The 60,948-nt window shown below is 44.2% G+C and overlaps 1 protein-coding gene across 1 annotated transcript; it reads left to right on the top strand.

The window, feature by feature from the left end:
* The first annotated feature begins 614 nt into the window (after positions 1 to 614).
* Positions 615 to 48,369, top strand: WDFY1 (WD repeat and FYVE domain containing 1). The gene is made up of 12 exons (XM_021682971.1): positions 615 to 802; positions 16,896 to 16,963; positions 22,757 to 22,830; positions 28,737 to 28,791; positions 30,514 to 30,664; positions 32,290 to 32,402; positions 34,186 to 34,312; positions 35,816 to 35,921; positions 42,027 to 42,128; positions 43,615 to 43,745; positions 44,884 to 44,992; positions 45,783 to 48,369. The coding sequence occupies exons 1-12, from the start codon at positions 666 to 668 to the stop codon at positions 45,840 to 45,842; spliced, it is 1,233 nt and encodes a 410-aa protein (XP_021538646.1). The 5' UTR covers positions 615 to 665; the 3' UTR covers positions 45,843 to 48,369.
* The last annotated feature ends 12,579 nt before the right edge of the window (positions 48,370 to 60,948 follow it).

Genomic DNA, 60,948 nt, shown 5'->3' with positions numbered 1-60,948 from the left:
AGCTCCCGGAGTTCTAGTACTTTTCTCTTTCTAATAGCTGCGCGACCTTAAGCAAGTGATTTAACTTCTCTGTGGTCCAGTTTTCTCATCTCTACAATGAGAATACAAAAGCACTTATCTCTCCATCTCTTAAAGTTGTTATCAGCATTAAGTAAGACAATCCGTGTAAAGAAACTGGGATAGTGCCTTGTATATAGTCACCACTCAATGAGTGTCACTGTCTTTCAAAGATTCTAAACTGCACTATATTTTTTCACACTTCCAACATCTTGGAACGTCTTCCAAACAATGGCTTCTTAGAGTAAACACAATGTAGTATTATTATTTCCAGAAGGCTCTGGTTTGGGGGACAATTCCTCGTCCCCTCCAACGGCTCAATCCATTCTGGGTGAATGCCTTCACTTTTCAACCTTTATCGCTTTTCCAGTCCGCGGCAGACGCCCTCTGGGACCCTTTTCAGGGCTCGGAGTTTTTTGCTGTGCGGCTTCCCTAGGCAATACGGGCGCGGGCGGCAGCACTCGGGAGCTTACGGCGGCGCGGCGCCCACGCGGCCCCGGGAGCCGGAGCAGAACCGGCGCGTCCCCGCCCGCCCGGCCGTCAGCTGATGGGCCGCCCGCCCGGGAGGCCGCCGCCGCCGCCGCCGCCGCCACCGCCGCCGCGCGAACATGGCGGCCGAGATCCACTCCAGGCCGCAGAGCAGCCGTCCGGTGCTGCTGAGCAAGATCGAGGGGCACCAGGACGCCGTCACGGCCGCGCTGCTCATCCCCAAGGAGGACGGCGTCATCACGGCCAGCGAGGACAGGTAGGGCTGGCGGGTGGTGCGCCGGCCGAGGCGCGACGGGGGTGGCCCGTACTCCCGCAGGCGACGGGGTGTGGGGGCGGTGGGGTCGGCGGCCTCGTCCCTCTCCGCGGGGGGGGCGGCCTCGGCCCCCGGGCATCTCGCCGCGCCCTTCCAGTCCGGGACCTTCACCCTCTAGCTCGGGACCCTGGTCCCACCGCGCTCCCCCGGACCGCCGCGCGGTCCTACTGCGTCCTTCCAGCCGGGGACCCCCGTCCCAGTGCGCCCCTTCAGTCAGGAACCCCCACCGCGCCACCCTAGCCCGGGATCCTACCCCCTTCCAGCCCGGGACCCCGGACCCGCCCCTCCAGCTGGGGGACCCCCGTCCCCTTGAGCCCCTCCAGTCAGTGACCCCCACTGCGCCTGTCTAGCTCGGGATCCTGGCCCCTTCCAGCCTGGCAACCCCAGTCCCACCGCGCCCCTTCCAGCCCGGGACCCCCGTCCCTGCTCTCCTTTGTGGGGTTTTGCTTGCTCCTCGAAAGCGTCGCGACCTCTGTGGGGTGGGGGTGGGGGTGGGGGTGCTTGGCCCTCCGCGGTCAGTTCCAAGCCTTGGAGCCAGGAGCACTGCGCGGGTCCTGGTGCCAGGGATTCCCGGCTCTCAACAGACCTCCGGGGGCTTTCTCTCTCTTACTTCTGCTTTACTCTGGGGTTGACAACTCTTTTCGCACAACACCGGCTGCCTAGATCGGTTATTTTTTTTACAGCTGCTAGAACCATCTGAACTTTTATTTACTACATAGTTGTTGTTTTGCTTTGTTTTTTCGTAAAAGAGACTTATTTTTGAAAAGGTTAGGTTATTTTATTTCAAAGAAAAAAATTATCTTCCACCGTTAACGGAAAACCAGTATCACTTGCCGTAAAGAATTAAACTCATCGCTAAAGCATGTCTCTATGCACCTAAAGTCGTCTCTTTGCAGCTCATTGGTCTGCCCAAGGCTGTGTGATTGGAAGAGATATTATTTGTTTTAAAACTTTAGTGTTTTTAAAACCCTAAACGTTTAAAAGGTTTGTGGCTTTACCGTGGGAATTTGGAGGAAGTGACTGACTGGTGTTGGCTGAGTGAAATTGTGTTTCCTTGCTACAATGAGTGATCTTAAATGGTGATATTCCAAAAGTCATAAAGGCCTCTGGAAGGTGGAAGGTACTTGCTGTCCCCTTTCAGCTGACAGTGCAGTCCAGCCTTTTGTAGTCATAGCTTTCGAAGTACCATTGACGGCCTGTCCTCAGTGGGAACAGAAAACCTGAAGCCCCCATATATTTTGCTTTTGAGTCTGTTTATTGTGAGCAAGAAATAGTCTCCAGTTCATTTGCATGTAGCTGACCTCAAAGGAGGTGGGGAGCGATTGGAAGGACCTGGGTGTTGGTGTGCAGAAGCAGTAAGGGAAAGGGAGAAGGGGGTGCATGAGCCACAGGGAGAAGAAGGGATTGTGGAAAGGAAAAGGCAAAGGACACAATAATGATATTTGCATGATATGAACTTAGATGCAGACAACATTTTATAAAACTTAGCTATTTTATTTGGTAAAATATCCGTGACTCATTCATGTTGTGTAAATTGCTGAATATTTGAGATTACTGGCCAGGAGCAGTGCTGATAAATGTTTTATGGAAAGTGATTACTTAGCTGCTCTGGGACTGAAATGTTCTGGGGGAGCCTTAGATCAGCTCACTTTTTCATTGGGGCACAGCAGGGCCCTTATTGATGACCAGACTAGGTGAGGGTTGGAGCCTTGTGTTTCTAATTTGTGTTTCAGGCCCTTGGAGCTTCCTTGAAGGTAGGACGTTTTTGAGCAGGTGCCTTACTTTATGGGATTTGTGAAAGCATGTGGCTATGGGTTTTTGTTGTTGTTGGATGTGGTGGTGCATCTTTACATTGTCATAGATACGTGTCATACTCTTCGATCATTCACTCATTCATACATTCATGTATTCATTCGTTTATAGATTTGGAATACTGTACCTATTGATTGCCAGGCTCAGGGAATACAACACGGATCAAAAGTCACAGCACCTGCCCTCCTGATTTCTGATTCATTGATTTTTATGGCCCTTGACCTGATAGAACCAGCATATTAAGGAAACAGAATACTGACCGCCCTTATTCATCAAACAAGCATTTATTAGACACTGTGGGCTGGACCTGTGGGGTAGAAAGACAGTGACGCCAAAATCTGTTTCCAAAGCGCTGGACAGACTGGTGAAGGGATGGCCCTGTGCCCTCAGCTTCCAGGGTGTTGGGGAGACACAGAGGAAAGTGTGTCCTTGAGGGCCAGGGTTCAAGGAAAGCCTCAGGAGATGTCACTGGATAGAGTAGTGGGCTGTGTGAAGGAAGGAGGGTGCACAGCCCTGCGCCAGGCAGATGGAAGGAACAGGAGGCAATAGAGGACCACAGTTATTTCTAGGTGACCAGAGCAAAGGGTATATGAGTGGCCATGGCAGGAAAGAGTCCTGAGAGCTGGAGGGCCTAGTGTCCAGTTCTGGAAGGGCCTTTCTTGTGCACCACTCTTAGAAATTGGACTTTAGTTTGCAGGTAGTGAGGAACCATCAAAGATTTCAAAGCCAGTGACATGATCAGAATTCATACTTTGGAAATAACAACAGCTAACCTTCTAAAAGTCCCTTCTCTCTATCCATAGAGAATTGGACCTATGTACGGGCTGCATCCAGTCCTCACATCCCCCCCATGAGGTGGGGGGGGTACAGTCACTTCCCTTATCAATAGCTCCAAAATTAAATGTATTCTAAAAGTCAAAGGTGGGTTGGTTAGTTTGTTCGTTTGTAAACTGGGCCTGAAAACTCTTTGGTGCTAAAACTTGCCCTGAAGAGACAAGACTGTCTGTAATCTTTATTTATCCCGTGCAGCGTGAGTGCTCCTGCGTTTTCCTGCAGAAGCAGCGGTGCGTGTAAGTGCAGGTGCTGTCCCCGGGCCCCGCTGTGGGTGTTTGGAACAGAGGGTGGGTGTATGCATCCTACTGCAGTGGGCCTTTGAGGGTTTACGAAATGGAGGCACAAAGGATACTGAGTCACGCCCCAAGGGCTCATAGCTAGTAAGTGATTGGATTAAGATTTGAACCCAGGGCTGATTCGGAGGCTCTAGTTCTTTCTGCCATGCATCCAGGTTTGCCGCACATTTGGAGAAACCAAATGCAGGCAGTATCCGTCAACGATGGACTGTTCTGGCAGCAAGTGTAAAATGCTAGGATTCTGCCTTTTGCTATTATTTAGTTATCCTTCCTTTTAGTTTTCAGGGTTTTGTTTTGTTTTGTTTTTTAAAACAAAGCTTGTACGTTTTCTATATAACTTCTGCTTTCATGCTCAGAACAGTAACTTTTAACATTTAAAGTAGGCTCCAGCTGAAGTTAATTCATTTTATGAAAGCTAAAAGCAGCAAGAACTGGCTTGAGAGCATTTTGAGAGGAAAGTGAAAGATGAGAGGGTCACCTGAAGTTAGTGTCCATTTTTCTAAACTAGGCCAATGATTCTCAAGGAGGGGTGACTTTGGCCCGTAGTGCAATTTGGCAGTATCTGGTGACATTTTGGTTGTCACGACTAAAGGAGGGTATTGCTGGCATCTCGTGGGTAGAGGCCAGAGAATGCTGCTCAGCATCCTATAATGCACAGGACGCTAAGTACCTCACAAAAAGAATTACCAGCTCCAGATATCAGTAGCACCATGGTTGAGACACCCTGGTTTAGGCTTCATGTACTTATTTATCTGGTCTCTCTAGACAGTGGTTCTCAAACTTGAGCATGTGTCAGATCCTGATTCAGTGAGGCTGGGGTGGGGCCTGAGAGTTTGCATTTCTTCCAGGTTCCCAGAGATGTTGATGCTGATGCTGTTGGTCCAGGAACCCCACTTTGAGAACCACTTTCTACAAGAGTTACTTGTCATGGTGCTTGCCTGTGTAGGCCCACTGGGAGCGAACACTTTGTCTTCTTTTCTGTCAGTTTCCGGGATATATTTGCCTGGAGTTATTTACATGTTCTCATCAATTTCCCATTAAAACCAAGCCGTGTAGGACAAATCTAAATACACATAATCCCCTCAAAGAATATTAAACCCATGTGGAATACCGAGCCTAATACCGTCGTACCTGGAGTCACTGGGAATGGTTTGGGTCGTGAGCTTAGGGGTCTGATCTGAAATCGTCGGAGTTCCTGTGCCACAAAGGGTTAACAGAAAATGGCAACTACTCTCTTGTGTGCATTCATGTAGATTTTGTTAGAGTCATAATTACCCCAAACTCTTTTGTTACACTAGACCTGAATTTGTGTTTTTAACTTTAGTTTCCAGTTGCCTGAACTTGGGAACTGGCATTTTTCAGCATGCCAAAAATGCTACTTTTGTAAAGCTTAAAAAAAAAAAAAATTCTTGAATCAATAAAGTCAGACTGTCTCTCTAGTCAGGAAACTGTAAAAATAAAAGTACTAACCTGAGTGGTAAGAACTACAGCAATCATTTTCCTGATAGTGGGAACAGAAAAATGACTCAGCTTTCCAAACAGAACTGAACTGTGGTGAGACCACGAGAAAACCATTCCCTGGACACGTTTGCCTTTTGAACTTTTTTTTTTTTCCCTGTGGACTGCACCAAAAATTTAATAAAAGTACGCAGAAGGATAGAATTTTTAAAAGAAAATGGGGCACCTGGGTGGCTCAGTTGGTTAAGCGACTGCCTTCGGCTCAGGTCATGATCCTGGAGTCCTGGGATCGAGTCCCGCATCGGGCTCCCTGCTCGGCAGGGAGCCTGCTTCTCCCTCTGACCCTTTCCCCTCTCATGTGCTCTCTGTCTCTCTCATTCTCTCTGTCTCAAATAAATAAATAAAATCTTAAAAAAATAAAATCTTAAAAAAAAAAAAAAAAAGAAAGAAACAGAATTTTTAAAAGAAAAAACTTTATGAGAAAGCCTTAGAAATCAGGCTGCAGTCCTGCCGTCTTCATTTTTGGAAAACAGTTGGAGGATGAGCGTGCTTACGCTGTTGCATCAGGGGCCTGGAGGCCACGATTGATCTCCTGAGGAACTCAGTTGCCTGGCGTAAGTCAAACAAAGGCAAATCTCATGTGTTTGGAATATGGTAGGATGTTGCACTTAGACTGGTAAACAGTACCAGAGAAATCCAACTTTTTTTTTTTTTTTTAAGATTTTATTTATTTGACAGAGAGAGACACAGCGAGAGAGGGAACACAAGCAGGGGGAGTGGGAGAGGGAGAAGCAGGCTTCCCGCCGAGCAGGGAGCCCGATGTGGGGCTCGATCCCAGGACCCTGGGATCATGACCTGAGCCGAAGGCAGACGCTTAACGACTGAGCCACCCAGGCGCCCCGAGAAATCCAACTTTTAACATATTTGGGTAGCATCTGCTTTTCTTGCTGCTGTTATACCAGCTGTTTACTCTGATATACTTGTTTCCTTTCAGACTTTTCTAAGCATATTAAGATAGTTTGAGGGAAAAATTATATATATACTAACTGTTCACGTGGAAGCAATTTTGAATCAACAGCTTGATTTTTAAGTGTTATGCTTAGGAGAAAACCTGGCATAGCTGGAAGCTGTTGGCTTTTACTGAAACCCGGGGTATTAACTGCTGTGTTTTTGTTGTCACGCAGTACCTAAAAGAAGACTCTTTGATTTGTGTTAGAAAATAAAACGAAGAAGTGAGAAGGCAAGAAGCATTTATTTCTCTGTTGTTAGAGTGGCCCTTCATTGTGAGGATCATTTTCTTTTTATGGCATAGTCGAGAGCAGATTCTGGATCCAGAATGCCTGAGCTTGAATCCCAGCCATGTGACCTTGGGCAGGTTGCTTCTTCTTTCTGTGCCATAGTTTTCTCATCTGCAAAATGGGGACAGTACCTACCTCAGGGTTTTGTGAGACTTGGATTAATTAAGATTCAAAGTGCATTGAACAGTGCCCAACACAGGGAAAGCACTGTGTATGTGTTGACTATTATTATTTCCCATGGAATTATTTTAATCTCATCAGAAGCTAAAGATGTCCGCTTTTCGAATGTGTGTGTGTGTAAATAAAAAAAAATTTCTGTATGAAGTAGAACAGTAACCATTTTGGGAGTCACTTCTAAACCTAAGTTCTTGTAACTGTCTTTGAGTTGCGTCTTCTCATCATTTCCATATTGGTCACAAGTCATATCAGTCCTGAGTTTTCTGTTATAAAATCTTTGCCCTGCTGTAGTTCAGGGGCTCCAAGACCACCCCTCAGTTCAGTGATTCATTAGGAGGACTGCCAACATACAGTCGTATGCATGGCCCTGATTTATTACAGCAAAGGGACACAGACAGAATCGGTGACAGGAGAGGTAGGGGGTGAAGTCCAGAGGAGAGCAGCATGAGCTTCCGTGAGCCCTTGCCCTGTGGAGAGTCACTCAAGAAGTGCTCCATTCCTCCAGCATTGAGTTATGACCACATGCATAAAATACTGTCTACCAGGGGGCTCGTTAGAGACTCTGTACCCACCGCTTTTACTGGGGGCTTGTACTCTCTGCCTAGCGCTTGCCAAAATTCCAGAATCCCAGAAGGAAAGCAGGTGGTACAGTGGTCTCTCACCTGTTAGTTTGAGGGAATCAATAAGCAGACCTGGTAGGAAGAAAGAAGCCTGGAACAGAATTGGAAATGAGGCTACTCTTCCTTACTGCCTCAAACTCTGCTTTTTGGGGGTTAGTTTAACCTTGTGTTTTGAGACAAGTAGGCTATGGATAGAGTTTGAACTTTTTTTTGGTAAGTTAAGAAAGTGTTGCATGGACCCTACATTGACAGCATCCTGCCTGGATTGCTCCTGCTCCTAGAGGTTCTGATGGCTTTTAGCCTTCTTAGTAGCACAGAGGTCACAAAAAATCATTTTGATGCTAACAGTGAACAGGTAACAGCAGGAATGGTTCCTCAAGTAAGAAAAGAAAACATCTGCAGGTAGAAAACCATCCATCTGGCTTCTGGAGAGGCATTCCTCATTTAGGAGCTGTTGGACATGCCACATAAGTAGCCTTCCTCTTGGGATAAAAATCTGCCTGTGACAAAATCAGGAGTCCGAGAGTCATCATCCTGGGCCGTTGAAGCTGTTCAGAATTCCTTCCCTGACTGTAGAAGGAGATGGAAATTTACATTTTTCTCAGCCAATCTAATTCTCCTCGGTAAAAAGAGGCTGGTTTCCCTGCCTTTCCGTTTAGATAGTCAATTCAATAAAAATCTAGTGTTTCCCCCCTTTGTTACCAAAGGAGAAAGGCTTCTTTCTGCAGCAGGAATGAAGAGGGCAGAGTTCATGAGACTTGGCTGAAAGGAAACTGCTATTTATTTGATAAAAGCAGATTGCACTGATGACCATATCCTTTTCTTTTTCGTGTAGGCTAACATCCTAATGTTAGAGAAAGCACCGAGGCTCCCAGAATTACACCGTGTCTATAGCCCCTGGAGGTAGTTAGAGTAGGAAAAAATATCTTTTGCTGAAGGTAACAGAAATGTTTGGTGATTTATCCAGATATGAAATAGTATCAGCAGCCCTAAGAGTGACTAGAAAATCAGATTTCCTCAAATTTAACTATTGTAAGAGTTTAAAAGAATCAGGCCTTGGGCTTAATTTGTAACATATGCTATCCTCTGTATTTTGTCTTTAATTGGTTGAGTAATCCTGGTGTATCAGTTTATAATGTAAAAATGGTTGAATTGCTTTCATTTAGCTGTTTTGGGATAATTAGGGTGTTTTTTGAGAAATTTAAAAAGGGGCGCCTGGGTGGCTCAGTCGGTTGGGCGTCCAACTCTTGATTTTAGCTCAGGTCTTGATCTCAGGGTCATGAGTTCAAGCCATGTATTGGGCCCCATGCTGGGCATGGAGCCTACTTAAAAAAAAAAAGATCTGGTTTTAGAAATGCTGATGTGTCAGGCAAGACAGAATTTGGCCTTGTGATTTTACCAAAGCACTGGTGTGCTTTTTGAATCTATTTATCAAAGTGTGGGCATGGTTTTCAAGGTAATCATAATGGAAAATAAAATGTATTTAATCCCGATGTGTGATCTCATGGAGTTTTAGGTTTAAAAATGGTATTAATCTGTACTCCCACGAGATACCTTTTGGTTTGAGAGCCAGTGCTTTTCACAAGAAGAACCAGGCTTGGAATCTATCTTCGTTCCTCCTCTTTCTAGCTTAAGCAGATGAGGCTTTATAGACTTAGTGATTTCCTACATTTTTAACTTGCTTTTAACTCCCTCAAGGAGGGAGTCAAAGGGACTAGAAGAAATGAAAGGAGATTCTCTACCTATTCTGATCATCAGGCATATCTTTGAGAAGATCATAGACTAGTCTTGCTGGAATGAAGACTTCATTCTTAATCATACCTGTGGTTTTTAGTCTGCTTTTCATGTATCTACTGTAGTAAGGTAAAAGAACACGCAGAATTCTGATCCTTGGTAGGATGAAAAATATTGAATAATATTTAATTAAGAGTAATAACTTCATTTATGCTTTACGGTAACTTCTTTAGTTTCTTGGGATTCAAATTGGCATCTGTGCAAAGTGAGGATCCTGTATTTCAGTTCAAAGTTAAAGTGGACTTATTTGTTGATTCAGTACTTTTAAATCCTTGACACTCAGTAAATGCCATGTGCTATTTTTATTCTTCATTTTAAGGTCAGAATCCTAAGTATTCTTTTTTTTTTTTTAGGATTTTATTTATTTGACAGAGAGAGACACAGCGAGAGAGGGAACACAAGTAGGGGGAGTGGGAGAGGGAGAAGCAGGCTTCCCACCGAGCAGGGAGCCTGATGCGGGGCTCAATCCCAGGACTCTGGGATCATGACCTGAGCTGAAGGCAGACGCCCAACAACTGAGCCACCCAGGCACCTCCTAAGTATTCTTTTTTTTTTTTTTTTTTTTAAGATTTTATTTATTTATTTGAGACAGAGAGAATGAGAGAGAGAGAGCACATGAGAGGGGGGAGGGTCAGAGGGAGAAGCAGGCTCCCTGCGGAGCAGGGAGCCCGATGCGGGACTCGATCCCGGGACTCCAGGATCATGACCTGAGCCGAAGGCAGTCGCTTAACCAACTGAGCCACCCAGGCGCCCCCTCCTAAGTATTCTTAAAGGTATTCTAGGGGCGCCTGGGTGGCTCAGTGAGTTAAGCGTCTGCCTTCGGCTCAGGTCGTGATCTGGGGGTCCTGTGATTGAGTTCCTGTGTCAGGCTCTCTGCTCAGCAGGGAGTCTGCTTCTCCCTCTCCCTCTGACTGCCGCTCCCCCTGCTTGTGTGCGCTTTGTCAAGTAAATAAATAAAATCTTTAAAATAAAAAAGGTATTCTGTTTTTGGAACAGATAGCATTGTGTCATTTAGTTATTACTATGAAACAAACCGCTTCAAAATTCAGTGGCTTAAAACAGCAAGTACAGTTGGCTCTTGAACAACATGGCTTTGGACTATGCAGGCCCACTTATATGTGGATTTTTTACAGTATGGTACTATAAATGTATTTTCTTTTCCTTACGGTTTTCTTAATAACTTTTTCTCTTCCCTAGCTTATTTTATTGTAAAAATAAATACCCATCAACTGATGAATGGATAAAGAAGATGTGCGTATGTGTATGTATATATTATATATATTGGAATATTATATAACATACATACATATGTATATATATATATAACAGAATATTACTTGGCCATCAAAAAGAATGATATCTTGCTATTTGCAATGACATGGATGGAGCTAGAGTGTATTATGCTAAGCAAAATAAGTCAGAGGAAGACAAATACTGTATGATTTCACTCATATGTGGAATTTAAGAAAAAAAAAACAGATGAATATATGGGAAGGAAAAAAAGAGAGGGAAGCAAACTATAAGAGATTCATAACCAAGAAACTCTAAGAGAGAGGGTGGCTGGAGGGAGGTGGGTGGGGGAAGGTCTAGATGGGTGATGGGGACTAAGGGGCGCACTTGTGATGAGCACTGGGCGTTGTATGTAAGTGATGAATCACTGAATTCTACTCCAGAAACCAATATTACACTGTATGTTAGCTAGAATTTAAATAAAAATTTGAAACAAAAACAAAGTGCATGTTAATCGAGAGAGGTTTTGTTAGAGTCACTGTTGCTATTTAGCACAGAAGTCAGGATTTTTTTGAACTAAATGAGAGCTTTGAAGTTAGACCTAGACTTTTCCACACTCTAGATTTGTTTGGAGGGAAAAAGTAATTTAATTCTTCATGTCTCCTTATTGTTTAGGGGTTACTGCTTTGGAGGATACAATGTTGAATTTTCTGAAAAGCGTTGTGTTTTTTTTGAAAAAAATTTTTTACTTATTATTTACCATATAAAGCTGCTTTGCTTTGAATTACTTACTTTTGTAATGTTTTGAAATGTGAATTTTCATCATCCTCTGATAAAAGAGCAATAAAATTGGACAAAACAACTAAACAAACTGATGTTGGTTTGTTTGATTTTAGGACGTTGACTCCCTTTACTTTCGCCTCCCTAAGTATAAAGTGGAGGTCTTGGCTGTTGTCTTTGCCATGAGGATGTGGCATCACGTTCTCATCCGGCAGTAGCCTTTCTTGAATCCTGATGTGTTTTCTAGAATCCGGGAAGTAGCTTTGTCTGCCACTGCAGTTCATTGCTGTGAACTTATTCAAGAAGTCAAGCAGGGACACGTTTGTCAAGAGGCACGGTGTATTGCCTTGTGTCTTTCAGGCCTCGTGGCCCTGTGTCTTTCAGGGTCTTCTCTTTCCTGCCTTTCTGCATCTGATTCCTTTACCTGCCCCCTACTCACTTCTCCTGGGGGGTGACATTCTCAAGGTTCTCTCCAGCCATCGCCTCCAGCCCTTGAGTTTCAGTCTGTGGGTCCGTGTCTCCTTGTTAGCTCTGCGTGTTCTTGGCCCTCTGCACTGACCTCCATGGATGCATCAGATCCCTGACCAGACTTGATGGGGGCACGACCAGCTCCAGACTTCAAGGCCTCACCCGTGGCAGGAGCTTCTATTGAAGACCGTACCAACCTCAGAAGGAGAGCTCTCAGTGAGGGGTGACCAGAGCCTCTTAGGCTCTGCCTTTCTAAAGAGAAGTGGCTGCAGCCTACTTGGAATTGCCTCTGATTATGGAACCTGCGTGTGCACTGGGGCTTTGACCCAAGGCCTGTTTTACTCCTCAGCCTTGTTTGCTCTTGTTGGGAATGATTTACCAGACACAGTCTTAGGGAGTGCACAATCTTCACATTTATTTATTTACTTACTTAATTCATTGAAAGAGAGAGAGCACGAGTGGGGTGAGGGGTAGAAGGAGAAGCAGACTCCCCACTGAGCAGGGATCCTGACGTGGGGCTTGATCCCCGGACCTGGAGGTCATGACCTGAGCCGAAGGTAGCCCCTTAACCGACTGAGCCACCCAGGTGCCCCCAGTCTTCACATTTAGATAGCTGCCTTGAGTTGAACAGATACATCCTTGAGTGCCTCAGGGCTCTTGAGGAATTGTTCAATTGTTGGTTTGTTCTTCTGCTTACTGAGTGGAGGTTGGGGACCCTGCAGTTCTCTGAGTCTCAAGGCTCCAGGACCGACTCCCCAGCCCCAGGAGCTGAAGGCCTCGTCTGCTTTACAGGTGTGTTCCTTCTCCTCTCCTACCTGTCCTGCCCAGCCTGGCTCAGCCCAATTACAGTAGTTAGATACATCAGTTTACAAAAAAATTAACATTTCATAAACATTTTCTCATGGATTCATGGTCTTTGCAACTATTTGTAATGACTGCGTAAGCATACTAATTCAATAGCTTATCTGAACCCATGATTTGCAGAACTATTTGTAATGACTGCATAAGCTATTGAATTAATATGCCATTAACCCATTTCATTATTTAACATTTTCCCCCAATTTTTACTCCTTTGAATAATGCTCGTAGGAACTTTTTTGTAATGTGTAGTTCTTTTTTTTCATATTAAATAATTTCTTCAGAATCAGTTGCCAAGCGTGGAATTCCTCAATCACTTTGTTGTTGTCATTACATTAGTAGCAGCAGCCGTATTAGGCAGGAAATGTTTTTCTCGGTACATGAAAGAAATTCTTGCCAGAGAGTTAGTTCTGATATACAGTGCTGCCAGAAAATTATGAGAGCCCTAGAAATGGCATTTTATTATTGTTTTCAATTGTTCATTTGCTGAGCCCTGCACAGCGATACACTTTAAACACGTTGCAGTCTGAAATACTTAAAAAAATACAGTCCAACTTTGGCTTCTCCTTTATCTGGAAAATAACTGGATCATCCACCTAGCTGAAGAATGACAGACAAATAAAGTGATGGTAGTGGTGGGCATCCAGTGTAGTGATGCATATACAACATTACCATCTTACATAGAAATACCTTCTCTCACCTACCCATGGAAAATAACTGCAGCTATATGTAAGCCCAGGCTTCTCTAACTACGAGGGCAAAAGGAGATTGGTATAGGTAATGGTAGCATGGAGAACTCTGAAAAGATTTTATGTAGCCTCTGAAAGAAATGACACATTTCCTTCCCAAGTACCTTTTGGAAAAATATCAGACTGTTGTTTTAAAATAACTTAAAAATAGAACCTGGCAAAGGTGAACATGTTTCTAAGGTCTTGGTTTTAAGGAAAGACTTTTTTTTTTCAGATTGGCATGCTCTTGGAATCTCAAAGAAAACCCATCCATAAAAAAATGGCTAGAATAAGCAGCAAGCAAAGCATAAAATGAGTTTAGGTGAGTGGGTGTAAACTTGTCAAAATATTAAAGGAAAAGTTAAGCTGTGATATTTTAATTTAACTCAGAGAGAGTGGCTGAGACATTCAGTTAGGCAGAAAATATTGTGGTTTTTGTAGAAATAAAACAATCTGATCTTGACACTCAGTGATTATATGGTCTGTTAATAACATGCTAGAGTTTTTAGTAGTTTTGTCCTGTAAATGTTACTAAACTGTATTATTGTGTTGCTTTCAACTTTAGATTTTACTTCCAATTTACTGAATAGTAAATTTTTTTTGAGCTCTTGAATTTGTTGATTTTTTTTAATAAGCAGCCCAATTTAAGCCTATTTTTACAACCATTTATTACCCAATTGAGACACATTCTAAACACAATACAAGGGGCGCCTGGGTGGCTCAGTCGTTAAGCGTCTGCCTTCGGCTCAGGTCATGATCCCAGGGTCCTGGGATCGAGTCCCGCATCGGCAGGAAGTCTGCTTCTCCCTCTCCCGCTCCCCCTGCTTGTGTTCCCTCTCTCACTGTGTCTCTCTCTCTGTCAAATAAATAAATAAAATCTTAAAAAGAAAAACAAAAAAACCACAAGCAGGGAAGCCTGCTTCTCCCTCTCTCACTCCCCCTGCTTGTGTTCCCTCTCTCGTGGTCTCTGTCAAATAAATAAATAAAATCTTAAAAAAAAAAAAAAAAACACAATACAAAACAAAGTCTTATATTACTTAGTAGAAATTATACAACTTTGTTTAATACGTAGGTTCTTGGTAGTACTGGAGTTAGGTGTTAAACTTAATGTTTTGATTTAATCTTGGAAATGGGAGATTTCAGCATTGTTGTGGAAGGAAGGGAAAGAGCATGGCTTGAAAGGAGAAGGGACAATTCCAGATAGAAGATGTGAATACAGAGAGATAGAGCTGACTATCAAGGTCAAGTGCCTGTTTTGGAACTTGATTCTCAAGCGTGGACGGTCTTCTCTCAGTCTGGATGTAATCGATTTTCACATGAAACATCATGTGAGATAATCTAAGTCCTGCCAGTTCCAGCTGCTATGGCAGCTGGTGCGCAGTAGGTCAGCTGGGCGCAGACCAAATTGTAATACTGATGTTTGTCCTCCAAAGGAAGTAATTGTGTGTTCCCAAATGCTGGTGCCTGGGTAGTTTCCATGTTGACCTGGGGCTATTTTAAATATCATTCTGAACTTCATGAAATAAAAATTAGGCTTTTCGAGGTTAGACGATTGGATGGCAGAGATAAGCTTTAGGGTTTCCCACTCAACGGCCAACTTCTCTGTTACTGAGTATTGCTCTTCTTCCACGAGGGAAGACCATGTGCCACGGAATCGTCCTTTGAGCTGCCTGGGCGTCCACGAGGATGTGGAATTACAAACTATAAAAATTAAAGGTCCCTTCCTACATGATTTATTCTGCTCTCCCTCTCTCGTTTAATTTTGGATGTGAACTTAGACTTTTAGAACTTACTGTCACAATACAGGTACCTTGAAAGAAAGTCTGCCCATTTATCTTGCCTTGTGAACCTCATCACGTAGGAGCTTGTTTAATGGTGCTCAACTGAAGAAACTGTTTGGTATTCTTGGTGTCATCAGATGTCCTGTATTAGTACCTGCTCAATTACCAGCAACAAAAATAACTCAGGCTGACTTAAGCTATTGAGAGTGTTTCTGGTAAGGATGCTGTGGTGTCTGCCTCACAGAACCCCAGACTAGGGAAATAGCTCTGTCTTGGGCATAGGGGACTCTCACCTGGACCCTCTTCAGCTTGCTTCTGCTTCTTTTAATCGGTTGACTTCATTCTTTCCCTTTTTCGATGTGCAACATTCTGCAGTCTAAATTGGAAAACATATGACAAGAAGCAGCCATTTCAACTATTAGAGGTACTGATCTATTTTTCTCTCTCTCTGTTTCTGATTTCCCAAGGGAGGAGCTGATTGACCCAGCTAGGATCAGATGCCCATTTCTGGTCTAGCCGGTTGTGATCAGGGGTGGGATGTGGAGAAAGTTGGCAAAGGCTCAGTTGTGACCAATCAGCAGCGGCTGGAAGATGGCGTGTTGTACACATGGATTCTCCTACGCTGAGGCCTGTATCCAGTTCATATACAAAGTAGTAATTTGCCCACTGTGCTGCTAGGTCCTCTTACTTATTTGGATGAATGAAGGTCAACATCTAGTCTTTCTTTATTGCAGGCTAATTATATACAGTAATCTGTATGGATCTGAATTACAGTTGGGCAACTCCTGACGAATGCGGGTACTCATGAAACCAACTCCCAGAGCCTTATCATTACCCCGAAAGCTCCAGCATATCCCTTTACATTCTGTCTTCCTCCCCCAGAAGCACCACCATTCTGATTTTTATCCTCATAGCCTAGTCACACTTGTCTTGAATGTCAAACAAAATGGAGACACAGAGTGTCAACATTTAGTCTTATGTATTTTAGTTTAAGGTGCAGACATTTGATCAGTGCCAACCGTGTGCCAGGATCCGCGTTGCTGGTAGAAATCCTAGCGTGACTGTGACAGAGCTGACAGGAAGGGGCAGTGGGGTGGTTGGGACGCAGCGCAGGGGCAGAGTGAGCCTGTGCGGGGAGAGGCAGGGAGTGTCCCCGGCATTCGGAGGAGGAAGGAGCCCGGAGCTGTGAGGAGCTTCTGCGAGCAGAGGAGGAAGAGCCCCAGTGTTCCTTATTGTTCTCCGGACATGATAAGCCAGCATATGAAACTTTGGCTATTTTGGTCATTTGCCACTTTCCTGCCTGTGTGCAGGATTTCCTCATCTCCCCGTGTGGGTTCTGATGAAAGGAGAGGCCTGGAGACCTGGCGTGGGATGATTTCCCCCCGGGGGCAGGAAGGCCGGGAATTATCGGGAGCCAGCAGCAGTGTGGGCGCTGCTTTCTACGCACATCTCTCCCGGTTCTCCAGAAGCATTGTCTTCCCGTTGGTGTCTTCTGCTTCCCTCGTTCGGCTCAGATGGCAGGCGACCAAGTTTGCATAGTTTGTTTTTCATTAAGAAAAGCAGCAGTTTTCTTTGTATATCTTTATATAATAAGATTTTCCATATTTTTAAAATTATTTGAAATTCTGACTCATAGCTACCACATAACTTGCCATAAATGGTCATAGATTTGTAGCTAGATATGGGGGGTGTGTGTGCGCACGTGTGCCCGGCCTGTATGTAACGTACTACGTGCTGTACTTGTGGGCGCTGCTGTATTTCTCCAGTTTGTCCAGTTGATTAATGTTATAAGGTCAGTTGGGAAATCGGATTGAAAATAAAGTAAATAGTTATGTTTCCCTGGAGCACAAATAAGATGAAATTGCTAAAGACTACTCTTTCATTCTTTTCTTTTCTCCACAGAACCATCCGAGTATGGCTGAAAAGAGACAGTGGGCAGTACTGGCCCAGCATTTACCACACCATGGCCTGTGAGTAGCTGAACTGTTCCACTTGAGGGACGTATGTCTAATGCCTTTGGTGATTCAAATTTCAAAATGCCTGATTAAAAAGTGCTACGAGAGGGGCATCTGGGTGCCTGTCAGTTAATTGTCTGACTTGATTTCGGCTCAGGTCATGATCTCAGAGCTGTGCGATCGAGCCCAAATGGGGCTCCATGCTCAGCGGGGAGTCTGCTTGAGATTCTCTCTCTCCCTCTGCCCTTCCCCCTAATAAATAAATTAATAAAATATTTTTTCTAAAAGTGTGCTACTGTATTTCAAAATGGGTTTCTTAGTTGCCTAATACTCCAACAGGCTGTGCTAAACTGCAGGAAAACTTTTCTTTGGCAAAGGAAATCAGGTCTGCTGGCTTAACTAAAGCTGACTTGAGCAAAACTGAAAAAAAAAAGGAAGAGGCAGGGGGAGGGGCGTGCCTCACTGCCCCCAGGTTTTCCTTTGTTTTTATTTTGCCAACCTGTATTCATAATGACTGTGTACTTGGCGGTGGCTGAGGCTGACACTAAAAAAGAGCCCTGTACTCCCATGCCCTCATAACCAGCCTTCTGCCCAACCTTTTCACAAACTTCCGGGTACTACTGAGAGATTGGGTCCAAAGTATAACGCGTTCTACATAGAGAATTTTCTCAATAGTTAAATATGTTCACAAAATAAATCTAGAAGATAAAGCTTTTGCATTGAGATTTTAAAAGAGCCCTGGGAGGCAGTGACCTAAATTATAAGTTCCAGCCCTTCGTGCAGATGTGACAGCCCCCCCATCTGTCCCTGCCCCCCCTTCTCCTCCTCCTCTCTTGAAAAGAAAGCCCTGGGCAGAGGCCTGGATGCCCCCCCGGGCCCACCCTGGGGTTGGGTCCTGCTACCCCAAATGGCCACATGGAAGGCACCATAGCTCTGCTCACTCCCTCGTGTGGTGTTGGTCCTTAATGAGGAATTTTCCTCAACTAAGGGTTTCAGTATTCAGAGGACCCCTGAGGAGGAGAAAAGAGGCACTGGGGCCTGCCTGATGCTTTGTTCCTTCTGAAGACCATGGTCAGGTCCTCCGAGGAAGAACTCTTGCTGGTCGTTGTAGACACTGTTGACAGCGTTCCCAGCCTTCTCAAGAGTTAGTCCAGAGGCAGTAGAGTGTGTTACAAACCCAGAACAGCCAATTTTTCAGCATATTCCGAGTAGTCAGTCTGGGTCATTCTTCTGAGTGCCTCCTTTCTCGGCTGGCGCTTTCTCCTTCGTACATCTGTTCCGGTGTGCGTGCACTGTTCGGATCCTGTGATCACATTCAGAAAAGTTTAGGAGTCAGTCAGGAGCTGGATTTTTCCTGCCTTCCCCGGACAGCTTGTGCAGGCTGCTCACCTTGCCTGTCTTGGTGGTTAAGCAACGAACATGAAGACTCTGTGGACTACTGCTGTGAAGATAACTATTACAAAAGGAGCCATACGGTTCTACAGCATGTACCCTCTGAGAAGCCTCCCTGAAAACCTACCCATGACATTTGGTGCCAGGCAGTAGCCCCTCCTGCTGCCCACGTCCTTGCAGACGGGGCACATAACCTTGCTTACTCACTCTCAGTGACGACGACCCAGTGTCTTAGTCTGTGTACTCAGAGAGCCCGCTGAATAAATTTTCAAATCAAACTTTGGTTGTTTCAGAGCAGGGCAGAGCATCTCTCAGATGGATGATTCCTTACTTCCGGTGGCCCAGGGATGGGTCTCCCCGCTGGAAGTAGCAGCGGCCTGAGGAAGTCCTGCTAGTGCTGGGGGGGTGTTTTGTCATCTTTGTGGACAGTCTTGTTCACGCTGTTGCTCTTCTTCCTCCTTCCCCTCCATTCCTCCACACCTCACGTTTCGGGCATAGCTTCAAGTCCTTGCATCCTCAAACTTGGAGTTCCTGCTCCCTGGAATAGAGACTGAGATGGATTTTGTCCTATTTTTAGTTTACTTACTCCTCAGTTTGTATTTAGCCCAGAGAGTTAGTACAGCTGTGGACTTTCTCCCCTCAAATTTAGCAGAAGTGTGCACTCTTCCTTGGCTTTTAGGTCTTGAGCTCGTGGCTTTGGCTCTCAGTTGCCCTCCCTAGCAGTTGCTAACTTGGCTTAAACGTACCCCCTGGAAGCAGTTCCCAGAAGGCTGTGTCTGGAAGGACTGGCAACAACTGGAAAGAACAGGCATAGCATCGTTGTGGGTGGCCGACACCCACGTGTTTGCACCTAGACATACTCAACTTGTTGCTTCCAGATGCTTCTTTACTGTGCCTTACAGTTCTGTCTGGAACTACACCACTGAGGAGACTGTAAGAACACTGCCTGCAGAGAACAGAATGAATGAAATTATGAGAAATGACTGCTCTACAATGACTTTTAATTGAAAACCGAATTCAAAATATGAGAAGTGTCTTGTTCTAAAAACTGTCTACAGATTATCCAGTTGAGGACATTTTAGTGACTGTCCACCAGTTTTAACTTTTCCTTGTGACCTAACAGAGTGATCAATAAGCCAGACCTTAGTGTATTGCTCTGTGCGATCCAGTTGTTTCATAACTTTGCCTCACGTAACAAAAATAACTTTCAGAATCTGCTTTAGCTGAAGAAGAATGGTAACTCCTAGTTTCTGTAATCTACTCTGTGACTCATGCCTATTTTTTGGTAATACCACTTTATGAAATCACACAGCTGTACAAGGTAGATGATTTTTTCACCATTTGGTAAGTGAGAAAACTAATGGCAGAGGGGTTGAGTCAGTTGCTTGTGGTGGGAATTCGGTCCATGCCCATTGGATTCCAGAACTGTGCTGCCCACCAGTGTTCTCTGCAAAGGGCCAGCCTGTAAATATCTAGACGTTGTGGGCCAAACAGTCTCTGTGGCAGCCACTCAACTCCGCTGTCGTAGCGCAAAAGCAACCATAAACAATACATAAGTGAAGCAGCCTGGCTGTATTCCAAAAAAGCAGAAATACCTTTATTTACAAAACTCGAGTTTGAAGCGTATGATTTTGGATTGCGATGATGCCTTTTTAAAAGGCTGCTGATTTGAAAGATGATTTGTGTTTTACATGTTTATAAAACTATGAATATCCATTTTTTTTTTTTAATTAATACTGCTTATCTCATTAGAAGCTTCCTTTCTAGGAAAAAAAACCCAGGACATCTTTACATACAGAGCAAATAAATTAGGGAAGCTTTTTTTTTTTTTCTCTTTTTTAAATGTGGGAATTCTCTAGCCTCATAAAACTACTCAGCACATTGTAAATTTTACACGAGAGCATGTTACATATTTATGGATAGTTTGTTACAGGGTTGGACATAAAAAGAATTGAAAAGAAGCTGAAAACTAAAGCATTAAGATTTTTGTACCAACCTAAAAGTAAGCAAAAATGGTGACGATGAATCAGAAATCACCAACACATGTTTGATTTGCCAAAGATAATTTTATGATGGTTATTGAAGAGTACTTTATATGAAGAAGATACATACACCTTTGTGATTATAATTCTTAAACTCGATCATTCTTTTTTAGAGAGAGAGAGAAAGAGAGGCAGAGGGAGAGGGAGAGAGAGAATCTTAAGCAGGCTCCACACCCAGCACAGAGCTGGCCGCAGGGCTTGATCTCACGATCTGAGATCATGACCTGAGCCGAAGTCAACAGTCGGATGCTCAACCGCCTGAGCCACCCAGATGCCCCTCGATCATTCTTTATAGTCTCCCACTTCAGTGTGGTGGGTGAGGGGTCCAGGCTTCAGTCACGTGTGATTGTTTTGTGTGCAGACCCTGCAGCACCTCCCTACCAGCGGGGTAGTTCTCTGAATGCACCCGAGAAAAACCTCTTTCTGTAACCTGATCACGCAGCTCGCTGTGTCTTTGCCTTCAGGTGCGGTCCAGCATTAGTTTACTTTCGTCCTTCAGTGGAAAATATCAGCCCTTTGTAGAGAGAAAACTTTAAACTGTTTTCAAATGGTAACGGCATTTATGAGATTTTTTCTTTTACTTTTTTAGAAGTGTTACCTTAAAGTAAACTCAAGTTTGTTTGTTTCACAGTATGTATTCCCTTGTTGTGGTTCTCCCATAGTCAAACTTCTTTAGGCTGAAATGAACCCAAATATTTCTTTTTCCACATGTTCCATTTTCCAAATCACTTTAATTCTAATTTTTAGCAGAAGGAGATGATCTAGAGTTTCTCCTTTCTGAAACTCTGGCCCAAGCTTTCTGGAAGAAAGACAGGTAGAACCTGGAAGGGGATATGAACACGAGAGGAAGCAGGTACTATTCCAGGCACATAATACTGCTGTGGACAAAGAAACATGCATGTATACACCTCACAACTCTGCTTACTAGAAACTGAGGTTGTGTATGTCACGGGAAAGGGAGCCTTTCCTCACCATTGGAAGAGAACACGTAATCCCAAAGTGGCTTTCCTAGCTTGCTCGCATGTACGGTCGAATGGGAATTCTGGTGCTGGGAACTCCTTTTCTACAGATTCCAGCCACTCTGTTACCTGTGAGGGGGAAGAGGAGTCGGGGCAGGATGGCCTCCTGAGTTTGGGTAACAGATTACTCATTCTAAGCACTGGCCCCCATGCTCTGCAGCCTACAGGTAGGAGTTTCAACCAGATGAGACTTCATGCTGGCTTGCTTCCCTCAAAGTCATAAAAATAACGTAGAACGTTTTTTGAATTGGAATTTTAAACTAAAAGAAAGAACGTCAGTAACATTTTCCATTTACATCATTATTTTTAAAAATTTTATTATGTTATGTTAATCACCATACATTACATCATTAGTTTTTGATGTAGTGTTCCATGATTCATTGTTTGTGCATAACACCCAGTGCTCCATGCAGAACGTGCCCTCCTCAATACCCACCACCAGGCTAACCCATCCTCCCACCCCCCTCCCCTCCAGAACCTCAGTTTGTTTCTCAGAGTCCATCGTCTCTCATGGTTCGTCTCCCCCTCCGATTCCCCCCCTTCATTTTTCCCTTCCTACTATCTTCTTCTTCTTCTTCTTTTTTAACATATAATGTATTTTTTGTTTCAGAGGTACAGGTCTGTGATTCAACAGTCTTACACAATTCACAGCACTCACCATAGCACATACCCTCCCCAGTGTCTATCACCCAGCCACCCCATCCCTCCCACCCCCTCCACTCCAGCAACCCTCAGTTTGTTTCCCGAGGTTAAGAATTCCTCATATCAGTGAGGTCATATGATACATGTCTTTCTCTGATTGACTTATTTCGCTTAGAATAACACCCTCTAGTTCCATCCACGTCGTTGCAAATGGCAAGATTTCGGGTTTTTTGGTGGCTGCATAATATTGCATTGTGTGTGTATGTATATATATACACCACACCTTCTTTATCCGTTCATCTGTTGATGGACATCTTGGCTCTTTCCATAGTTTGGCTATTGTGGGCATTGCTGCTATAAACGTTGGGGTGCAGGTGCCCCTTCGGATCACTACATTTGTATCTTTGGGGTAAATACCCAGTAGTGCAGTTGCTGGGTCGTAGGGTAGCTCTATTTTCAACTTTTTGAGGAACCTCCATGCTGTTTTCCAGAGTGGATGCACCAGCTTGCATTCCCACCAAGAGTGTAGGAGGGTTCCCCTTTCTCCGCATCCCCACCAACATCTGTCGTTTCCTGGCTTGTTAATTACATCATTATTTTCTAAAAAACATTCTTGCCCTCTTTTTTAAACTTAAATTGTATAATAATGTATTTTGAACGATGACTTAGAATGCTTAGGTTTGCTTGTAATATGGTCTTTGTCTTTCTGGCAGCTCCCTGCTCTGCTATGGCTTACCATCATGATAGCAGACGGATATTTGTGGGCCAGGATAATGGAGCCATAATGGTAGGTAGTTTTCAGAGTGTATTCGTTATATTGACCACCCTGTGTTCATGCTTGTTGGACAGTTTAAATAAAGAAAAGTGAATGCCTGATTGGCATAAAAAATGTTTAATTCAGTATAGGCATTAGGCCTAAAAATAGATTAATTTTAATTTGTGCTTATTTTTAAACCAGTCATGGAGCTCAGAATGCTTTCATGATTGATGGTTTGGTGTTCAGCCTTCATACAGTGAATATATGGTCTGCAGCAGCCTCGTCCTTGAACCATGAGGGGTTAGCTGGGGCAGGGAGGGCACGGTGGAGAGCCTGTGGGTGCTCGCGTGCGCACGTGTGTATGTGTGTGTATATGTGTAAGTGTAAGTAACAGTGGAGGGGGAAGGAGAACAAGGTCAGTGACTAGTCATTCGGCCAGCAACTCCTATAACTCTTTAAGGCAGTGCTTCTCAAACTAACTCTGGTGAAGGACCAGATATTTAAAAGTTCAGTTTATTACAGATTAGTAGGTATTTTTGTGGGTCTAATTGTGTGGGTGTGTGTATATGTATGTTTTCTTAATGGAGATGTAATTCACATAAAATTCACCATTTTAAGGTAATGCAATTCACTGGGTTTGTAGTATATTCACAGGTTATACAAACATTAACATTCTCTAATTCCAGAACATTATCATCACCCCCCTCCCCCAAGAAACCCATACCCATTAGCAATCAGCCCTCACTCCCCCTTCTCCCAACTCCTGGCAATCACTAATCTACTTTCCGAGCCCAGAGATTTGCCTATTTTAGACATTTTATGTGAACAGAATCACATAATGTGTGTTGCCTTTTATGTCTGGCTTCTTTCACTTAGCATGACGTTTCTAAGGTTCATCTATGTTGTAGCTTGAATTAGCACCTCGTTCCTTTCTGTGCTGGAGTGGTATACTGTGATATGGGCGTAGTAGCCCTTCACGACCCTTTGTGTTTCTGTAAGGTCGGGAGTCCGGTCCCCCGTCATTCCTGAAGTTAGCGGTTTGAGTCCTCGCGCTGTTTGTCGCTCCAGCATTTCAGTTGCATCCATCTTTTCAAAGAACCAGTTTTGGTTTCATTGGTTTTTTTCTTTTGTTTTTCCTATTCTGTGCTTATTTATTTCAACTCTAATTTTATTATTTTCTTCCTTCTGTTTGCTTTGGGTTTAGCTTGCTGGATTGATATTTTTGATACTACATTGTTGGATGAGAAAGTCCACAGATTTCATCCTTGGGTGTCATAACAATATGAAATTGCTGTAAAGGTTTCTGAACACTCACTGCCTATTTCCCCTTCTCATCGGGACCAGCCATCTGCAGACCACACCAAGTAGCACTGCTTTACAGAATAGAAACAGTAAGAATGAGACTTCGCTAGTGGGGGTCCAGTAAGTGTAAGATGACGTAGTAAGTACAGCCCCACAGAGGGCAGAAATTGCTGTGAGTTTGCACACGGTCCTCCAGGCAGAGCATCTGGAGAGGGCTCGTGCAGGCTTACTAACGTGCCAAGTCCTAGAGGATGGCAAGGAGCTCACCGGGCAGGGCAGGTGGAGAAGGACCTCCAGACGCCGAGGAGGCGGGGGCTGTGTGCAGGGAACAGCAGTGAAGCGCATCACACACCCACAGCTGAAGAGGCAGCGGGATTGGGTCACGGAACGCCTTGCATTTGAATCGGTCTTCAGCTCTACATGTTGAGCAGAGTGCCAATGGAGAAGAAAGTAGATGCAGTCCTGCTGGGCTGGTGGGGTTGGGGGGTGCTTACGGTCTAGCGGGAAGTTCAGATAATACACAGGTAAATAAGCATCAAATTGCAAGTTGTGGTAAGCACTGTGAAGACGTGAACAGGTGCAGTGAGCAAGACCATCCAGAGGGGTTTGCGGCCCCACTGAACAGGGTTATCGGGAGGGCTGCTCCATGACATTTCAGCTAAGACCTGGAGGGTGGGAAGGAGTCGGCCAAGCAGAACCAGAGTAGGTTTTCCAGAAGTGAATGTCCACGTGAAGACTCGAGGTGGGAACATCTCTGTGTGTTTGAGGCTTCGGTGGAGGTTATCATGCTGGATGGCGCTGAACGCCGGGGAGGGGCCGAGGGGTGAGGAGAGATGCGGGCTGGGGCCAGGTCATGCCGGGCCTGGAAGGTCTGGGTGGTGTTTTGAGGTTAGTTGTAGACGCTGTGGGAAGCTCTTACGGGGTTTTCAACAGGCGAGTGACATGATACAATTTACACCTTTAAAAGATCCCTCTGGCCAGTGCTCGGTGCAGAATGGATCATTACGGGGGAGGGAGCAGCGGGAGTGGAAGCTGGATGGTCAGGCTATTGTGGCCACCTGGATGAAAGGGTGATGATAGCGAGAGTGGACAAAAGCAGATTGATTGGTGAGGTGCATTGGGGAAAGGTTGGGCGTGCAGAGGGGAGGAAGAAGAAGAAGTTGGGTGATGGCCAGGTTTCTGGCTTGAGTAGCTGGGTGCACAGTGGTATCATTTACTGAGAGGAGGAAGACTTGGGAATGTGTGGGGAAGGGGCATTTGGAAGGAAAGGGGACAACAAGGGACCAACCAGCTAACTGTACACTTGAGAGACCAGGGGGCTAACCAGTGGCCGTGGGAAGTCAGCATTGGATACACAAGTCCACGGCCCAGTGGGAGCCTGGGCAGGGGGGGTCATCAGCATGTAGGGTATTTGTTAAGCTGTAAGAATGGCTGTGTTTACAGCCATTCACATGAATGAGAGGAGACAGGGCCCAGGCCTGTGTCCTGAATAACAGCATTTAGGAGTGGGATTAGTGGGGAAGCCCACCAGGGAGAAGGGGAAATCATGATCCTTCTGTATGTGTTAAGGAGCTGACTATATCCTGTAAGCAAGTTACCCCAACTTACATAGTCCTACGCATCATTTAGGGAACTAAATGGGATACATGTTCTCTGGTTCCACTCCAGACCCACAGCTTCAGAATCCCTTGGTGGGGGGTCTGGGAGTCAGTATTTTAGCAAGTCTTCCAGGTGAATGTTGGCTCACAACCTTGGGAGCTTCCCAGGTGAAATCTGAAACCAGCCCCCAAACTCGGAGGGCAGGGAGAGACCGAAGAAAGAGGCAGTCCACTCCAGATTGCTGAGTGGGAGGTTTAATGAGCAAGGGAGCTTATATATGAAGTTTGTCTTGAGTGGCTGCAAGATGAGTAAATCTCTGCCCCCACCCACCAGAGTCTTAAAAGTTTATATAGAGGCCTTAGCTGGGTTCAGTCATGTATATCGTCCAGATGGCCCCAACACCACATCACTGTCAAGGCTATGTGCTTGGGACAGCCTCTGAAACAGGGAAGGCAAGTGGGACACACATACCAAAGACGGGGAAGGGTTGAGGAGCCTCTTGACGGCTGACTGCCAGGGCCCAGCTCATGGGTCAACAAGAGAGGTCAGTGACCTCTCTCAACAGTGAACCTTAGGGTCAAGTGCATTGGGGGGAGCCATTGAAGAGCATTAAGCGGGGGATGACAATGGTTGGGTTTCTGTTTTTGTGAGCTTAGTGTGCCAGTATGTGAAGTTTGGGGGGACAAGGCTGAAACTGAGGCGTCCCAGTTAAGAGTCTGTTTCAGGACTCCCAACGGGACACTGTGAAACGCTGGGGTAGTGTTGGAGAAGAGGTGTTGGCTTTGAGAGCTTTCTGGGAAGCAGACTTGATGTCTAGTTGGATGTGGGTGTTTTGTAGAGAATGGTGTGAAGATGGCTTCTAGAGTTTTAGCAGGATGGTGGTGGTGAGTGGTCAGCTATGCTCTAAGACAGAGAAGATGTGATGTAGAGGGAAAGGTGACGAGGTCAATATTGACAGTTGGGTACATGGGCCTGAACCTCAGGGTTTGGTCGGGAATAGGGGTTGGGAGTTCTCTGAATATAGAAGTCCGTGGAAACTGCAGCAGTGGTTGGCCTCAACTAGGGAGAGCAGATAGACTGAGAGGAGCAGAGAGCCAAGGTTACCCTCCCTGGGAATATCAGTATTTAAGGGAAAGTCAGAGACTGGGAGCCCATGGGGGAGATGGAGGCAGAATGGGCAGAGTGCGAGGAGAGCCAGCCAGGACGCTGGGCCACAGAAGCCGGAGAGGCAGTGAGTTTCACGTGGGGGTGAGTCACATTGTCAGGTGCATTGTCAGGGGCAGCAGGGAGAGGATGAGGTCAGGCCTGGAAAACGACCTTGCGAGCGGCACTTAGCAGCTGGCGCTAAGCGAGGGAAGCCCTTTTCCTGCCGTGATGGTGGCGTGTGTGCGGTGGGTCGTCAGTGTGGGCTGATCTTTAGAGAAGGAGCTGAGGAAAGTCGTAGAACTGCTAAAAGAGTTGTGTTGTTTTCTGCTTGTTTTGTTTCTGAAGTTAAAGGCTAAGAAGCCTTGAGTGTGTTTAAGTGCCAGGAAGGAAAAAGCCAGTGGAAAGGACAGGCTCTGTGCCCAAGCAGTTCACTCAGCAGTAGGCGGATGGTGACGGATGCAGGGTTGGGCTCGCCCAGCTCTTTGCCATCAGCCTGGGACTGCTATAAATACCGTGGTAGTAGTAGGTGCAAGTGTTCTCGTCTTTCTCCTTCTGGAAATTTTATAGGAATATTATGGTGATGTGCATGCACATATATAACCAGAAGCCAAGAAGCAGTTTGTCCAGTGGTTGCACATTTTATTTCTCTAGGGACCCTACTTGTGGCTCCTGAGTCAAGGGTAGACTCTGTGATTATAGGGCAGCATATAAAAATTCATAGCTCTTCAGTGCAAAGGGGCAATGTAAATCCAGTGTATCGTTCGTCAGCAATTGATCTTTGATTTTCCACCCAAAACAGATCAGTATATATATAATGATATATATACTAATACATTTATACTGTCCCCAATATGTATATATGTGTGTATATATATATATACACACACAGTCAATATATATTAATACATGTATATATACACATATATACTGATACATATTTGTACTATGCAATACCAAGATGGAGAGCAAGGAATCAATATTCCTGTGTGTGTGTGTGTGTGTGTGTGTGTTTAACAATTCATAATGTCCATGTTACTTAGAGCCTTAAGATCTTACCAGTTAGCATTGATCAATAGAATTCTTAGTGCGTTTTCTTTAGAGTTTTGTCTTCTTGGTTTTATGCTGAAGCTGATTTTTTTCATTAAAAAGCATATACTTTTATTTTTTCCTACTTATAGAGTATTATATAGTCTATAAAAATTTTGTAAATACAAGAATATTAAAAGAAGCAAACCACTCACAATCTGTAAATTTCCCTTTTTTGTGTGTGTTCTATATGACATATGTATATTTTCCCCCTTACATTGCTGAGATTCCCAATGCCTTATTTTCACTGTAGCTGAGAACCCTATTTGTAACAGGGTCTTTGCAGTTTTGCTTTATGTGTATCATCTTGAGGAATACTCAGTGTAACCAAGAGAGCAAAATTAACAAGATCCCTCCTTTATAGTAGAAGGAAAGGGACTACAAAGCTTGGGCTTGTGGAGGAAGAACTGAGCAAAAATGCTGTGCTCGTCTGCAGCAACTTTATTTGGTCTGGTCCCCAGAAGAAATCGTGGCCTGAGGACAAGTCTGATGAAAGAAGCCATTCCATATTACTCTTTTTTTTAGCCCTTCATTTATTTTTTTTAATTATTATGTTAATCACCATACATTACATCATTAGTTTTTGATGTAGTGTTCCATGATTCATTGTTTGCGTATAACACCCAGGTCTCCCCTGAGTGACTATGGAGTCTGAAAAACAAACTGAGGGTCCATATTATTTTATAGCTAATCTCAAGGTCCTCGTCTGGTGATAGCTAGTCTTGGATTTTACTTTGTTTTGAAAGTTAAGTTCCTGTTTTTAAAACCGTAACTGTTTTCTTATTGCATGTGTTTACTTTTAGGAATTTCACGTTTCTGAAGATTTTAATAAAATGAACTTTATCAAGACCTACCCAGGTAATTATAATACACACACGTACTTGCATACACATGCATGTAGATAGACACACACAAAATGAGAACACTGTCTCATGATCAAAATTAGGTCTTCACATTAACTTTGTGGATATGTTTCCCCCAGTTATATAGGATGCTGCCAACTCTTCAATTATTTACCATCCTTTTCCTGCTTTTCAATGTTTAAATTTTTGTATACTATTCATTGGGTGCATTATCAGATGTAATTTAACCATTTTATTTTTGAGCATATGTGCTGCTTCCATTTTTTGGTAACACACACTAAAATATATAACAATGTATATATATCTGTGAGTGTATATTTCATATATACATATATATGTGTGTACGTGTCCTTGACTCTGATTCTAATCCTGTAACCCTGGTTGCTTCTGTGTAAGACAAATTCCTAAAAATGGAGTAACTGGGTCAAACATTAAAAAGTTTTTTAATGCTCTAGATTTATTTTACAAACTTCTTCCCAGCATTACTGTGAATTTTTACAGTCCCATGAGTGGTGGTTGAGAGTTATTTGGTCATCCAGTCTGTCCAACATTGCTCTTACAAATGTTTTTTGCCTGTTTGATAGTCAAAATAGTCAATTTATAAATTATTTAAGCTTTGCTTAATGTCGATCATTTGTTATGTTTGGTGAATGTCTGTTCATGATTTTACCCATATACCTACAGAGTTGTAGTATTTTCTAATTAATTTATAAGAAAGAGTCCCTTGGTTCTTCCAAAGCAACCTGTACAGCTGAGAGCAAGGTCAGAAGCTTCTCTGCCTAGCCTCTGACTTCATTCATCAGACTGGTGTTTATTAAACGCCTGCTGCATGCCAGGTCCTGTACTAGATGAAGTAGACTAGGTCCTGGTGTGGCTTACAGTCAGCCTGGAAATGCAGACATTTCAGGAGTTAGGTAATAGAATACCTTCCTCATTCTCAGCTATTATTTTGGAATACAGAACTCTACAAATACTTTGTCTTTATAAATAATAAAAAGTTACACACAAATTGTTCCAGAAACAAAATGCTTACACTATTTTTTTTAATTTCAGAAAATTGAAGTTCTCTTGTTTACAATGCCAGTGTTTTCTTTTAAGATTTATGTATTTATTTTGGAGAGAGCGATGTGCGAGCAGGGTGGGAGGGGGCAGAGGGAGAGAAGAGGACTTCTCACTTCCCCAGCCCGGGCTCCATCTCACGACCTTGAGATCACAACCTGAGCCAAGACCAGGAGTCCGTTGTTTAACCGACTGAGCCACCCAAGCGCCCTTACAATGCCAGTGTTTTCTAAAAGGTCAAAGTACTAAAGTGATAGACTATAAAAAAACATTGCTCCTTTAAGAAAAGACTACTGCTTTCCATATGGAACGTATTGATAGTAAGAGCACAGTAAAAATGTTCTCTCGAGTATAGCAAAAAAAAAAGGCCTGGTCTTTGATCAGTTATTGGAATCCCCCTTGAGCATCAGTCTTTAGTGACCTGCAGCTTCTGATTGTCCACCAGGTAGGGAGACAGGGCGGCCGGGAAGCCTGTGGTGGTGAGGTGGGGTAGGGCAGGTTATCTGAAAGCTGCTCACAGGGGACAGGCGTTTCCGTGGTACGACTGTTCAGACCGTGAGTCTCCAGGCCAAGCAGCTGGAGAAGGTGAGGCTCAGTCTTGATTCGGAAGGTCCCATTTCTTTGTGCAGGGCGCAGACTTCCCTTTCTGTCCCCGCAGCTCATCAGAACCGGGTGTCCGCCATCATCTTCAGCCTGGCCGCCGAGTGGGTGATCAGCACCGGCCACGACAAGTGTGTCAGCTGGATGTGCACACGCAGCGGGAACATGCTGGGGAGACACTTCTTCACTTCCTGGGCTTCGTGCTTACAGTATCCTTCCAAGGGCTGGACCTTCTCCTGCCTAGCACCTCCTCGGCTCAGTGGTTGGCTTGGCTTTGAGGATGATCATAAACTGTCAGTTGAGATCCAAAGACTGAGGGATGCCTGTGTATTTCACATGAAATGCAAGACTTCCTGTATCTGCTTTTCTTTGGTATAAAATTGGTGTATTAAAAATAATAATTAGGTGAATTACTGTTCTTATTGGGAGGTACAATCTATTTTTAATACAATATCTTAGAAACCTAAACCTCATTAATGCAAACCCCACCCCCTCGTTCCTTTGCATTTTAAGGTGAAAGAAAAGACTTTTCTGTTGAATAAAGAAAGACCAAAAGGAATCTATCTTTTATTTGGTTATTGGCAGACCCTGAAAGAGAATAGAATAAGGATTTGTGACTCTGGAGTCCATAAATGGGCTTACAGGAGTTTTACAGTTTGTGTGAATGTGTATGGAGAAGGTTCATAATCCTTTCCATATTCTCAGAGTTGCCTCAGGATCCCCAGAATGTTAATGAATTGCTGCTTTCACAGTTTTTTAACCTGTGTATGGAATTTGTTTCTTGGAGAATTTGCCCTTGCTTAGGGCTTCCCGTGGTAGCTATCTTAGTGACAGCAAGATTAAGGCTGTCAACAACAGGCAAATACCCCATAGTAGTTTCTTTTTCAGAGTTGGATGTCTGGCGTAGCAAATTCTTTTTTTTTTTTTTTTTCCATTGAAAGCCTCTATAAAAAAATGTTTGCTACAAATGAATGCACAGCATGAGATATTTAAAATAAGCATTAAAGCAGTACCATACACTTCAGAATCAAATAAGGGAAAAACACTCAGATATTTGCTAAATAAGTCTTTCTGTTATGTATTAGGCTTTACATATGGATTGATAGAAAAGGGCACAGAATCACAGAATCATGACCCAGCCTGTGATGTTTCTTTTGACCTTTGTTTTGGAATTAAAGCAATGGTTATCCTGATGTGTCTAAACTGCAGATTGGCCACAAATGTCTATGGCCATTAAGTGGCTGAGAAAGTAATGAGTTGTTATCAATAGTTAGTTTAAAATTTAAATTTACCACTACCCCAAATAACTGCCTTTTGGATGATTAAACTCTCCATGGCAATTTAAAATAAACCATGCTTTTCATTTAAAGCTGCATCATCCAGGCCAAAGAAAGACAGGTGTTCGTATTTGCTATCAGTTTTACATTATTTCCAGAGATAATTCATAAACAGCCATTTTGTTCCAGTTCTTTCTTGCTGTTTTCATTATTGAGTATTTTACCTTTTTATACTTTATTATAATTTGATTATAACTACTTGTTTTCATGTCTGACTTCTCTGTCAGCTCTTAACCTTTTTTACTGCTAATTCCTAGGGCATTGATTAGAATAGTCCTAGGTACTCCATGAATTCTTGTTGAATGAATGAATGTTAACTTTCCCAAGAAAATTTCCAACCTGAAAGCTTGTTTTCTTAAATATGTACATATTGCCTGAATTTCAGTTGGGTACTTCCTGTCTTATAGTTTTGTGCTTATGTCTTTAAAATGCACATTTTTTCTGTTTTATAACTTTTAGATGGATTGTGTTATATATCCTTGACTGCTTCTCCACAGATACGATTTTGATACTCAGTATGCTTTTGTTGGCGATTATTCTGGACAGATCACCCTGCTGAAGCTGGAACAGAACTCCTGTTCAGTCATTACCACCCTCAAAGGCCATGAAGGTAGGCTGTGTGATCACCCACAGGTTTTTCACCTAATTTGGGCATCCAGATTCAGTTCTCAGCTCTGCGGCTTCATGAATGATCAGCTCCTATGACCTGTCAGTTTCAGTTTGATTGGCCACATGTGGGATTTAGATCTAAAGGACTGAAAGCGAACTGAAGATTGGGTGTTGGGCTGGGTTTCATGTCGTCAAAATCCCTTCCAGATTACTCATGTGGATAATACTTTCTATTTTGTTTGCCTGTTTAAATTATTTTCAGAGGGTCTTTGAAAATTTCTTGTAAATGGTGAGATCTTTAGAAGAATTTTTTTTTTTTTTTTAATTTGTCAGTTTCTAGGATACTGAACAAGACCTGGTGGAGCAATACAATTAGGAGAAGTGTCTGGGCTGGTTCTGCCTCTGCTTGGTTAGGGACTGAGGGGGAAGCACGGGTGGAATTTTATTATTTTTACAGTACAGTGAGTTGGCCAGGTTCCATGGAAGGGTTTTAAAATTCAGTTGGCTGTATTGGGTAACAAATTAGAAGTTTTGACACCGTTTGGTTTAGATTGAAGAATTGGGGATTTGTTCAAAGAATTAATGAATAACTTATTTATGAAAACAGTGTTTTAAGTATAACGAGTTAAAGGTGCTCTGTGCTTCCTAGCTAATCTATTTGGGTGAAATCGAGTGTGTCAAATCAGGGACCTTGTAGAGCAAAGAGGAGAGAGGAGAAGAATAGCAAGTTAGTATGTACTTGGGCAGGAAAGCACAGCCCCTAAGGAAACCACTTGTGTTTATGACTAATGGTCTCATGATCCCCAGGCTCCCAAGTATTCTCTGTGTTGCTAAGGACAGGCTGGGTTCTGGTAACTGCTTAGTAGTGTTTATAGCGAAGGCCCATGTTTATCTGCTGTCAGGCCTCTAGCTGAAGTGTATGGGGCACAGGATTAAATTTATGCCTAACTGTTCCCTGAAGCAAGTTTTGCAGAACACTTCTTTTTTCACTTACCTTAAGTTTCTGTGAAAAACTAGTTTCTGTTGTTTGCTTTTGAATATGACTTCATCAGTTTTCTCTATAACCACCAAAAATATTATTAACTTGTATGACTGGCTCTGTTTTTAAGTTTGTTAATAATTTTTTCTAGGCAAGCAGTAATCAGTAGAATATGAAGAGAGAAATCTGTTGAGAGAGAAATCTGTAGAAAGAAAGATTTCCCAAGGATATTGAATCTGATGAGTTCACCCAATAGAGAATGTGAAATGTGAAGTTTGGATTTTTTTAACCTAAATTCTCTGGCATAATTGTGTGGTACACCTACAGAGCATTTTTTTTCTGAGACCCTCAATTTAATTTTCTTAAACATGCATCATGAGGTAAAACACCTGCAAGGTCCCGAAGACCTGGAATAATCTAGATTTTTAGATTACCTAAGTTGACCACAGTAATCTTCACTGTCTTTTCTCATTAAATAGTGTTAGCTTTGTTTTTTTCCTTCAAAAGCTTTTTCTGAACTAACCCCTCATATATAGCTATCGTGTCATTTTTTTGATACAGAATGAAGAAAAATTTCTTTAAACATCTGTGTCTGCAAAGTAGTTTGATGTGCGTCGGAGATCATTACCTTACAGCTCTGAGGGATGGATGTGCTCTGTTTTCTCAGTGATCTGTGATAAAGGGTTGGATGACCTTTCACACAACAAAGATACATTTTTACTTTGGGGCTCAGCTGGTCCTCGTTCAGTCCAGCTATGCCGGTGTAGGGCTGTACCTAACCCCGCCCTCTCTCTCTCCCCCGCAGGTAGCATCGCCTGCCTCTGGTGGGACCCTATTCAGCGGCTACTCTTCTCAGGAGCCTCTGACAACAGCATCATCATGTGGGACATCGGCGGACGGAAAGGCCGCACGCTCCTGCTACAAGGCCATCAGTGAGTGACTGTTTTGGGGGGTGGGGACAGAATTGGAGTCTGCGGGGGGTGGGGTGGGGCAGGGCAGCATTCGTATTCTGCTACTGCTTTCTCAAACCCCCATCTGTTAAGACAACCATTTGCTGGGGCTCACTCAGTCCCTTTTAATAGCTCTTCTGTGAGTCCTGAGTGTCTGATGTTGTAGAGCAAAACAGAGCCCAGGGTATTCTTCCTTCTTAGTCCAAAGAGCACTTGCCACTTGCCTCTCCCGAGGAGTCACCCTGTTGAAATACCTGCTTAGGGCACAGGGGGGTTAAGGAGGGCAGATGAGGACTTTCACCATGGAAGACTGCGTGGAATGCCATGCTGAGCCTGTCCCGAACTGGGTGCCCGACTTGTTCTTTTATTCTGACGTGTGGGTGTGGTTTGACACAGTTACCGAAGCTAGGGCAACATAATGCCCAGGCTCTTGCCTTCTGGTTTTGAGAGGAAGAGGACATTGGCCTTTCCTTTCCTCCCCGTTGGTTAGGCTGTTGCTATTTACCATAAGCAGAATCAGGTTGAAAAGTAGCCAAGGAAAGATTTTTTTTTTTTTAAGATATTATTTATTTGACAGAGAGAGAGAGCACAAGCAGGGGGAGTGGGAGAGGGAGAAGCAGGCCCCCTGCTGAGCAGGGAGCCCAATGCGGGACTCGATCCCAGGACCCCGGGATCATGACCTGAGCCGAAGGCAAACGCTTAACGACTGAGCCAGATAGGCGCCCCCTATTTTTTTTTTTTTAAGATTTTATTTGACAGAGACAGTGAGAGAGGGAACATAAACATGGGGAGTGGGAGAGGGAGAAGCAGGCTCCCCACGGAGCAGGGAGCCCGATGTGGGGCTTGATCCCAGGACCCCGGGATCATGACCTGAGCCGAAGGCAGGCACTTAACCAACTGAGCCACCCAGGCGTCCAAGGAAAGATTCTTCACCCAAGTCTGCAGGGCAGGAGATTGTTTCGTAGGGCATCCAGAGGAGGAGTCCGACAAGCACACAGGAAGGGGGCAGATTTTGCCCCATCATTGTGTGTGTGTGTGTGTGCGCGTGCACGAGTGAGTGCGCGGGCATGTGTATGTGTATCAGTCTCTGTAGCATCTCATCACCTGTTCTTATGGGTTGTGTTCCAGTAAGGGAGTCACCCCTCCTTTGTTCTTCGTTATGCACAGGTAGGTGAATCTTGCAGACCTGAAAAGGAGTGGACCACAGCAATTGGTCCTGAAAACGGTAGCCATCGTCTTATCTGTGGCCTGCAATTCTGAGTGACTGACTTGAAAGTAGTGTCTATTTCATAGAAACTATTAAGCTGTATAATAAGTTACAGAATGCTGATTCAAGTTTAGACTAGAAGCCATAAGACCATACCAAATTGTCGGTGATAAAATGCCAGTGGCTGGTTCCAGCAAGGGGGGAGATTAGAGCCTCAGTGAAGACAGAGTCCGTGTTTCTCCACATCGAGACAAGTGACCGATGTGTGTTGTTTGCAGTGACAGAGTGCAGTCCCTGTGTTACCTGCAGCTCACAAGGCAGCTGGTCTCCTGTTCCTCAGATGGTGGGATTGCAGTGTGGAACATGGATGTTAGCAGAGAGGAGGTAAGAGAATGAGCAGGGCAAGGCTGAGAACCTGGCTTCTTGGCTTCCCACCCTGCTGGCTCTCGATGCTGACCAGGTCACAGACAGCCCCAGCCCCTCTCCCTTGTGCTTACCGGTTATCATCTAACAAGGTCCTGCGTGTCACTGCCCCATGTCCTCTCCCCATGTGAGAGTTTCCACAGTGACAAGCATTGCCCACAGACAGAGCATGTGGGCTGTTTTCAGTCTGGAGACAGTCCCCCATGTCGCTGGGGCACGTGCTGTGCCCAGCCCCGGGAAGCACTGTGGTGGCCCCATGGCATCCCTGTTACCCAAAGCTCTGGGAGGCCTGCTGTGACTAGTGTCAGGGACCTTGCCAGGTGCCTCATGTTTTCCTGGGGAAGGGTATCTCTGTCCTCTGCTTTTATTTTCCACTGAGCACATGTCGACATGGTGTTCTTCTCAGGAGCCCTGAGTTCTCATTTGTTGGGGCCACTAACTAGTTGTGAGACCTTGTTCAGAGGAGTGTCATTATCTCTCTTGAGTGTCCGTTCCTGCATCCATAAAGTGGAATCATTCAGTGACACAACTTCCAAGGCCTCTTCTAGTTCTTGAGACAGATACGCTGATTGTCTAAACAACCTTGCCATCATCTTTTAAATTGAGAAATTTTTGACATATATCATTATATGAGCTTCAGGTGGAAACAGCAATTTAGCATTCGTATGTATTGGGACGTGATCCCCACAGTGAGCCCAGTTAGCGTCCAGGAACGCACATCGTTACAAAACTTCTGTTTCTTGTGATGAGAACTTTTAAGATCTACTCTCTTAGCAACTTTGAAATACACAGTGCAGCTTTACTTAGCATACTGTACTTCACATCCCCAGGGCTTATGTATCTTTTAACTGAAGTTTGTACCTTTTGACCCCCTTCACCCATTTCCCCCACCTCCAGCCTTCTCCTCTAGCAACCACCAGTCTGTTCTCTTATCCATGGGCAACTCGGTCTTTTTTTCTATTTTAAATAGTGCTGCAGTGAGCATTCTTGACCTTGTCATTGTGTGATTGTTCGATTATTTATTTCAGACGGATTTCTGAATGTAGACCTTCTGGGACAGGGAGATGTACATTCTTAAGGCCTTTTATAGATGTTGTCAGATGACTTCCAGGCAGGATTTCCATTCTCATGTCCACCAGCATGGGTATTATCTGTCTTTTCCAACCTGTGATGTAAATAGCAGAAGAGTTGACTTTTTGTTGATTCAGGAGAGATTTTAGTGTGGGGGACGAAGGACTTACAGTTTAACTTCAGACATTTCCTGAGCCCCTACAGGGTGGCTCACAGGTCCGGAAGCAGGTACGTATGCGTCATAAAGGGCTTATGACGCTGCATGGCACCATACACGTGCTGTGACGTCACAGGAGTGGTGCAGACCAGGTGCGCCCATCGAAGCAGACACCAGGCGTGGATGCGCCATTCCCACCACAGTCCGCATACGTCTGTTTTGTGTCACCTCCAATTACTTGGGAGTGTCATTTTCACTGACTAAACCTCCATCTTTAGCATACCACAGAAGACGTAATCCAGGCAACATTACTCATTCCCAGGCTTTATGGCTGCCATGCTCTGTATGCAGATTCGTGTCTGCTTTTTCTAGGCTTGTAATCTCATGAAGGAAATAGACTGTCCTATAAATAATAAAATGAAGTCCATAATGTGGAGAAGTAGTAACTGTTAGCTCTTCTAGGAGCCTTGTGAGACGAGTTAAGTAGAGGAAATCTTGATTACCTGTGTGCTGGCAAAATATTTTGGTAAGACTTAGGTAACTCGGGGCGCCTGGGTGGCTCAGTTGGTTAAGCAACTGCCTTCGGCTCAGGTCATGATCCTGGAGTCCTGGGATCGAGTCCCGCATCGGGCTCCCTGCTCAGCGGGGGGTCTGCTTCTCCCTCTGACCCTCCCCCCTCTCATGCTCTCTGTCTCCCATTCTCTCTCTCAGATAAATAAATAAAATCTTTAAAAAAAAAAAAAGAAAAGAAAAAAAGACTTCGGTAACTCATTATTAAATACAGACAACATTGGCTTAATATTAATTATGGACACTTTCCTTACAAAGCTTTATTTTAACTGTGTTTTGCAATAGCTGCTAGTTACAGGCATGGAGAACAGCTAGTATACTGTTCAGTTTCCTGGACCCTTGGCCTGTTTGTTTTGTTGTTGTTGAGAACACAGAAAACTCAGAGGCTGTGTTCCCTGGCTCACATGGGAGGGCGACCCTTGGGGCCAGTGCTGCTGGTGGTTCTCCTAAGGGCTTTTACCCACTTGGATTTCAATCCACTATTCTTATCCTTGGTAAATTCTTTTAGGGGAAAAAAGTGACAAAATAAAAGCAAGATTCCCACCTTCAGGGTTACACAATTGTGGAATTTATCTTATGTCTAGGGAAAGAAAAGACAGCGCCATTACTCAGGCTGCTTCCTGTGTAGGCGATTCTCTTTTTTAATTGTTTGTGCAAGATTACCCCAGATCACTCGCGTGCTGGCTGGTAACACATCGCACTCTACTAGCTTTTCTCTCTCAGTAGTTGACAGTGTTGGTGGGGAAGCAGATTATATCAGAAAGATGCATTATTGGGGCACCTGGGTTTGAGCTCAGGTTGTGATCTCAGGGTCCTGAGATGGAGCCCCACATCGGGCTCCGTGCTCAGTACAAAGTCCACTTGTGATTCTCTCTCCCTCTCCATCTGCCCCTCCCCCTCCACACGCACTCTCTCTCTAAAATAAATAAATCTTTTTTAAAAATGCATTATTTTTAGTAGTCTTATTATGTTTTTTAACCAGCTGAGTATAGTGCAAAGGGAAACAGCCTATGATCTATAAGGTTTTGGCCCTGGGTTAGGGTTTGTACAATTTGTAGGACTTCCTTAGGCAAAGGCATACAGAATTAGTCCCAAATTCTCTAGCCCCACACTGCTTGCTTGGAATTTCTGAGTCACCTGGAAATACTGACTGAGGCAGTTGCCTCCCTGCCAGATCATAATTAGAGGGGCTCCTTTTTGGAAGTAAGCGTGAAATGTAAATGAGCAAGTACTAATTAGAATGAATCCTCTGTTTTTTTTTTTTTTTTCATTTGAGAGAAATGGTGAGTGAGAGAGCACAAGCCAGGAGGAGAGGCGAGGGAGAAGCAGGCTCCCCGCTGAGCAGGGAGCCCGGTGCGGGGCTCAATCCCAGTACCCTGGGATCATGCCCTGAGCCAAAGGCATATGCTTAACCGACTGAGCCACCCAGGCACCCCTAGAATGAATCCTCTTTAAAAGAGAACTTTTAAACTAGTAGATCACAGGATGTATAATGGCATACAATAGTGTATATGGTATACATTAGCACAGTGTAGATTTTTGCAGCAATTGGTAATAGCGGGGCAGGGGAATTATTCTTGCTACATCATCTTTGATCAGATGAGGCAGATGGAACAGGATGTAGAAAAGAGTGAAACAGAATACTTGATTAATGTTCTCTTTTGCTCTTCTTCAGAAAGAACATTTTTTTCTCTGTAGGGAATAAGCATATAACAGGGTGGTTCCTGACAGTGTAGAGCATAGCACTTCATCCTGTTAAAAGCAACAAAGTGACGGGTATTTCTTGCAATAAACTGTTCCGGAAAGCCTGTTTATTTCTGATGTTTTTTGTTTGTTATCTCAAATTACTTCAAGCATACCTTTCTTCCTTTGAGTCCCTCTCCCCTGCAGCTCAGCAAAGTAATATTCTTGCCGAAACCCCTAGACAGAATGATGCTCCTGAGGCTAAGGACCTGGTTCTGTTGGTGGTCACGCCCCAGAACCACATGTGGAGACCTCACGTGTTCAAACCCAGAAGCCCCACGTGCAGTTGCTGTGTGGAGTGTGGTAGGCAGGCCGAGGGGCTCAGGCGGTGCTGCGGTGTCTCCTGGGGTCGCCACCCACGCTCTCAGCATGCACAGGTGCTCCAGGATCACAGCCACAGTTTCTCCACCTGCAAAATGAGGATAATGTTGCTCCGTATCTCCTGGGGTTGTGTGGAAGATCGCGTGAAATAAGGCATAGCAGATCCTCGGTACGTGGCCTGGATTTAGATGATACTTGGCGTACCAGGCACCGTGCAGAGCACTTTGCCCATATTTACTCATTCCCTCCTCACACCCTTGCAAGGGGGATACTCCTGCTTGAATCTTGCTGCCGTGAACATGTCCTGCGCTTTGTCCCGCACGCGTGTGGTACTGTGGGAGTCCCTCCGGCGTGGGTCCCAGACGTGAGACCATGCCGTGGGACCTGCATCTCCTCCCCTGTGCTGTTGGCCGCAGGACCCACCGTGGGGGACGTTGTGCACAAGCACTGTTCCCAAACCACCTTCCCTGTCCTGTGGACCACGGAAACAAAGCAGGGCTTCTGCATCCAGACGGTACTCTTTCTCATGGAGGTGCACATCTCTGTTGCTCTTTCCATCCTCCCTTCTTTCCAGTGTGTCTCTGGTCATTTAAAGGGACATCTCTTCTGTCTCAGCCCACTTCGTGCGATTTGTGAGTGCTCCCCCTGCCCCCACCAAGAAACACCTTTGTCATGGCTGTCATGTGTAGAAATATTTCTAGTGACATAGCTAAAATAAGAAATAGAAAAGCCAAAAGTTCTGATGCAATAGGAAGCAAAATAAGGAAGTAGGGGCACTGGTCCTTGAAGCCCCCAGACATCCCGTTTTGAGTGTTGAAAGCCCTCTGTCTTTACTGCCTGTGTTAGAAGCGTTGATGTGATGCACGGTCTCTGCTCTCCCAGCATTGTCTCCTCTTACCACAGATATTTTTCTTGACATCCCAATTTCAAGATCAAAAAAGGATTATTTTGTCATAGTCTTTGGTTTAATTGATAGAAATGCATGTTTTCTATTGTAACTGCACATACATAATGATAAGTGATTGAGGTTAAATATTAGCTTTGAACAGTTTCATCTTGTAATAGGGAACAATTTGTTTTTTTCGTTTTTTTATTTTTTTAAGATTTTATTTGTTTTTTTGACAGAGACAAAGTGAGGAGGGAACACAAGCAGGGGGAGTGGGAGAGGGAGAAGCAGGCTTCCCGCCGAGCAGGGAGCCCGATGTGGGGCTTGATCCCAGGACCCCGGGATCATGACCTGAGCCGAAGGCAGATGCTTGATGACTGAGCCACCCAGGCACCCCTATTTTTTTTGTTTTTTTTGTTTTTAAAGATTTTATTTATTTGAGGGAAAGAGAGAGCAGGAGTGGCAAGGTGCAGAGGGAGAAGCAGCTCCCCAATGAGCAGGGAGCCCAACAGTGACATGGGGCTCCATCCCAGGACCCTGGGATCATGACCTGAGCCAAAGGCAGACGCTTAACCACTGAGCCACCCAGGTGCCCCTAATCGGGTACAATTTGTAATGGTTTATTTAGAGAAATATTTTCTAAGTTCTTGTTAAAGTAATGCTGAGACTTTAATCATCCTGTTTCAATAAAAATTCATTGAGAACCTAGTCTGTGACAGGCTATCCCTACACAAAGATGAGCGAGCATGGTGAGTAACAGGTTCGTGGTAGAAAGGAAGTGTGCGTAAAGGATGACAGCACGGAGAGGCAAGTGCTGGAGCGGAGGTCTGGGGGAGGTGTGTGCACACAGGAGACTGTGCCATTCCTGGGAACGGGGCGGGGGGGGGGCGCACAAATCTGTCGGACACGAGACGCACCTGGAAGAACTCTCCTGTTGGTCACCCTGTGACCTCACAAGACTTCCCAAGTGGTAGTTCACCAGATTCTGTAAGAAATGGGTTTTCACTCAACTGGATATAGATACTAAACAACTCTGGCACAGAAAAGAAATATATGAAGAAAACCCTGAGGAGTTCACAGTGGAAACTGAATTACTCCTTCCTGTCTATAGATTAAAAATCGAATAGTCCTGTCAGCATTGCTAAAATGATAGAGATTACTGAAAACACATAATATTGAATACGGCAACAGCTATAACATATTGAGGGGTTTTTAAAAAATCCTAACAACCAACAAGGTCTGAAATTGTTGTATTAACCCTGAGAAATCCTAGTAAACAAGCAGGTGCTCCAATGGCCTTGACTTTCTCCTCCCCCAGGCTCCTCAGTGGTTAGAGAGTGATTCTTGCCAGAAATGCGAGCAGCCCTTTTTCTGGAATATAAAGCAGATGTGGGACACAAAGACACTGGGGTTGAGACAGGTGAGTAGCCAACACTGAACTGTCACTGGGTTAATCATGTATCTTGTTCTTTGTGGTATTAATCTGTCATTTGTATGGAATCGTACTTTTCCCTATAAGTGCTGTGAACTCCTGCATTTTTGAGATCACTGTCTCTGTGTAACGAACCACGAGTGGGACCTTTCCTGAGGCCAACGAGATTATTACTTAAGTGTTCCATCCCTTGTCCAGCGTTGGAAAAGCAGGATGCACGGAAAACGCTGAGAGCCTATTTGTAAATACATGAAAGATTCTTCAGTTAGGAGTATTGCTTGTTCAAGTCAGTGTTCTGTGCTAAGAGTGAAGCCGGTCATATGATTGTAAACCTTATGCTTTCACTATTTGTTAAAAATGTAACAATTTGGCCCTCACTGGAATACTGTGACACTAAGAACTTTAACTTATTCACAGATTGTTCCATATAAGTGTACCTGGAACATTTTTATTAAGCATGTTTCTGGTACTCTTTTTTTTTTGATTAAAGAAACATGTCCCAAATAGCCTGTAGATTTCAGAGACACCCTTATCACTAGGTATTCATGTAATTCTAAAGTTCTACAAAAAACATATTTCTACAGCAACCTTGAAGGTAGCCTACTCCAATTGAATATGAATTGGTGCAGGTAAGTGATAAAGAATGCTAATTTTATTTCTTTGCACCTCTATGAGGGATTGGCCTAAAGTCTGTGTGTGTTAATAAACTTTCTTTAATGTTACTTACAAAGCTACTCTCCCACAAGGTCTGATAGGAGACCGGCAGGCAATACAGGGGAGATCTTAGCATTCCTATAACATTCTGATGCTCAGAAATGGAACCCGAATTCCATGGTTAGCCCGCTTCCCGCAATGCATGTCTGCTGATAACTAGTGCATTATAATTGGTGGGCCAGATAATCCCTGCTTCTACGGGAAACATGAAGAAATTAATTTCCATCTTATGAATTAAATACTAGAAAAGAGGGGAAAGGTAGGGGTCACTAAACTTTGAGTGTTAAAAGAATATGACAAAATTAATAACTGGACTGTTTTGAAGGTTCTTGAAGCTTATGTCCAGAGTGATTGAAAGATTATAAGAAATAGTAAAACATATGATTATGGATATTTATTTCTTAAGGAGGGCATATTACATTATTTCAAAACTTTTCTCTGACATAGGAATAGATTTTTTTCTGCAACCTCTAGTCATTTGAGCTCCTAAATGAACTTGAAGTTGGTTTTAATAATGCTGTTTGTAGACATCTAGACAGATAATATGAATGAATAAAAAGCAGTATTTGACCAATAAGACAAGGATCTTTGGAAATCCTTGACAAGTGGACACTGCCTTTTGTGTTAACGGGTACATTGAATGGGGTAATTATAATTCAAGGCGACTCTTCTGCACTCCCACCCCCTGCCCTAAAGGGAAGCTGGGAGCACCACAGCAAAAGCTAAACTCCCCCTTTTCCTCCTTCCGGTGGTCCTGAAGCATCACTGCCGGAAATGTGGGCAGGCTGTGTGTGGGAAGTGCAGCAGCAAGCGCTCCAGCTACCCTGTCATGGGCTTCGAGTTCCAGGTCCGCGTGTGCGATTCCTGCTACGACTCCATCAAAGACGAGGAGTGAGTGTTTGTGAGTCTTTGTCTTACTGGGTGCCTGCAGGGAGGAGAGCCTGAGAAATGACAGGATGTATTTCTACCCACCTGCCGTCTCTTCCCAGCTTCATAAATCGTTCCTGGGGAAGGAATTCTGTCCTCGCTGTACGGCCTCAGCGAGTTTCTCCCAAACAGTGTGAGGAATGACGTTGCTAAGACCAGTGCGGCAGTTGAGCAGTGGGCATCCCTGAGCCCCCGCAGGGTCAGGGCCAATGCGCACTGATGCAGTGGCAAGCTGGTCCATCCGGTGCTGCAACCTTGGCTCACACGTGCCTGGGAATTTCATTTTCTTTGCCTTCCCTTTGAATCATCTTAGAAAGCGCTAGCCTGGCAAACCTTGGCCGAGGCCCACGTGGAAAGGCTAGTCGGCATCACTGGTGTCAGTCCATGCGCGCTCGTGAGGAGGCTGGGGCTGCGGGCGCGGGAGCAGAGCGAGAGCCAATGCCAGGAGCCACTCCCCGAGGGCAGAGAGGCTTCGGGGAGCCTGCAGCCTCCCCGTGAGGGTCTTGCCCATGGAGTAGGAGCTCCTGCAGTGCAGTTCCTCTGCACAATTAAAGGCCCTTGTTTTTTTGTGCAACATAAGGAATAGCATGAAGGACATTAGGGGAAGGAAGGGAAAAATGAAGGGGGGAAATCGGAGGGGGAGATGAACCATGAGAGACTATGGACTCTGAGAAACAAACTGAGGGTTCTAGAGGGGAGGGGGGTGGGAGGATGGGTTAGCCTGGTGGTGGGTATTGAGGAGGGCACGTTCTGCATGGAGCACTGGGTGTTATGCACAAACAATGAATCATGGAACACTACATCTAAAACTAATGATGTAATGGATGGTGATTAACATAACATAATAAAATTAAATTAAATTTAAAAAAAAGGCCCTTATCTTATGTCTAGGAATATACCAGCCTTTCCACTGAAAAAATACAAATCCATTATTTGGAGAGTTTTGTCAAACCTTATATAAAACAATCTTGCAGCTTATCCTGACAGTTTTCCAAACTGTAGCCACATTTTTAGGAGGAAATTTTAACACTGTCATTGTGTTTCCTTTATGTTGCAAGTCAGCTCTCAGCGGTGTCTCTTTTCTCTCTTTTCTCCTTGTCAGTCGGACTTCTCTAGCAACCTTTCATGAAGGAAAACATAACATTTCCCACATGTCCATGGACGTTGCTCGGGGACTGATGGTGACCTGTGGGACCGACCGCATCGTGAAGGTAACCTGCTCGCGCGTCCCGACGAGCGTCCGTGTGTAGAGGGCTCCGTGATTGTGCTGCCAGCAGACGGCCGCTCGTCCAGCCTCACTTTCTCATTGGCAGGCTTGCCTTCCCTTTTTATAAGCAGCCATGCAGCCTGAAGCGGGATGAAGACCCCGAGGAACACACTGCATGCTTGCGGGTGTCCCGCGCGCAGTGGCCACTCCTTCCGGGGGGGTTTCCTGCGCCATCTCCATCTCTCAGAGTCGCTGCTGGGGCCTGGCCTGACACCTGGGGGTTGCCATCTGCCTGGCGGTCCTGCCTCCCCAGTGGGTCAGGGCTTAGCCGGCCCCTGTCCCTGGTCATCCTTCCCCGGCTGGACAGGTTTCCTAGTTGTAGGAAATAACCACACATTTTTTCATTAAATCCCTCGGGTCACTAATACAGAAACGAAAAGCAAGTGTTTTATACTGAGTACCACTCCAGAGTTTGAAACTGTGACACACTTTGTTTCGTAGTTTTTTTTTAAATAGGGGCTTTTCCCAGTAGACTTCTTACTAAAAATGAAATTAAATTTATAGTAAAGCATCATTATTACAGCATTTTCAGGTGTCAAGATACCACTCACAAGCTTTTTTCACATTTTAGTGCACTAAGGGGTTCGTCTATAGATCTTGAGAAGGTTTTGTAGTGAAAGAATGAGAGAATGCGTTCTTTTGTCCCCTTTTCGCGTTTAACAGCGGTTTGGTGTGAACTCCGCTTCTGGACCCTGTGATGAGCGCTGCTTTCTGGCATGTTCTTTCTCTTGCAGATCTGGGACATGACGCCCGTGGTGGGCTGCAGTCTGGCAACTGGGTTTGCCCCACGTTGATCCGGGAGCTGGGTGAGGTCTGCACCTTCCCCGTGGCTCCCTTTACCAACGCAGCCCTTCCCCGTGGCTCCGCGGTCACAGTCACGGGAACGGACAGTAGCCACTAAAAAAACAAAGCAACATTTTTAAAGAGAAAAAAATGTAAGGTGTGTTTGGGGGCATTTGTGGATCTACCTGTGGGGACGAATATGGAAAAAAAGTTCATCTGTAGTGGTTCCCTGAGGAAAGGAATGACTTCAGCGAGACTTCCTCATGAACAGTGAGCTCACGTGTGCTCAAGGAGTCATTTGGCAAATGAGAGTTTTAGAGGAAAAACTGTTGAACGAAAGTGTTAAAGCAGTTCCCAGTGCAAACACCCCTCCCCTCAGACTTGATGGCCTTCCCCAGGCGCCTGTGGCTCTGTGGTTAGAGCAGGGATTAAGGGGAGGAGGACTTGCTGTCTCTTTCTTGAGGGGTGCAGGAGGACCCCAAGAACCCAGAGATCTCTCCTTCCCCACTGGCAGTATGAGAATTCTCTCTCCACATAGTGATTCTTCTTGAAGATCTCTGTTCTCGGCAGGTCAGCACCATTCCCTGCACTTGGTATTTGGAGCGCTCATTTCCTCTTCCCGGCCAGCCAGTAAGCCAGGGGCCAGCCTTCCCAGTTGTTACTAAGTGAGCCGTAAAATTGCTGCATTAACCGAGGCGGCGCGCATCCTTCCCTTTCCCCCAAATGTGCTGTGAGGACAGAACGTTTTTATGGTGCTGTTAACGTGGGAGTCACACAAGCCGTCCGACTGTCTCACTGCTGTCAGGAACGACTCGGGGTGGTGAAAGGAGATGATCAGGCTGCTCCATGGGACAGCCCAGTCCCAAAAGGACGCATTCTGTCTGTAGTTCCATGATGATGGGCCCCTGCCGTATTGTGGCAGTTTAATAATAATACACCTCAGAAAAGAACTCCACAACTTTCCAAACTATGTTGACTTTTTGTTGTAAGCAATATTATTAACGTCTCGTAGAAGGGAATTAGTAACCCAGGGCAGTAAGCGTTAAGCAGGTCCTGCGCAGTCATTCCTAACTTGTAAATTGCTTTCCTAGCCACTAGCGAATTCTCCTGTAGCAAATGGCATTTTAAAAGTTTTTGGCCACTTAGTACCAAGATGGGGAAGAGGTGGGGAATGGGAGAGCCTGTCTTTTAATATTCCCATATTTATTTCTTTGTTTTTAACCATAGTACACATACCTATTACTTTAGGGCTATGCAAGTGAGTGGAGAGAGGCCTACTTTTCTTAAAGACAAATTTTAAAATAGATAGCAACCGTATTTTTGTTACTTACTAGTGGATATTGATAAAAACTCACTACTGCGTCACTGTGTTGGGATCATATCAAGACAGCGTGGTTGTTATGTGTGATACCACGAAGGGATTAAATCTGTTTTTTAACAACAGAGAGGGACTGTAATGTTTAAGACAGGTAATTAAACTAAGATGTCTTTCTAGCCAAGTGACACAAATAATAAGGAAAGGAGGTCGGGCACCTCATATCCTAGAATGATCTGCATTAAAAATTGACTTGCTTTCAGGAGTAAGACTGAAGGGTTTTGTTTCTCTGTGTAATTTTTGTTTTCTGTCACCTGAAAGAGGTGTTTCCTTTAAAAACTTCCTGTCAGCTCTTTGCAAAACGTAGGATACTAATACAGGCTGGAAGGACACTGGGGGGATGGGATCTTACAGGGCAGTGTTGAGTGTTAGCTCTTGTTCAGTTAATGGTCCAGCTCACACAAAGGTGCTATCCTGGGGATTTCATGACGTCCTGAAAGGAAAATAGGATATGATCTGTTTCTTGCCATGTTGATGAGTACTGAACTGTGGTTTTGTTTGCCTTTAACGTCTGTAAAATGTGATTTTATAATGTCTGTGGTAGACTGAGCACAATTTCACACTGTAGCTTTTAGCCTTTTATTTTAAAAAATTCTGAATGAAAAACCCAGTGTTCTAGAGAGAATATAAGGTTGTGAGAGCACCTCCTAAGGCGTTAAGCTAATATAAATCAAAGAGGAAAGGCATTATGTAAGGAAGAATTGGAGAGGGGCATCCGGAAAAGGAAAGAATGTTTCAATTAACTTTTCTCTGCACCAGAGCCTCTTAGCACTTTTCATTTTAAGAACTCATGTAGCGGGCTTGTCTTGTCTCTACTACACACAAGGGAGCAAATGGGGTAATATTTTTTATAGAGGTGGGCAAAAATTATTTTCTCAATTCTGCTGACTGGACACATAAGGACGATCCAGTGAGGCTTCTAGTTATTGCCTTATTTTGACTGTGTTACTCTTAAACCGGTCATTTAAAATAGCTCTTCAAGTACCAGTTCATGGTTTTTCCATTCCTGAATACTCAGCTAATTTCTACAACTAGGGATTAAGAAGTACAGAATGTTAGAGAAGATCCTTACGTTTTAGATCTAGTATGTCTGCAATAAGGAAATGTCAATTCTTCATTCAAGACGTGTTCTCAGATTGCCCTTTTTTTTTTTTTTTTTTTTTTAGTGCAAATGATAGAAACACCCCCATGACATTAGCTGGAAACAGGTTATTCACTATACTGTAAATCTCTGTTTACAATGTCCTACTTCTGTCCTGCTGCCTGGAGGATATGAATAAAAATAGTGCTCTAGAATGCCTCACTTGGTTCTCCCCTAAAGAATTCAATTTGCTTGTACCTACATTTTTAAACTGTTGAAACTGGCCTAAATATGTAATAAATTCCATAGTGACTCAGACCCGAGGAAATATTTTCTAAAATGAGGTTTCATTCAGTTACTTACTACTTCCGTTACTGGATCTGGTGTCTTCTAAAATGTAAGGAACCAGTTACTATTAATGATAAACCATCTGCTCATTATAAATGTGAGGTTTAACAAATAAGTAATACATGCTCCATTTATTCAAGTGTCTATTGCTTAATTGTTAATTGTGAGCAGATTATTGAATGCCTACTCTGTTTTCTGCAGTTTACTATACAGTAACTCTTTGAGTAAATCGTTTCATTGTGCAACAAATTTATATTAGAATACAATTTAAAGTGTTTTACTCTATAGCCTTTTTGACTGGGGAAGCAAAGGGCAATGTTGATTAGTACATTTTGTCTCGTACTAGCTATGTTTCTATAAGATATGGTGCCCCGTGTATCCCAGAGAGTTAGAAAACTGTTCTTTTGCTCCTGTTTGTGGGTTCTGTTTTTGTGTTGGTTTTTTTTTTTTGAGTATATACATATACAATAAAATATGTTCCTTGCTTGTTACTCTGTTGCTTAATTTAGCTTTTGTTATGTTTGATACGGACATAGGGCAATAATAGTAACCACCATGTATTTAGCACACTCTGTGCTGAGTGCTCTACCTGCATTCTGCTGTTCGATCCTGGCAACACTTCCGCAGGGCATTACTGTCCCTGTTTTACAGGTGAGAAAACTAAGAATATCCTATCCGTCTGTCCATTCATCTGTCTGACTTGAAAGCACTTGCCTTCTCCATACACCTGCTTTCACGTGCTAGAGTGTAGTGAGTGTTTCCTGTAAGGGTTAGGGGTCAGGTATTATTATCTCTTTTGAAGTTTGTGAAGCCCCCAAGTCCAATTGCTCTGGATGTCTAGGCTCCCCAAGTCACATGGGGACACCAGCATCTGTGCCCCAGTTCTCCACATCAGCAGCTCAGTTTTGTGAATAAACACAGGGTGGTTCAGACCCAGGAGAAGTTATTCCTTTGCTTAGCTGATAGGAAGTTGATTTCTTAGAAACCAGCATGGCAGTTTACTGTGTTTCTTCAAAGCAATATAGCTTTATTTAATAAATAATATGTAATAAAATAATATATAATTAAAAAAGAATAAAAAGAAAATGAAAATTAAAAGATAATACCAAAAAGTATTAAAAAGATTTGTTTTAAGCCCTCTGTCCCACCACCCAGAGAAAACACTGTTAAAGCTGGGCTGTATGTCTTTCCAGTGTTTTTCTTAAATGCATGCATGCATCTGTAAAAGACACCTATGGATACAGTTTTAAGGGGCTGTACTTCTCCCCCCACCTGATGTATTATGGATCGTTTGCCCGCATGAAAAAATAGAGCTCCACGGGAGCATTTTCAGTTGTGGTGGATGCGAGCTCCGTGTGGTCGGACCTGCGCTAAGGCGGCGGGTCTCCAGCGCCTCGAGGGTCGTTGAGGGCACGTGACTTGCTTTAGCCAATGAAGTGCGGGCAGAAGCGTTTAATGGCAGGTGAGAGGCTTACCCTCCATGGGTTTCCCACCGGGGTCACAGAAGTGCATGTTGATAGAGAAGATCCCGCGGAGCCCGACTGCCCTGGACCCACAGTGGACTTTGCATGGGAGATCAATAAATCTTTGTTGTTTCAATCCACTGAGGTTGCGTGAGTTTGTGCGTGTGCACGTGCGTGTGTGTGTGCCCTGCGGCATCACCTAGCCTGGACCGCAGTATCCCATTGTTCTGTTATGTGGCTAAACTGTCGAGTATTTTACCAATTCCATGTTGAAGCTAGACCACATATTTTTAGGATATTTATAATTTTAATTAAAACACTAGAAATACTAAATTCAGCATGCTTGTATGTTCATCTTTGCCCACTTTTCCAATTATTTTCATAGGATAAATACTTCAACATGGGAATTACTAGGTCAAAGAATATGCATATTTTAAGTTTTTTATTCTTACTGCTAATATCTTCACACCATTGCCAGCACTTGAATTTTCTTCCTTTGAATAGGGCATAAAAAGGCACATCTTAATGTCTTAATATATGGAATTCCAGTTTATTAATTTACAATAAGAATTCTATCTACCAAACAGACCATGTATTTTTTTTTTTTAAGGTTTGTTTATTTATTAGAGGGCACGAGCAGAAGGGGCAGAGGGAGAGGGAGAGAGACTCTCAAGCAGACTTTGCACCGAGCGCAGAGCCTGATGTCGGACTTGATCTCATGACCCAGAGATCACGACCTGAGCTGAAACCAAGAGTTGGATGCTTAACCGACTGCGCCACCCAGGTGCCCCCAGACCACGTAACTTTAGGACAGTCTAGAGAGAACCCAAGTCATCACTGGAAGGCTGCTTAACAGCCAAGGACACAGAGGAGAAAGGTTGGCTGGATGACTGATGCCATCATGAGAACCTGATGGGCTCATTGCCAAGGTTGCTGGACAGTGGAAATGCATGAGCAAGTTCTTGTTTCTGGCCTTCCCTTTGTAGATTTCATCTGGCTTACCATTCATCTGTAAAACACATGCTCAGGGGGGTGGTTCAAGTATTGGAGTTCCAGCCTTCCTTCCCTTCACTCTTCAGTTCCCTAAGGCTATACCTTAGATCTCTCTCTGTATCTTTGCACTGTACATGCAAACTAGCCCTCAGAAGCCCATTACATATTGGTACATACGGTTTCTCATGAGAGCAGACAAACACATTCTGGGCCCACCTTCAGTGTTGTCATCTATAATGTAGAGCTGGGGCCTGAGATGACCTCTCAGGTCAAACCCAACTGGGAGACTGAAGGTTCCAGCTCAGTCTGTCTGACCTCAAAGCCCATGCTCCTTTTTCTCTTACCCCATCCAGCTCGTTCGTATTTGAGGTAATTTTAGATCCTGAGTTCTGACATTCTGAAGAAAGATATAGTAATAGACACTTGGTTACAGCATTAGCAAGGCAATGTGGCGTATTTTCCCACACCCAAAAGTTCCAGTAGACTCTGTGACAGATGTGACATTTAGTATCTTGCTGCAGGAGTCCTAGCAGCATTTATCAAATGGATTCCAAGTTGCACATGTGTGCTGAAAACAGGCAAGCTTGCAGACAAACCTCAGTACAAGCCTACGGGCTCTACCTTCCAAATGTATCCCAACATGGCCCCTTTGCACCATTGAGCTGCTATTACCATGGTCCAGTCCAGTGTTATCTGGATGATTCCATTAGCCTCCCTTTTTTTTTTTTTTAAGATTTTATTTATTTATTTGAGAGAGCGCATGAGCAGGGAGGAGGGGCAGAGGGAGAGGAAGAAGCAGACTCCCCACTAAACGGAGCCTGATGCGGGGCTTGATCCCAGGACCCTGAGATAATGACCTGAGCCGAAGGCAGACGCTTACCCGACTGAGCCACCCAGGTGCCCCAAATTCCATTAGCCTTCCCAGTCTCCCTGCTCCTGCCCCTATCATCCTGTTCCCAACACGCCTGTTAAAACATGAGTCAGATTATGCCATTCCTGTGCACAAAACCCTCCCAGTTCATCCCACTCAGTCGAAGCCCAAGTTCTAAAATGGCCCATCATTCCTTCCCCGATGTCTGTGTTCTGGCTTCCTCCTATCTCCCCTCACAGTTCTCACTTTCCTCCTAATTGCTATTGGGACGAGGCAGTTGTTCACACAATCGCACTGAGCTCAGTGTCAGGCATATAGTAGGTACTTAACAAATGATGCTTGTACGTGTACAGTTTGGGTACTATGTGCATAAATGAACTTGTGTGAATTCGCCTTAAGTTTGTGGTGGGAGGCGGCTGCCCCCCACACACCATCACCCCCACCCGTCACACACCACCTACCAAGACACTTTTAAGTTTCCAGAGGCTGGGGGTGCCTGGGTGGCTCAGTCGTTGAGCGTCTCCTTCGGCGCTCGGGTCATGATCCCAGGGTCCTGGGATCGAGCCCCGCATCCGGCTCCCTGCTCCGCGGGAAGCCTGCTTCTCCCTCTCCCACTCCCCCTGCTTGTGTTCCCTCTCTCGCTGTGTCTCTTTCTGTCAAATAAATAAATAAAATCTTTAAAAATAAATAAATAAATAAATAAATTTCCAGAGGCTGAAAGGAGCACCTGGAGGAAAGTGTAGGGAGGTTATAGAGAATACGTTACACAAGGGACATGATGAGATGTTCTTGTCTTCCTGCAACCTCAAACGCCACTTCTGGGTGTCTGAGCATCCTAAGACCTACTTTAAGACAGCCCAGTTCGCAGCTTCATGTTTGATGGGTGTAGAGGTTTTAATTATTTCTGCAAATTCTCACTCTTATCAAGTGGTGGGATTTCTGTTCCCCGCCTTGAATCTGGGCCAAACTTAGTGACCCACTGATAGGATATGGCAGAAGTGACTCTACAATGTCTTAGACCAGATCAGAAGAGGCCATGTGGCTTCCACTTGGTTCTCTGGGGGAAGCCAGCCCCCTGAGACCTCCTGGTCAGCAGTGGAGCTGAGCTTCTGGCTGACAGCCCGCATAACTGCCAGCCCCGTGAGTGCCATCTTGGACATCGGCCCGGTTGAGCTTTCAGATGGCTGCAGATCCAGCCCACCACTGGGTTAGCAGGAGAGGCCCCAAGTCCCAGGTGAGACCCCAAGCTGCCCAGGTGAGCCCTTCCTGAATTTCTGACCCACCAAATTGTGAACAAAATAAAATGGCTGTTATAAGCTGCTAAGTTGTGGAGTGATTTCTTTCACAGCAACAGTAACCTGAGCAGTGGGCCACTGGACCCAGTTTCCCATCTGGGAGCCAAAGGGCAGAGCACTGCCCCCTCCCCACCACCTCCACACAAGAGAAGTGATATGAACTCGAGGCAATAGCGTAGCAGGGAGCTTCTTCAGGAGCAAGTTATTTTCCCATAAGGGTATTCGAAGGGCCTGTAGCCAATAAGTCATGGTCCTCCTTATTTTCTTCAGGCTTCCATGTGTCTGTCCACCATGGCCATCCTGCTGCCTCCACTCCAAATTGTTATTTGAGGTTTTCCTTTTGACCGCATTGAATTTGGTTTGAACTAACCCAGCCTGGACTAAGCATATTAGATTCTTATATCGGCCATATTTAAGAGTGCTCACATTTTTCCATGTTTTTGCACATTCTGTAAACACAAGCTGTGCACCGTGACTAGGGCATGGAAGGTTCTGAATTAACAGAATTTTCAGTTTCCAAGCACTGATACATACCTATACTGTGTGTCATGTGTATTATTTCATACATAGTGCTTTTATTGACGTAACACCATTCATAGAAAAAATACTGAGTACTTATATATAGGTATTCTAATAGATTCTTAAAAGAACATTAGTGAACAAAACAGAGACCCCCACTCTTGTGGAGTTCACGTTCTTGCAGAGGGAGACAGACAATAAACCATAAGCCTAATAAAAAAAGATAAATTCTACAGTATTCTAGAAGGTAATGAGCGCCATGGAGAAAAGAAAAAGGTTCCTGGAAATGGAGATGCCTATGGGCAGGGGTGGGGGGCAGTTTGCCAACTAGAGTGATTGGGGTGATACACGCTCAAAGAATTGGAAAGAGGTGAGGAAGATAGCGGAATGAAAATCAAGGAAAGGGTCCCAGGCAGAGAAAATAGCTAGACAAAACGCTCCAAGACAGGAGTGAGCCGGATGTGTCCGAAGAAAAGCAAGGAGCCCAGAGTGGCTGCAGCAGAGTGAGGGAAGGCAGAGTTTTAGCACAGAAGGTGTGAGAGCGTGGTGGGGGCTGGATCTCGTAGGGCCTGGCAGGCCTTTGCAAGGACATTGGCTTTTACTAAGAGTGAGGTGGGAGCCATCAGAAGGCTGTGAGTAGAGGAGTGATGTTATCTGACTTGCACCTTAGGAGGGTATGCTGTGCATACCCCATGGAGGCAAGAGTAGAGGCGTGGAGGCTGCAGGAGAGTCTGTGGGGTGACCCAGGACAAATGACAGCAGCTCCCCCAGGAGCGGTGATGTCGAGGGGGTGAGAAGTCGTCATATTCTGGACATACTTTGATGGAGGAGCCAGCATGACTTCCTCAGGCCCTGAATGGGAGGTACGAGAGAAATCGGCAAGTGAACACGGACTCCAAGCTTTGCCCCAAGCACCTGAAAGAGTGGAGCTGCCGTATAGCTCAGGATTATTACCAGGGATCAGTTGTTGAACTGAGAAGTAGATGCTGTGGAACCCTGGTCTAAATTTGCATCAGAAAAGGAACGCAGCATGTTCGGAACCGACCAGGTACCAAGCCAATACTCCAAAACTCTATACGCATTTTTTTATTTCATACCACATCCATGAATGAGGCTGCATCTGCGTTTTACAGTGAAGGAAACTAAAGGTCAGTGAGGTTCGGAGAAGTTTCCGTTCAGAGAACTTGCCCAACCTGGTAAGTGGAGGAGCGAGGACGGGACGCAAACCCATGTCACCCCCAAGGCCTGTTATTCTGTCTTGTTATTCCTTGTTACTATTTGCTGGTTTGTTTTCATAATGTGTTCCTTAACTGCCCAGTTGTAGAAGACAAAATTAATTATTGACCAAAGGGTGTCCCAGCTTTCTAAGCCTCCCCTCTCCTGAGTCAGTAGATACTTCAGTATCTTCTACCTACAGACCTATTTGACTTCCTTTACCCTATTTATTCAGTCTGAACGGCACTCTGTTCTTTTGTTTATCATCTGATGCAGCTTGAACATTGCTGCCAAAGACTGTTGAAGGCAGGCTGCTTTTGGTCCTACCTGTAGCTTTCTAATTATTGATACATAATTTCTAATTACTGGTAAATACTTAGGCTTCCAAGCATAGGTATGTGAGTTACCTATAGTTTCTCTTCATCTCTGTTGTGCTGACTTGGGAACCATTTTATTGTTGCAATATTGTGGATTCACTCTGGTGCCAAATGATCTGTTAATTAGGAATGCTTGATACAACTACATTTTGACATCTCGCTAGGCTTCTATTATATGCAGATATTCCATAGAAGGAGGAAGATTGTGAAATGTGGAAATGCCGGCATCATTGTTCCTGCTCTGTAAATGCTTGTGCCTGTTGGAATGTCCAGCCCTAGGCAAAAGGTGGGGGTGGGGACTTATCCAGACCATTCTGTTAGATGCCTAGGTCCTCCCTTCTGAGAAGAGGGGGCTGCAGATGTTTTACTGCCCCATTGTGGAATAGCCATTCCATAGACACCATTTTAGATCCATGAAGGGTCCATGGTTCCTTTCTTGTTACCAACTGCGAGTGTAAGCTCTTTGGTTTGTGGGGTGCATGCAAAACCTCAGGGGCTTCCGACTCCGCCTCAAGGCTTTTTAATCTTGGTTCCCTGTTTCCAATTATAATTTAAATTAAAATTGATCATAATTTAATTAAATTGATGCTTGCCTAGCCTGACTCCTTAAATTTTCTGCCCTCAGAGACTCACAGGCTGTACCCTAATCCCATCCTGAGTCACATTGCCTAAATTGTCTTGGTATTTATCATAATCAGAAACTATTTTCTTCATTTATTTACTGAGGTGAATAAAGTGAAATACTTCTCTCTCTGCCATCAGATTATAAAGCTCCATGAAAATATAAACTCTTATCCCAAACAGGGCTTGCTAATCCAGTAGGTTTAGGAAGCCCAGGTGCCTACGGCCCATGATACTTGCCGGGGCTCACGCAAACATCTGAATTTTAATTCTAAAAATCAGAAACGCTATTTTCATACTATTTAATTTTTGTTATACTGTTTGTTATGCTCTTTAATTTTTGTTGTCATACTGCTTAATTCTTGTTAACCAGAAAAGGTAAGAAAAGGAATCCCTGTAGTTTTAATTTGCACTTCTCACATTATGAGTGAAGTTGAACATCTTTTCATATGTTTAAGGGTCATTTAAAACATTTGTGTGCACGTATGCATGTGTGTCTTTTACCTTTTGCTCATATTTCTATCAGATATTTTGACCTCTTCCTCTCTCATTCTGAGGAGTTCTTTATATGTTAGATAACTAGCCCTTTATCTATGGTCAATGTTGCAAATATTTTGTCCCGTTTTTCATTTGTATTCTGACTTTGGCTTACGGTGTTTGTTTTCCTGTCAGGACATTTAAAAAAATTTTTATGGAGTCAAGTTTATCAATCTTTGATTGATTCTGTTTTTAGAAATCCCTTCCCTATACACAGGTGAAGAGGAACTTGCATACTAGTACTTGCATGATTTTCCTCCCTTCTTCTTCTTTTTTTTTTTTTTTTTAAACATTTATGATGAGGGGGCAGAAGGCAAGCTGAGGGCAAAGCACAAGCTGACACCAGGCAACGCCCTCCCCTCCCCCCCCCACTCCCTGATGGGCTGTGTGTGGCATTCCTCAGGACTCCAGGGAAACTGAGGGAAGGGAAAACAAATGGTTAATTGAGATCACTGTCCTTGGAGACCGAGTCTCCAGCAGTTTACAAACCTATCATAGTGATTTACAAGTTAAAAGCCTTCTTATCAATCACCTAACTTCCAGAGACCCATAGACTCAATTTCCCTGGAGCCCCCCTTCCCCGCCAACATCACCCACCCTTCCACAGTGATGTGGGAAACAAAGATAGAAGGAAATGTAGATAAAATTAAATTTCCTTATAACCTGCAGTTGATTAACAAATACTTGAGGCAGGCAGAGTATGTTACTCTGGGTAACTCCCAAATGTCTTAATGTTAATGCCTTACTAGAAGGAAAAACAACCTTAGTTTGACAATGGCCAGGCCTCCAGGATCCTGGGAGTCTTCTTTAGCACATCAAAGCCCTTTTGGACACCTCCGTTTTTCCTTACCTCCCTCAACTCTCAAGTATTTAATCAGTCACCCCTCACAACCCTGGGGCAGCCGCACTCTCTGCCCGCGGGTCCTGTCCCCGTGCTTTCAGGAGATCACCTTTTTGCCCCAAAGATGTCTCAAGAATTCTTTCTCGGCTGTGGGCTCCGGACCTCACCAACATTCCGAAAATGACATCATTTCGCTCCCTGATTCCTGTGGAGTTTAATCCCATCTATGGTGTGAGGTATAGATCTAATTTTATCTTTCTCCAAATGGTAAATCCGTGTCCCAGCATCATTTATTAAAAAGCCCGTCCTTGCCTTGTCCATATTTGAGATACCAGCTTTGTCATGAAGGTGCAGTGCACTCGGGTCTGTTTCTAGACTTTGTGTGCCCTCCTGCTGGTCTGGTCACTTCTGTGCCTGCCACCCTGTTGCAGTTATAAAGACTTGAGAGTACATGGCCATGTCTAGTAGGCCTGGTCCCACACTGCAGCTCTTCTTTTGAAATGTTTCCTGACTGTTCTTGCATGTTTATTTTTCTCTATCACCTTGATTTCTACTTGTCCTGCTCCATAAACAATGTCTTGGTATTTTTATTGGAATTGATGCTTTTATATTGTTGAGTAATCCTATGCAACACAGAGAACGTGTGCCCTCTTGTTCAAATCTACTCTTGTGTCCCTCAGGAAAATTTCATTTTTTCTCAAATAAGGTTTTGAACATTTCATGTTAAATTTATTCCCAAGTAATTTTTCTTTTCTATTTTTGTTGCCATGGTAAATAGAGGTCTGCCTGCTATTGTTTTCTCTAACTGGTAATTGTGCAGTTGGAGGGTATTGGGTCTTGTCTCGTGTTTGTTTTTTGTCTTTTGAAATTATATACTGCTTCTTGACTGAATTCTTTTATTGTTTGAGTGCTAAGTGCTCTTACAATTTTGTGTTTCCTTCTCTCCCTGAAAAACTATACTTTTCATAAAACCTGGACATCAATGGCTCAGTTATCATGAGTTGATTGAAGACTTTTTTTTTTGGCCACATTTCAGCCACAATTGGTGAAAGTGCATAAATGGAAATGAAGAAGTGTACATTTTAACAGCGTGTTATCTCAAATCCTCGTATTTAATTTTTTAAAAATATCGAAGTCCTAATTATGCAATGAAGTCAAATTTGTGGCTGGTCTCTGGGAATGTGAAGTATACTTTTTCACATGGCTCCTTAAAAATTTCTTAGAGAAACTTAAACAATGGTTTACAGATATTAAGCAAATTATACTTGTGTGAATTTGAACCTTTGAAAACTTTAGTAACCTTTTGGGTAGAGGGTAAGGAGGAGCCTTCATACATTTTTTTCTGATTTCCAAAAGCAGTAAGTAGACAAAAGTAGCTTAAAAAAATCTAATGTTTTATGTGTTAAAATGTATTAACTAAGGATAGTACACAATCAAGCACCTAATTGTATTGAAAATGCAATTGCACATTTAGGGAAATTCTCCCCAGTCGCAAAGTTGTTTCTGTGCTCACATAATCATTTCAATTGCTCTTTGATCTCCTATTTAAACTATTTATCTACCTCCTAATGAATGCAGTGGAAGCTTCTAAATAAGTGCATAGTACTGGATTTATTTACATCCGTGGCCTAAGTCTCCAAACCAAGTCACAGGCAGGATCCAGAGGGGCACATACATCTCAGAACATCAAATACCATTAGAGACTTGATGTTGGTATTTGCACTTAGTGTCTGAAAATCAAATATTGAAAGGAACATAAAAGGAAGTGTGTGTGCCTCGTGCAAGGCTTGCAGCCCTTGCATTTCTTCTGGCATCAGGGGCTTTATTAGAGTTAATTCAATGAAAAAATATGCCTCATTATATTTTTCTAGGGATCTCTGATGAAATTTAGGAAAATCGGGTTATTAGTTAGAGCCAGTTTTTTTTTTTTTTAAAGATTTTATTTATTTGACAGAGAGAGACACAGTGAGAGAGGGAACACAAGCAGGGGGAGTGGGAGAGGGAGAAGCAGGCTTCCCGCGGAGCAGGGAGCCCGATGCGGGGCTCGATCCCAGGACGCTGGGATCATGAGCTGAGCCGAAGGCAGACACTTAACTGCCTGAGCCACCCAGGCGCCAATTGGTTTTTTCAACAAAGTCAAATTAAAAGGTAGAGCATTGAAGAACTGTTTCAAAGAGAATAAATATTGATTTATTTGTTCATTTATGTATTCATTTGAATATTTTTTCTTCACATTTCTCCCCTCTGGCCCTGGTGGAGGAAAAGGATTGCTTACATACACTGAGTGCTTATGCTTTTCTAACCACAGTGCTAAATTCTTCACCTGGGTTATCTGTTTTAATCTTTTTAAGAATGCTCTGTAGAAATGGTCCTCAAATTGCAAATTTTCTGCTTCTAAAACAAACCATCTCCCTCCCTCCCCAGACAGGGATTCTAGAACCTGGGAGGACACCAACAGGAAGTGCTAATGAATACCTTCAGACAGTGTCAGGTAGAAAGAGCATGGACTTTGGCTCCAGACTTACCTGGGTTTGAATTCCAGTGCTGCTACTCACTGGCCAAGTTAACACTTATTGCAACCATTCTGGGCACTCATTGCTTTCATTACCTGTCAGATGAGTGCAATTATATCGTGTGTATGAAGATTAAGGCATTGAGGGGCACCTGGGTGGCTCAGTCAGTGAAGTGTCTGACTCTTGATTTCGGCTCAGGTCATGATCTCAGGGTCGTAAGATGGAGCCCTGCTTCAGGCTTCGGTCTGGGTGGGCATGGAGCCTGCTTAATATTCTCCCTCTCCCTCAGCCCCTCCCCACTGTGCTCGCTCTCAAAAAAAAAAAAAAAAAAAAAATTAAGGCATTAAAGTCGGTAGCCTAGTATCCATAGTAGATAATAAATATTAGTACCTTTCTTCTCCCTCCTGTCAATTAGAGATGATAGAGATGAAGCAGGGATTGAATCTGCTTTGGGGAAATTGATGGAGAAGAGAGTGCTGTGTGAGATGTTCCCCTTGAGGCAAAGCTCACTTTGGGGTGGAATTGGAATGTGTGGCCTGATCCCATTTGGAGTTCCTGGCTCATAGCTTTTAAGAAAGGCTGATACTGGTCAGTGCCATGCAAGTGTTCTCTGGTCCAGCCCCTTGGGTGCTTGTTACCAGTTAAAGAAGGAACTTGAATGAGCAGGACTGGGGGTGTGGGTGAGGCCCCCTTTCCAAAGATGGCCAAGAGGGCTCTGTAGTCATGGAGGGGAACATCTCTCCAAGGGCCAGGGATGGAGCTGCTGGCTGAGAATCCCCTAAGGTCTAGGAAAGGAAGGCAAGGTGCTAGGAGAATCTGGTGTCTAGGAACATTTCTCACTGGGATCTTTTTTTTTTTTTTTTTTTTTTAAAGATTTTATTTATTTGAGAGAGAGAGAATGAGAGAGAGAGCACATGAGAGGGGGGAGGGTCAGAGGGAGAAGCAGGCTCCCTGCCGAGCAGGGAGCCCGATGCGGGACTCGATCCCGGGACTCCAGGATCATGACCTGAGCCGAAGGCAGTCACTTAACCGACTGAGCCACCCAGGCGCCCTCTCACTGGGATCTTG

Source organism: Neomonachus schauinslandi, chromosome 3 (genome assembly GCF_002201575.2).
Source record: "Neomonachus schauinslandi chromosome 3, ASM220157v2, whole genome shotgun sequence".
Classification (NCBI taxonomy): domain Eukaryota; kingdom Metazoa; phylum Chordata; class Mammalia; order Carnivora; family Phocidae; genus Neomonachus; species Neomonachus schauinslandi.
The sequence above is the reverse complement of the archived record's forward strand: the minus strand, read 5'-3'. Positions and strand labels throughout refer to the sequence as shown.

Excerpts from the sequence above, each read along its gene's own strand:
- WDFY1 (XM_021682971.1), top strand. The coding sequence starts at position 666 with ATGGCGGCCGAGATCCACTCCAGGCCGCAGAGCAGCCGTCCGGTGCTG. Across the intron at positions 16,964-22,756 it reads CATTTACCACACCATGGCCT|CTCCCTGCTCTGCTATGGCT; the intron begins GTGAGTAGCTGA and ends TCTTTCTGGCAG. Across the intron at positions 43,746-44,883 it reads GACTCCATCAAAGACGAGGA|TCGGACTTCTCTAGCAACCT; the intron begins GTGAGTGTTTGT and ends TCTCCTTGTCAG.